We start from the raw sequence: 72,089 nt of genomic DNA on the forward strand, positions 1-72,089 counted from the left end.
GCGTAATATTTCCAACGCATTCGGATAATCGAGTACATGAGACTATGATTATGTATTGTTTTGTACTTGTAATATGTATATTATGTAATTATTATTTTAAGTCTATATTCTATGAAAATTGTCAAAATATGAGTAGAATTCGGACATTCAATATTAAGTAGAATTGCGAATTAGAAAATAATAATTAACAGCAAATTGTATCGACGTGTTTTACGATGATAATTATTATTGTACGTACAAAAATTTTATACATGTATAAAAGCTCAGTGAAATTATATATGCGCATTTTTAAAGTCTATTCAGATTGTTTAGAATCTGGTAACGTTATAGCAACTTATTACGTCGTAAGACAGGAATGTAATTTTTTTGCATGTGTATGCGAGAAAGTGGGAGAGAGAAAGAAATTTTTTATGTTTGCGAGAAAGCATGATAGAGATAAAAAGAGAAGAAGAAATGACAGCGAAAAAGAAGTAAAAAAAAAATAATGAAGACATAAGAAGACGCAAGAGGATGGCAGAAGAAACACTCGAGTCACATCAGAGACTCAATGTATAGCGATATACATATACAATGTACAATATATTATGTACAACGAAAGCCACCTGCAACAGCTAAGTTGCAGATGTGTGCGAACAATCAATCTCCTGTTATTTTCCACTTGATTAGTTTATCTTCCTTGTGCATAAGTGCCTATATATATTTTTAGATTTATATATGAGAGTTAAGCGCAACTTTGTAAATTATATATTAAGAAAGATGAAATAAAAGAAAGTTTCTCTCCAAGACGTGCTGTTATAATATTATTCACATATTGAGAATATTTTAAAATTAGATTAAGAACATTACAAAAGTACATTCATACAAACACATTCATAAAATATTATTAATTAATTCATAAAATTCATTTAAAAAATATATTTGTATTATATAAACAAATGCCTTATTAAAATTGTCATTGACCAATCTCTTTCTAATTCGAATAAATTTTATAACAAGTTATATTTTTTACATGATATGTCGAGTATTTCTAGAAAATTATATAATTTAATAAATTGCATAAAATTTTCCTGAGATTAACTGAAATTTATTATATACTAATTTACTAAATTTATTATATTATATTTATTATATTTATTATTTATTATATATAATATATGAAATATTTATTATATTTATTATAGAGGAATGACCGCAGTTTTAATACTAGTTTGTAATTAACTTGGTTTATCAATAATTCACGCACACATTACATGTAAAAAGCTGAAATATCGACTGGAGCACAAACTGGAATCCTTTCTTCATCTCTAAAGAGATGCTGCTGGAGATATGTAGTCGGCAGGAGCTAACTTATCTGCTCTCACTCAGTTAGTAATTTCAAAATATAAAATAAATTTTCAAAATAATTAATAATTTTATATATATAGATTAATACTTGTACACAATAAAATAAAGGGACAAATTATCCATATATTTTTAATTTATAAAATACAACGATTGTGTTGTATTTACCAGTAGTTTTTCCATTCTGTCTTCTGATACTCTTGTCAGATAGCGCGGGTAGCTTCTATAAGCACGCGGTATAAAATAAATATAAAAATGAAAAAAAAAGCAAAGAAACGATGTTACACGGTTTATATTAGATATGAAAGTCTAAGGAAAAAAAGATGAACTTTAGAAGCTATAAATATTCATAGTTCTAAAGAGCAAGACGGAAAAAACATCGAGTATGAAGTAAACTTTAAGCGTGTCCTTAAGCAACTTAAAGCATATTGACAATGTCCACTACGATATCTCTTAATCCTTTGTCAAAAGGAAAAAAATTCTGTTTGACGGGAACTATCCGTGCACTATGGTTCAAACAGCATATAAGTGAATAAGCAAAGATAAGATAATTCTGCCATGTGTCTTTCAACTTTGCGCACTGCGGTTTTTTTCTTTTCCCTTTGCACAAGGATATGAGAGAGAGCTTGAATATTTCATATAGCAAAAAGTATTAAAATGTATATCGCGTATATAATTTACATTGTCTAAAAAATTGATGATAATATGATTTATTATGCAGATATCTCTGTTGTATCTTTCCAACATATATATTCTTCTAATTTCTTTTTTAGTCAGAACAGTATATTTAAACAATTTTAATTTGTTTTTAAACATATATTTTTAAAAAGATTATTAAATAAAAATTTTATGAAATATTAAAGGCCATCATTAATCCAATAGAAGTAATTTTTAGATTCGTTTTCAAATAATAGCAAAGTTCTTGAAACAATATAGTGTTCACGAAATTGGAAATTAAAAGATTATTATATTCTATCTATTTTTATATTGTAATAATTCTTTTATTACAACTCTATGCATAGTCAAATTTCACTAAAAAGTTGATTTAAATAAAAATCTAGTTCTTTCTCTGCATTTATTTCGATTTTCTAAATAAGAATGAGAATTCTCCGTTTTAAGAAAACTGATGTAAAATTTAACAGAAATAACAAAGTATCTTTTTATCGCACTGTAAAAATCAAACTGTATATATTTAATCATTATTTTACAATATTAATTATGTAATATAAAAATATTCATATATATTAAATATATATTCATATATTCATATATAAATAAAATTATTCAATTTGTATGAGAATCAAGATATTTACAATCTTAATTAATTAATGTCAATCGTGGAATTAATTATTTGCGACAGAAATTTCCATTAAATCGAAGGCAAAGAACGAAAACTTATTTTTCACGCGATGTTGACAAGTCTATCATAAGAATACAGGATAACGAGGGTAAAAAACTTTGACAGCTTGTTCTTTTTACAATATTAGTGTCTTTTGTTTAATTAGTGTCCTTTAATTAGTGTCAAACTCGCATTCGAGCTCAAGGAGCACATTTTAAGCACTTGTTATAATTCATACACTAGATTGTTATTTTCCAATGATAATTGTTAATTTATAAATAGAATATGTTTAATTTTTTTGAATTATAACTATATATTAAATCTATTATTTATCGCATTAATAAACTTTGATCTCTTGCAGTTCTACAACTGAAATAGGACTTAATATTCAAATAGGTAACATTTTTTACATAAAATGACCTCCCGAACGAGCTGTCAAATTTTTTTTACACTCGTAGATTATCCCGTGTAATATCGAGGCGAGTTTTCGAGCGAACTTCCGTTTTAATCTCGAAACGAGCGCGATTATCGGGCGAATTATCTGCGTGACAGTTTGTTTGCGCATAAAGCGCGCGCGCACACAGAGAATGCGTCAGCTGACAGCGCGCTCGTACATATACATTTTACGAGCCGCGCTCGCAGACGGTTTTATGGGACGGGAGGAGAAGAAGGTGAGGTAAAAATCGACAAACAATCTATTCCGTCCGTGCACGTCGGGCGCGGCCCGTCGTATTACACGAATGATAAGGACCTGTAGAAGAGAACACAGTCTCTCATTCTCTCTCTCTTCCACTTCCTCTGGCCGGCTTCTCTCTGACGGCGGCGAGTCTCTGTGAAAATTTCGGCGTAACTCAAAAGCTAAGTCAAACATGGGCGTGTTTCACCGAGGTGTCTCGGTAAATCCGGTAAAGCCGCGAAGGCAAATTCCTGCGCGAGCGACACACGTCACGCTTTGCTTTACGCACGTGTATATGTATATATACACCGTAGAAACGGATGTGTCAACGGGTTACTTGGCTGCCACGCATCTTTCAAAATTCGGAGTAAAGTTGCCCGAAAGAGGGAATCGAGAGTCTCAGGGGAGGAAGCTCTTCTTGTGAACAATATTTTATTTATTTAGCTATATAAATGCAGAGAGAAATATTCTTAATTAGCTTATCAGAAATGACAGTTATGATTTTTTGACAGCACAGTTTTATAGATGCCTCTTTTTAACAAGAAATAATTTTTGGAGGCAACGATACTCTTACAACTTTCTTTTGCATCGAGTTTTCTGTGACATAATTTTTTGTCAAAAAAAGATTTAAATTTTGACGAGACTGTTTTGTCACAATTTTTAATAATATAACCAGTTTAAGGGAGATTTCTGTCAAATAATTAATTAGACGATCGACATTATTTTCAATCAAAATTGAAAGTTTTGATACAAATCGAGTAACTTAATAAATATTCATATTATATAATATTATAAAATATAATGATTAAATATATACAGCTTGATTTTTATAGCGATAAAAAGGAGGTTCTTCATTATTTCTATTTCTTAAAACCGGGAATTCTCATTCTTACTTAAAAAATCGAGATAAATAGAGAGAAAGAACTAGATTTCTATTTAAATCAAATTCTTAGTGAAATTTTATGTATAGTTTTGTAATAAAAGAATTATTACAATATAAAAATAGATATCTTAATTTACTATTGAGATACTATATTGTTTCAAGAACTTTGCTATTATTTAAAAATTACTTTAATTGAATTAATGATGGATATTTCGTACATAATTTACTTAATAATCTTTTTAAAAAAAATATGTTTTAAATGAGAGAATTCTCATTTTTGCTCAGAAAATTGAGATAAAAAATAGAACTAAATTTCTATTAATATAAAAATATTCATATATTTATATATAAATTAAATTATTCAATTTGTATCAAAATCAAGATATTTACAATCTTAATTAATTAATGTCAATCGTGGAATTAATTATTTGCGACAGAAATCTCCATTAAATCGAAGGCAAACAACGAAAACCTATTTTTCACGCGACGTTGACAAGTCTATCATAGATATGAGATAAAAAATAGAACTAAATTTCAATTAAATTATATATTGACACGCACAGAATTGATATAGATAATTCTTTTGCATCTTAGCCGCTATATATATTTCAGTCGGAATGCACGATTACTTTACGGATCGGAAGTGATACGTACCTATATAAGACTGCCATTGTGGAAGAGATCGAATTTGCGCGTCCGGCGCATTATGTGATGGTCGCAATAACCTTACGTCGCCCGTACATTTGCGGGCGTATAGCATTATAACGTGTGCGCGTTGCATACTTACGTGGCCAGCAGAAGGTGCGGCTTCAGTCCATGATTCTTCTCCGGGTTCGTCCTATGCCCATTATGCGAGCGAACTCTTCGTTCCGGTGCCTCTTCGGACCTTAAGATAAAGTCTCGCTCACAGCGGCGTCCGTTTATCATTAGCGGAATTTCACACTATACTAATTGTTCGAGCCTGATAAATTTATCAGTTTTATTACAGGGACAACATTTTTATTTATTTTTGAAACAATTTTCACTTAAAAAAAAAGTAAATAAACTATGGATTAATTTTTAGGAAATTTGCTGTTAAAATTTGTTAAAAAGCACAGTTACAGTTGCTTGTTTTATTTATATTGCAAGTAAATCTAATGAAAGAAAAAAATGAAAAAGAAAGAATTTATTTATTATTACTCTGTCATAATATTTGTGCATTATTTCGTTTATTAAAATTTACTATGTTCAATAAAATTTATTTCTAACTATTTAACATGCAAATTAATATAAATTAATATTTCCTCTATAAATATAGAGTGTGAGATTGTTCGAGAAGATCGAATAATTTTCTAAAAATACAAATCGGCGATGATGTGTAAGAGATTCGAATAAAAACTGTGAAAATATCCAGTTAATCCTTCCTAGTTACAATGTTAATGGCTTTTCCTCGCAAAAACAAGTGCGCAGATGATAAAAGCTGTGTAATAAAAGCTAGCAAATCCAAGGTTCTATAAAGCCAGTAATGTATATTGCCGTTCGTAAATATAGAAATCATCATACATAGTTGCTGATATTAGATAAACGTTGTCAAATAAATTGTTGTATAATAAATTGGAAATACATAATAAAGAGAAGGAGAAACATTCCTGAGAGAGAATTTCAACTATTGTAACAAAAAATTCTCTTCCTCTTTCTCTTACAACAATTAATAAAATAACAATTGCTATTAAATAAATTTATTTTATAATTAATATTATAAATATATAAAGGAGATAAATTAATATTAAATTATTTTCAAATATATTATTAATTTAATATTACAATTAATATGTATATATTATTAATTTAATATTACAATTAATATGTATATATTATTAATTTAATATTACAATTAATATGTATATATTATTAATTTAATATTACAGTTAATATGTATATTATTAATTAATAATAATTAATATCATAAATAAATAAAGGAGATAGATTAAACTTAAATTGTTTTCTCAAATGTATTACTATAGAAGGAAAAGTGTTGAAAAAAAATGAATAGAGAGATTCTCAAGAGAACGCATTCTTTCGAACGTTTTTGCTTGATTTTTTGCGCTCCTTTTTATAATCGGCTTGTCAAGAAAGCCTCTGAATTAGTCCAAACTCACGTTCGCCTATCTTTATTGAAATACGATGGTAAAGCCGTTACAGCCCTTGTCTCTCTCTCGGCTAACACTCTTTAATGCCACTTCTGAAACGCAAAATTCGTAGTATATATATACGCTTACGGTTGTGAAACGACCATTAAGAGATACGAAACATTGTCGTGTGTGCACACACACCTTTCCATTAGGCACATCCGCGTATCTACGAGCCGCGACTTCACGCCGACGAAGAACGCGAGTGAAGCTTTGATGTGACCGCCATTACTGGGGGGCACACTTATCATCGTATATATAGTTGACAACTTAGAATCCACGACAAATTCCTGCCGATGCTTTATACTTTGTTATAGACGCTCCTCCGCGCGCGAGAGTACACACATTTATTCACGCATTTATTTCCGATTCATTAAAAGAATATTCACTCTTGCGTGAGATTTTCCTATGTACATATTTTCATATGTATATATATCTTTCCCTTTTTTATAAATATATATTCTGCTTATGATTTATTATATGATGATTTTTATGAGACTAAACTATTGTATTCGCGTATTTTCTCGTTTTCAAATAAATATGTAGAATAAATTGTATTTATATTATAATTAATATAAATCGAAATAATAGAATTTATATTTAATTAATTAATATATTTATTAATTAATTTCGAAGATGTTAGTATAATTTCCATATTAATTAATTAACATAGGAATAAATTATGTTGTATGTATGAATATAATATCTTGGATTAGAAATATAATCGATTTAGGAGGCTAAATTATTTCATCGTATATTTTCTTTTTTCTAGATGAATATGTAGAATAAATTATATTGATTAATATCAATCGAAGCTATTAATAGAATTCCTAATTAATTAATATATTTATTTATTAATTTCGCTAATAGACTTTCACGTGCATTTATTCTTTTCCAAGTTATACAGACCAACATTGATCAATTATTCTTATTTCAAGATATTAATATATAATTTACTTTTATATCAATTAATTAACATAGAAACAAATTATGTTAATATGTCGAATTAAAAATAATCGATTTATGTCGCACATTTTCTTTTTCCTACAAGATAAATATATAGAATAAATTATATTAATTAATATCAATTGAAGCTATTAATAGACTTTATATTCCTAATTAATCAATATATTTATTTATTAATTTCGCTAATAGAATTTCACGTGTATGTCGTTCTTTATATTTATGTGTCGCTCGAAAGAGAATAATGAAATCATGAAAATTCTGAATTCACTCAAAATCACAAACGATGCTGAAGATGACTTGTTAAATTACAGGAAGGAAACTTTTCTCTTAAATTGTCGTTTACACCAAGCACGGTGGCTACTGTTACATTGTGTCCAAAAACCATTCGGGACTCGGGAGAATGATTCAGCTAAAAGAGGTTTCACGCTATCTTTTCCGTTCAAGATAAATATATAGAATAAATTATATTAATTAATATCAATCGAAGCTATTAATAGACTTTATATTCTTAATTAATCAATATATTTATTTATTAATTTCGCTAATAGAATTTCACGTGTATGTCGTTCTTTATATTTATGTGTCGCTCGAAAGAGAATAATGAAATCATGAAAATTCTGAATTCACTCAAAATCACAAACGATGCTGAAGATGACTTGTTAAATTACAGGAAGGAAACTTTTCTCTTAAATTGTCGTTTACACCAAGCACGGTGGCTACTGTTACATTGTGTCCAAAAACCATTCGGGACTCGGGAGAATGATTCAGCTAAAAGAGGTTTCACGCTATCTTTTCCGTTCAAGATAAATATATAGAATAAATTATATTAATTAATATCAATCGAAGCTATTAATAGACTTTATATTCCTAATTAATCAATATATTTATTTATTAATTTCGCTAATAGAATTTCACGTGTATGTCGTTCTTTATATTTATGTGTCGCTCGAAAGAGAATAATGAAATCATGAAAATTCTGAATTCACTCAAAATCACAAACGATGCTGAAGATGACTTGTTAAATTACAGGAAGGAAACTTTTCTCTTAAATTGTCGTTTACACCAAGCACGGTGGCTACTGTTACATTGTGTCCAAAAACCATTCGGGACTCGGGAGAATGATTCAGCTAAAAGAGCTTTCACGCTATCTTTTCCGTTCAAATTCGCAAATAATCCTAGATGAGGGAAGGGTATTTTCTATTCTCTGCGAATTCCCCGTTCATAGTTTTTCTTTCAGATTAATGTTAACCCAAGATTAGTGCTAAAACTCTACCTGACAATTCGACACGAGGTCTCTCCTGATTGGTCTCTCGCGTCGTTTATACAGTATACGGGGGTTAGGTACCCCGGGGTCCCCGAATGTATCGGTCGCCAGGGGCCTCTCGAAGACGAGGTGACGCGCTGTCGTTTTCCTCTCCGCCTCTATCGCGGATGTGACAATATTTGTCGCGAGACCGACGAGGCGAGAGGAGACGCGCGTCTTATTTGCCCTCGTAAGGTTTCCTGCGCGAGGGAGACGTCTGTTTGCCGAGGCTTTGTTTCCGTCAGTTTCCGTTTCCACCAGAGGCGGCGGCCTCTCTGTGATCTCTCGCGCGATCTCCACCGAATACGCACGATCTTTCTTTCTCCTTTTTTTTTGTTTTTTCCCTAATATTAAGGTAAGATGCGACACCTCCGGACACATTCTCGTCCGGACTTACTATTAGATAGCGGGTCAGATCTCTCCGTCTCTGCATGTATTTATTTTGACCACTGTCTTATATTGACCGGTATTTGTTTTGACCTGTTTCTATAAGTTAGGGTTACTAACACAAAGTTCGGTAAAAAGACCGTTAGATGAACATTGGTGCTTTAAAATTTTTTGCAAGAAGAGAAGCGTAGGACGTTTCTCGAACTGAATGAACAGTTTGGGACTACATACATTGAAAAAATGGGACAAAAACGTGTCACAATAATTCAAGAAATAAATTATTTAGGATTGGAGTAATTGTCAGTGAATTGAATCAACATTTATAAATACTTTTCGGTCATAAAAGTCGAATGATCGTTACTTTTCGATATCAATTCAGTTATATCATCAATATTTGTATATTTTATATTATTATTTTATAATTTCTGAATAATATGTATTATCGATTTATTCAAGATAATAATATTGATTGCATTTATATAGCAACTGAAATAACTTGAAGACATAATGATTCATTAGGCGAAAATGTGACGATATTCAAGGTTTCTACTTTCGAAATTTTTTGCGTGTTATTATTGACAGAAATAGCTAAGAGGAGAGAAGAGAAGACTAATTAACGCTATTAAAATTATCTTCTAATAATAGTTTATCCTCTATTAAAAATGTAAATGTCGCTCCAGTTTCTAGAAACTTTAAAATTATGTTGAATTGACTATCTCTTGATTAACTAGAGAGATTTTCGAGATGCAATATTGCCACACAATACAAAACTTAATCATTTCACAACTTGAACGAATCAAATTATAGAGCATGGAACGTTTTTTTATCGCAATCAAAAAATCGGAAACTTATAAGTTATACTTCAACATTGTATCACGATCGAATTAAATTGGACATATGCTTGACATATAAACGTACGCATAGAAACGTACGAGAAAATCAATATAATTAGCAACATTGAATCTCTCTGTCTATCAAACATCTCGATACCAATTTTCGCAGCATCATTATTTCGTACTGAAACAGCCGCATTGACTTTCGACGTGTCAGAGTATAATTTCCATATAGCAATCAGTATGCATTTTCTATGCGGCATATATCAAGAATACCTTTCCCAATCAGAATCTCCATTAAAAAAAAGGGAATACAGTTCTACCCTCAATTAATACTATTATCTCCAAACTCTCCTATTGTCATCTCGATTGTATGTATCCTCTCCATCTTTGGGCGATGCATTTTCGCAAATGGAATCGCATGCCAAGGTTTGTCGGCGTCGCCTTTGTTACCAATCGCTCCCTCGTCGTCGTCTTCTTCTTCTTCTTCCTTTTCGTCGTCCTCTTCCTCTTGCCATCGCCGTCGCCGTCCTGGTCGTCGTCGTCGTCGTCGTCGTCCACCTTCGTCCACCTCGTCGTCGAAAATTCCCGTGGAATTTTTCCACCACTCGATCATCCCGACGAGGGAGGCGATCGTTCCGTTCGGATGGGATTGTCCAATGAAGCGATACCGCAGAATCTCGATGGGCGGCGCCCGGAATCTCGGCGATGGCTCTCAAGCTCTCCCGACTTCTCTTCGTGGTGGGGCCCGACGGGGCCCAAGCGAGCCTGGGGGAGGCCTGGTGGGGGGATTGACATCGGCGACTACTGTGCATTTCCCACGTGCCCTGGGAACCCCCGCGGCATCGTGTCAGCCCCCGCTCTTCGGCTCTTTTGCACGCTCCTTCCACCTCCACCTTCCTCTCCCACACTATCTGCTTCTCATCGTCAGCGGCGAGAGTCTGTCTCTCCTTCTGTGTCTACATGTCTGTCTCGCTTTCTTTTTTCTTTCTCTCTCTCCATCTCCTTCTTTATACGTCTTCTTATCTACCTTTCTCCTGGTCTTTCCTACAGAAGTAGAAGGCAGAAATCAAGAAATGCGTTCTCCAAGATCGATTTGTGGTTTTGCTCTTGCGCGTAAGTAGACGAGATAGCTCGTCTCGTGATGGACCGGTTCTTCCCCGAACGATCGGCGACACATTCCGACCTACGCACAGGTAGATAGATATAGGCGGGTAGATGGTAAAAGAGTCAGTGGCTCTAGCTTTTGGATACGAGGGCTACCTTCGTAGCCTTTATGGCCAGGGTTGGCTACCGCCCCCGCGGGGGGCATCCTTTTTGGGAAAAAGGGCGAAGGCGGAAGGAAGCGGCGGTTTATTCCAATACTCGAGGGGAAAAGGGTAGGGGAAAAAGAGACACTACGAGATTATAGACGTCCAAAAGGGGTCTTTCTTTCACGGCGTGGGTGAAGAGGGATGCTCTCGTCTCACGGTTATGAGGGCGGGCCCAGACGCGGTGGTAGGGATGCCGAGGACCCCGTGAAGCGTGAAAGAGAGAGGGAGCGAGAGATTCAACGCTGGAGGAGACAGACAGTCTTGAGGTGAGCGGGGAGGAATGAACGGGTACCGAAGCGGGAGCTCAGGAAGCCGCATCGACGAAGGATTTGTGAATAACCGCGCTGCTATTCGGCTATCCAGGCGAGACAAGGACGCACGCAGAGAGAGTCAAGTCGGGACAAGACGCGCTACCACTTGTGTGTTCCCTTCTTCGTCGGACCTTTCCACTTCATCATCGTTCTCTCGCCGTTTTCTCTCCAGTCCGAGTCATCACCCGCCGCGTCCACCCTCGTCTCCCTCAGTTTTCCTTCTTCTCTCTGTGCTCCCGTTCCTCCTCCGCACATCCTTCTCTCCACCACCACCATCGCCACCACCTTCGCCACATCTTCCTCCCTCGCCGCCTCTTTTCTACCTCTACCACCGCAACGAGGTCGAGGAAGGAACATCCTGGACGTTCCCCGTGGAATCGAGGGAGGCTACCTTCACACGGAAACGACAACTGGTGGGTATCGGTGAGTCGGTTCGGTAGGGAGGTGTCTCCCGATCCCTCCAACCAGAAGAAGCGAGAGACGACGACGACGACGACGAGGAGAGACCTTTGGCGGTTACACACTGCGTCCTACCGTCTTCTGGTGTGCCTACCTATTCGGGCTACCAACGAACCGACCGGCCAAGCTTCAGTCGACGCCGCGCATCCAAACGGTCCAGACCTGTCAGCCCGGAAGACACACGCGCAGCATCTCCCAGACACTTTCTCACGAGCCACCGAGACCTTGTTTAAGTAACGCGTTTATTGTCGGCGGCGTTTATTGTGACGCTGAATATACTCGCAGTTCGCTCGATAACCCGTTTCGCGAGTTTTCGTTCTTCGTTCGCTTCCGTCAAAGCCTGCAGATTTAACTTCAACGGAAGAGTTACTATCGCTCCAGGACAATCTTTTTATCCGCACTTCACCCATCTCGGTAAGTCAAAGTCAATTAATTTATTATTTGCAATTTTAATTGATATAGCGATATAATTTAAATCATCTGTTAATTATACAATTTGAGGTAGAAATTAATTTTTTTATATTCGAATTAACAAGAGGAAAGAAAGAGGATATATCGTTATAAATCTTCAACATTTGTCATTTGAATTCTGCAAAGTGGAAAATATCCATATTATTGAATATATCTCGAGCCCTTTCGCGCACATTTTGTCCTTCATACTTGCATGCATTAAGAATCAAGCGGGCGGGAACACAGCGGTCCATATTCGTTCGCGTATCTCTTCTTCGTCTTCGCGATGACTGGACTCAAAACCAGTAGCAGATTGTATAGGGCGGTGCGCGGTGGCCGCTGCGTTCCGATTGGTCGTCGAGAATGTCTCTCATAGGTTGTTCACAACTTTTCACCCTCGAATCCTCTTCGATCTTTTTTTCCCTCTGAACTTCCCGGCAATTTATAAATAAGGTCTCAAGTGTGTAATTTTCCGCGGCGATATACATGAAGCAATCTTACATATTTAATTACGCGAATAAAATCAATTCCCTTCTGATTCAGGCCATAATCTAAGCATAGTCGATTTATGTAATGTTTTCATTTATCTAATTGAATCTAAATCGAATTCGTTAAAAATTCGTTTCTAACTCGATATCCTTCGTATAATTTTGGCATCTATAATTAACTATGATTGGAGGAAAAAAATTCAATATATTTAAATCTCTTCCGCGAAGTAGTACAAACTCTTCAAGTCCAACTTCGCGTGTTCGAGGCTCCTCGGAGTCGAAAAATCGGGTCCATCACCTGGCTACCATTTTTCTCTGGACGGGACCGCGAATCTTCTCGCGCGATAGGGAATAATCTCTCTCTCTCGGAGGGGAAACGCCCTTCCGCGGATCCCCGATACGTCTCAACGTTATAAGAGGGAGGGAGAGGAAGGGTGTGGTCCATCTTCTCGCACGGTGGATTCTCTCCGGTAGCGAGTGGCCGAAAACCGGTAGTCGGCGGTAGGGCGGTGCACAGTAGCTACTCTTCTTTGGTTGGCTACCGGCCTTCCTCGCTGCGGCGAGGAGAACGAACGAACGACTTCGAGAGGGCTACCGCTCCTTCCTTTATTCCTCCATACACGCGAGAACGAGTGCACGCACGCTATATCGAGAGAGAAAGACGGGGCTCCCTCTCGGGTTGGTCGTCTCTCCGTTCCACCTCGATTGGCTGCTGGGCTCCTTGTGTTCCACGCACCCCGCCCTTCGTGTAGGGCTACCGCGACTGCGGAAGGAACAAAGGGCGCCCGCGACTGCGTCCCCCCTCCCTCGATTTCTCGCCGATCGATGGCAGGCAGGGTTCGCCGATATATTTATTGATATATATTTTTCAAACGCGAGAGCCGCGTACTTTGGCCAGTCTAGAAGGTTGCGTCGATGAATTCATCATGATTCATTAATTTCGAGAAACCTAGGATCTCTAGGGGGATGCGAAAGTATTTAGAATGCATTTTCTCGGACGGATGCTTCCGTTTTACTTTATTAACCCTTCTCTTGATGCATAATTTTCCATCAATGTATAACTACCCGGATATCAGCTGCGTTTTTTTTATACATTGCATAATTTATTTATAACAGCTGATGGATGTCGAACGTTGTAAGAAATTTTCGAATACAACATTTTATTTCGGACGAAGAAAAGTTCCGACATATTTTCAGTTGCCTTTGGTACCTGAATATCTACCTGTTCATTGACAAAAGGGTTAATTCTCTAAATTGATTATAATTCATTGATTTCGATAAATCTTGAGTATTTAGGATGTTATGGTATCTAAAAATATTTATTTTAGATGCACACATTTTTATTTGATTAAACGAGCTTTTAGACAGTTGTTAAAAATTCAACTCTATCGATTCATTCGTTCGAATTATACTTCAAATTACAGTTCAAATAACAATAAAATTGAAAGTTTGATCGCGCGATATTCCATTCACGTTTGCGAAAGGAGAAGTCCCGCTTGATTATTCAACAAAATTCACTTTCGTACTGTATAGGCTTCACTGTACCTACATGTGAAAACGCGAAACTCTTCTCCGTCTATTCGCAAATCTTCCGCCAGATCTATGGCATCTATGGCGATCTACATGAATAACGCATTATCATACATTATCGTACATTATCATACCATTAAATGAACTCTCGCGAGGTAGTAGAAACATGATAACAAGGCACGGAGGTTCGCCCTCTCTCTCTCTCTCTCTCTCTTTGATCTCGTGCAGAAACGTCATTTTATTCGCTCTAGAATGATTGCCACCAATCTTGTATCTCGCGCAATTTTATTTTACTTTTTTCTTCGGATTACGAGCCTCCATTCTCCACCTCAAAGTATCACGAGGACGAGGAATTATCGGCAAATTATGGCCTCTTGTTATTCGTGTAACTTTGTTACTCTGCGAGATCACGGTCGATTTGACAGACTTTATCGGAGAATCGCGATCCATTTATCACATGGCCTGCTTGGAGGGATTATTCGCGTGTCGCATCACCGTGTATGTATATGTGTACGTGCGTATGTAATGTAAAACCTGAGCGTTTACACGGCTAATGTCGCTTTCCTCGGCACCCGACTCATTAACGCACAACTCATTAACTTCGCCTCGCGCGAGCAAAGTGAGAACCTGTTCCTGCCACATGTGTCTCTTCCGTCTCGGGTAATACCAGGCGTATCGCGACCTCATAACTCTTCAAGATTGCCACGTAGTAGCCGCGGTGTGTCGTTCATTTTCACGGGCGTATATATCAATATCTTGTGACAGCGGAACGGCTGATGTCAATTTGCGATTGCGAAGAAAAAATTGCCAGATTTGGAGGAAAGGAGAGGAGACGTCGCACATTAATTGGAAATCTACATTTTTCCGAGTAAAAATATTTTTCTCCTACTTTCAATTTTCATATTCATTCCATTTGATAATTTTTATGTTTATTAATTTATATTTAATTTTTATTTTTATATATAATTTAATTTTATAATATATTTTATAATATATTTAATTTTATATATAATTTAATTTTCACATTTATTTTATCTTAATATTTATTATTATACTTTAAACAGTCAGATCGCTCATATTTTTTAAACAATTTGAAATACATAGGGACTTCAATTTATATATAGGCTATAATTGAGAAACATATATGGAGCACACTATCAGATTCCCTGGCCAATTTGGAGACGATTTTTCCTCAGCGAAAGTGTCAAGGCAGGTTCATTTTTTGCATGTTCCTAATCTTTGTAACTAGGCCTTAAATAAAAATTCTATTAAATTAAACTCTATCTGAAATTAATTAAAGAATGTAATTTTGTCAATATTTTAACTTCACAAAGTTTAGTTTGCGAGAAGGCCTTCTTTTTGAATTATTTATAACTTGAAAATTATTGGTGCCTCGACATTTTCACTAAAGAAAAATCGTCTCCAAATTGGCCAGAGAATTTGATAGTATCCATATATGTTTTTTTTCAGTTATACCCTGTATAAATAAAATCTGAAATTCTCTTCGAAATGCATAAATATGAGAAAATTGTGCGAGAAAATTTCCAGATAGAATATTATTCCTATTACATTCTATTTTAACAAAAATGTCGAACACGTATACGCGATTGATTGAAAATGCTCAGAAAAAATTCTTCGGGCCACAAAAGTCGCTGGATTTCGTTGCTTATACGAATTCTAGACACGAGTTTCCACCTTTCCGAGATGACACGGTGCGAATCGCCAGCTTCGTTTAGAATATCGTGTGTGACGTCGGCATTTACGTCAAGGATTCCAGCGATTCGGACGTCAGAGGCGCGGAAACCAACGTGTGTCTCTTTTTTCAAGTAGAACTCGCGTAATGCGCAGTTTCCGATTAGGCTCCGCCGGCCGCCCCGTTAGGGGTCCACGAGCTAAAGCACACACAACCTGGGTTACGCCCAGCCACGCTTATATTACTCATTCGGACACGCCACTTTATTCGAGCGTGCGCCGTGCGCTTAATAATACGCGAGCCCGGTAGCTACTCTGGGGGCCGAGGAGGCTCCCGTGCAACGGGTTACGTGCGCCGCGATTGGTTCCTGCGGGCTATCTCTTTCTTTTTATTTTTTTATTTTTTGCTTCAACACACGTCGAGCCCAAGCGGTGCTATTAAGAGCAGCTTTTCCCTTCCGGTCCCTCGAGTTCCGAGAGCGATACTTTGGAGCACGAGAGATTCATCTCTTTGCTATAATTTAATTGCAACGAGAGATAGAGAGGGAAATTGATTATTTTTTTCGTGTTTTTTTCTACGAGCGAGAACAAAGTCTAATTTTCGACGCATAAATTCGTCAGACTTGAAATAATTTTCGAAATTTAAGAGACATCTCAAGGGTAACCTCAAGGGTAATCTCAAGGGTAATGTTGGAAATTATGAATGGATCAAAGTAGATGCAAGAAAGCTGAAGAAACTACAAATTTCATTCGGTTTTACGATCTGTTATAAAAATAATCACGTAATAATCTGTAAAAAATATCTGTTCAATGTAAAGAGAGGACATGCAAATAAAAAAATAATATAATTAGAAACAGTTCTAATTTAAGAATTTAGAAATAGGCCGTTTTATCGCCTAATAAAAAAATTAATCGGCTATTCGTTTCCGTCGCGAGATATCCAAGATAGAGATGTTCTCTCGATTTACGAAGCTGGATGATGAGCATAAAGATTATGGGTCGTATTTTTGCGAATTTAACTCCAATAGTTTTGCTGCTCTTCCTCTCTTGTTTATCTCGTTTACCTCTCTCTCTCGTGTAAGTAATATTTATATAAAACTAGACAATTGAAGTTGAAATACATAATATTCTACAGAGGGTGCGCATCAGAAGTGATAATTTAAACCACGTATTAATGAAAATGGTAAAATTAACTTTTTACTCATAGCTTCTTTATGAATAATTTTGACCTAATTTTTTATTCATAGCTTCTTCTCTATTTACCGTGCTTTTTGCAGAAATAATAAAACTGGGAAATTGCATGTAATACTAATTATCAATATAATATAAACACTTAATATGTATAATGCCAAAATTAATGAGTATTAATTTCACAGAAATTTTATAAAATTAATTGTGATTATATTGAATGCAATATAGATATAATAATAATCATAAATATATGCATATATTGTATATAGCGAATTAATTATATTTCATTTGGAAGTGAGAATCATACGAGTTTTCAATTTTACTTATTAAAGCATCAATTTAATCGACTCTCCGTCTGTCATTTCTCGCAAATATAGAATTTTGAATACACATTGATCGTCTTCCACGTCGAAATTTACTACATAGGTGTATCTCGCAACAAGCTTTCATCTCGCGGAGTTATTCGTAGCCAGCTCGCTTCAGATCTGACATACTCATCATACCTCAATACCCCATTGTGCCTTCTCAGATTAATTTTAAGCGTGATCCCAATAAAATGCACACGCGAACAAGACACGAACCGAGACGCGCACCTTCCTACCACCCACGCGTTTCTCAAGGAATGCAAAATACTTAACACACAAGCCGCTTCTCTCTTAACCCGTAGCTCGTTGTAGAACGGCGTAAGTCTCGTGTCCAAGATATACATATACGCGAAAATAAATACTTTGCGCGCTAGTCAGAGATCGGAGAGGAATCATCGATTCTGTGCTCTTTTCAGGCAGCGAGAGGATCCTCTCGGCGAGTGGTACCAGCAGTGATCTCACTCCCAGGAATCAGCCGCGCTCAAGAGCTAGCTTTACGCGGGAGGAGAAGAAACGACAGGGTCGAGAGAGACAGATAAAAAGAGCGAGAGAGAGTACATGACAGAGTAAGAAAGAAGAGAGAGAAAGAAAGAGAGACATAGTACCGAGTGAAAGAGGACAGAGGGAGACAGACAGGCAGACAGACAGAGTGGTGGGAGCGATTCCGGGCGTCGGCGAGAGAAGATCAAGGAGGGAAAGGAGAGGACAGAGAGAGAGAGAGAGAGACTCGACCAAGAGAAGGAGCGGTGGGAATTTATAAGGATGTTCGCGATAATGCCGATGGAGACAGAGGGGCACGGCAGGGAGTTCGGCCGGCGGCAGAAGATGCGCGCCAAGTGCACGGCGTACCAGGAGTACGTCTGCAAGTACTGCCAGCGGCGCTTCACCAAGTCCTACAACCTCATGATCCACGAGCGCAGCCACAAGATCGACGTGACCTTCACCTGCGAGGTCTGCGGAAAGTCCTTCAAGCGGCAGGACAATCTCAAGCAGCACAGGTACACCATTTTTCATTTCTTTGGTTTTTCGTTTCTCGGTTTTCCTCGTTTCACATCGACGTCATTTACATTTTTTTTTTTACTTCGACGGATCGATAGTCGCGCGATCGATCGTCGCGATCTCCGGGGGATGGAGAGCCCTTTAGCGGGTCCTTCGACAAGGGAGGACTTCGATATATGTGACTGTCACTCGCGAGAAAGGTTGCAATAGGGGCATCGGGAGACGTTTTCGTGTTTTGTGATACTTGTTCGTACTTGTCGTGTGATATTCCGTCGAAACTCGAAAAATCGAACCGTATAGACTGAAATCAATCGTCGTCGTTAGATTACGTCATCGACTATCGTGGAAATCGTTCAGTCGCGATTATCCCGTTTTTTCTTTTCTTTTTTTTTTTTTTTTCCTTTGGATAAATATTACTTCTCTCTCTGTCTCTTTCTCTGTGCCGAGCTGTAATAATCGACAGGCATATATTTTCGATAACAAGTAAGTGAGTTGAGGTAATTTTCAGCATTCTCGTACATTATATGTATAAAGATTCTTAGTCGCGCGCGTAAGCTTTAAGCTAAGACTCATGAGACGCAAAAGCGCCTGGAGGAAACCGGTCGGGTCACCGGTTCGACCTTTCGCAAAGTCGAAGAAAAGAGAAAAACGTTCGGCTGAAGTCGGTACTTTATTCTGTGAGTCACTTCACGGAGCGAGACCTGGCGCGATTCCTCCTCGATCCATCGTCGACGTGCCTTGACGTGACGAAATATCGTGAAACGCGCAAAACGGGTAATTTTACGTGCGGTGAAATAACGATATATCGAATACCGAAGGGAGAATTAATATGTCGCGGAAACGTCTCACGATGATCCTCCAATGTAATATCGTTAATTAACGACGACTCGCAAAGCGTTCCATGCGTAAAATAGTTTCATCTTTTTAAGATAAGAAAGTACCAGTATTATAAAAAAATATGTATATATTTTATTACATATATTATGTAATATATATATATAACAAAAATTATTCTATTATTTTCTTCGTTGAAATTTTTATTTTAACAAAAACGCGAAATATCCTTTATATACAGGTCCTATTTTAAATAATGCGTTGCTATTTTACGAAAACTGAGGTTTCCATTGAAAAATATTTCATATAAAAGTTGTAGGATTTCGAGGGAGACATCTTGTTATAAGCATAATCTTATTCCAAGTGGAGACAGTTTTGAGATTTCGAGAGTATTATTTTTTTAAACGAAACCATCATAATTATATTAAATCGCGACTCCTCGTAATATTTGACGTAAAAAAATCGTTAGAATAGATTAGTCGAAAAATGAATGGTTTACGAGATATTTTATGCTTCGTTCTGACACATTTTGACAAAAAATATGAAATATCTCGTAATGTACTCATTTTTCGATAATCTTACCTTAATAATTTTCTGCATAGAATAATGAGATAAATTAATTGGTGTAAATAACATATAGTTATTTAAAAAATAGTATGAAGTTGCACATTGCAAATTTTTTTAATCAGAAGAGTATGTTTTTTTTACATTGATTGATTGATTTCATTATTTTATATACAGAAAATTAGTAAGATTATCGAAAAATGAGTATATTACGATATTTCATATTTCTTTCAAAACGTGTCAGAATGAAGATAGAATATACCATAAACCATTCAGTTTTCGACTATTCAACTTTACGACAAGATGTCCTCTTCGAAATCCTACAACTTTTATATGAAATATTTTTCAATAGAAACCTCGGTTTTCGAAAAATAGTAATGCATAATTTAAAATGGAGAACATTTGTATATATATATATATATATATATATATATATATATATATATATAATATACAAAGAAACTATGTACAAATACAGACTATTCACTCAAACTCAATCATTATTTTTAATAAATGATACTTTTTAAATAATATTTTATTATATCGAAGGATATTTCGCGTTTCTGTAAAAATAAACATTTCAACGAATAAAAGAATAGAATATTCCTTTGTTAAAATAAAAATTTCAACGAACAAAAGAAAGAAATACATCGTTTTAAAGACATGGCAGGTTGCGGAGAAAGGCTGCGATATTATATGAGTCATTTTTACGAGTGTAAAATTAATTTAACCGCGTCAGAGAGAAGGTGATGACGATATCATGTCATGTAGCGGAGGAGGATTTCACCGATTCGTAAGCGACACAATGCAAAATTCTAATCGAACGTAGAAGAAAGAGAAACTTTCATCTCATTATCACTTACTTGTCAAAAGTTTCGGCGAAAATACACGATCGGGAAAGTTAGGATTTAGCGGCTTAAACTATCGGTTGAAAGGGTCACGGTGGCGACCTCGAGAAGGTCAAAAGCGTCGGTTCGACCAGAGGAGGCCGCTACCGCCGTTGACCTTTCGCATCGATAGCCTTGTAATGGTTGCAACGTGTCACCTTCACCCGGCAGAGGCGAGAAGAGGAACCGCGCAGCGGCGGAGAGAGAAGAGATACGTATATATATCCCGCGAGAGAGGATCCGCGCGAACTTTGCACTCCCTCTCTACAGGCGCCTACGGGCCATAGAGTCCGTCGATAGAGTCGATACGCGGTATATAGAATCGGCCTGACCCATAAATCAGTCGGAAATAACGCTGCCCCCGCATGGAACGCGCGAGCGAGCGAGCGATAAAATAAATCTTCAATATCTGGTGGATACTAATGGATACCTTGTATGTAACGGCGGTGGTCTTGTTTTCTGTTCTGTTGTAGATGTGGGTGGCGGTGAGCGGGAGCTCTCTGAACCTCCTGCACCTTGATACACAAAATCATACACAAAATCGGCATCACACACCGTTTTAGGAACAGATAAACAATTATATACAATAAGACAAGAACAATAACTAAAATTGCAACTACAATTTGAACATTAAACTGCAACCTACACGCACTCTCTTCTCATTCTTGATCACCCGCACTTCCCCCCCCCCCCCGATTTTGATTCGCGACAACTATGTACCGCCACCACCACCAGAAAAAACCCCGGCATGCGTATTTCTTCTTCTTCTACTTCTTCTGCCTACTTTGCCTTCTCGCTACTTCGTCTGCGACTTTTACTACCCTCGCTACGACTTCTTCCACATCGTTCGGCTATTTCTTTAACTAACGCATGTGAGTCCCACGCTCTAACGAGGCGGCGGGAATGATTGATAGATAGGAGGGGAATTTAAAAAAAAAATGAGAAGGGAAAAAAGAAGAAAGCAAGAGGGGTCAACCCCGGGAAGTGTACTTTCCTCATCTTCCGATTTCGACCATCTCTGTTCCAGGAGCATACACTCTGTTCCCTACAACGGCTCCAACGGCTACTCAAATGGCTATTCAAATGGCTACTCTAGGTATTAGAAGCCATCCGGCCAACCTTCTATCCTAAAAAAATTCCCGTAGACATCTCTCGAAATCTCTCTTTCTCTATCGAAATGCTCTAACTTCATCGACCGACCAGTTCTCCCCCCAGTTCTTCCTCCTCTGATGAAAAAGCGACGATCCTCCGCCTCTCCGTCGGCAACGACGTGTCACGTTCGTCGGAGACGAGAATCCCCGTCTCTGCGAATCGCAGGGGAATCGCGAAGCTTCATCGATCTTCTTTCCCTATTTTTTTTTTTTTTTGTATTGTCACCACCTCGCCTACCAACCTCGCATTTTTAGTTTTGTTCGTCCTCGCTTCTTTTGATTATTTTTTTCCGCTTCTCTCATCCTCCTGTATCCCGAGCCTACACCCAGACGTCAGCCACATCTTCGAGGAGAAATCATCGTCGACCCGATTGACCAACACGAAGCACCGTCGCATCAGAACCGTGAACGATGACAGCGATATCTACAGGGATACGAACGATCGTAGCTTCACCTCCGAATTTGCTGTATAAATTTTGCCGAATCTCAAACGGGTAATTGATATAATCTCTTGTAAAATACGATCGACGATACATGTTCAAAGCGTACGTAAAATTTCATTTGTGCGGGATGACTGGACCGGGGAGTCCTTCCCCGATCGAGCTATTTATAAATCGTTGAAACTTTATTGTTGCATGCGATTAGGTAGATAACATATCGTACAATTCGAGTAAGATAGGAAGAAGAAAGATAGATACGACGCTATATCGAAAGATAATTTATTTATCACATTAGAGGTTACGCCTTAAACTTGCTCTGCTTCAAATATACGCGTCACCTTCATTTTTAATCGAGATTAAGAATGTTGGTGAAGATTTTCTTTCACAAGAGACAACGAGAAGTACCCACACACGCGATATTGATCGATCGTCGAACAAGGAAGATAAAAAGACAACGATTCTTCGATTACACAAGAGAACGAGCTGAGGAGGAAGAAACCGTAAACAGTCGAGCCACTTTCTTCCGCATTTTCATAACGAGGAAGCCGAGGACTCCTCTTGGCCTCCCCGGGCTAACATCCCAAATTGGACTACGTAATAACCTACCTACCTAGCTCTCTGTCTACGGTCAGAGGATGCGCTTGTTCGCTTCCTCGCGTGCTACCGTAGAACCACGCCCAGGCCCGGAGCGACGTCTCTTCCTGACCTCACCTCACCACCTGGCAATCAACCGCGGAGAGCTACTCGGCTTCCCCGTTCGGTAAATCCGTATAATCTCGCGACGGCGAGAGATCCTCCTCATCGTGGAACACGAAGATGCGAAGATCGAATAGCCGACGAGCGAGCGAGATTGTCGCGAAGATTATTGTCGCGACCGGACAGCCTTGGCTTGTCCACGTGGTGCAGACAAGGTGGTATCGCTGACGCAAATACCAGTCAGCTGAGATCGGTTTCCAGTGGGTGAACCCTCGGCCAAGTGTCTCTTCGACTGAGCCGGCCCGAGACTCGCGGCCAACTCGAGTGGAATAAGGATCAACCGTTATTCTCTCCGAGCGTCTCTCGATCGTATCTTTCTTTCTTTCTTTTTCTTTATATATGTCATCCGGTTTTTTCCCTTCTTTTTTTCTTGTCTTTTATCGATAAAGCGTTGCTCGAAAACGCGACGTCGAAGCGACAGACGGACAGAAATATTCGCGTCCGAGTGTCGGCGAAGGTGTAGGTGTAGGCGATATGGTAGGTTTTGAGATCTCCCATTTGCCTCTCGAGCAAGAGACGCTAAAACGCGAGTTGTAAACCGTGTGGGATATATGTATAAGCGCGCGTGTGGCGAGCACAAATATAATATAATCGTCGTGTGTTGAGTAAAACCTTCGAAAACCTTCGGTTCTCTCGGTTTTTAGAGAAAACGGTAGGAAGGTACAAGACGCATTTATATCGTAATGGATATCCATAAAACGTAAAGAGTTCAATGAAAACGTCAATGATTTTATTTATCGTCGTTTTATCGTTATTTATAAAATTTTACGCCCATTCCGACGATGTAAACGCAGATGCAAATTTTATTACGCCCAAGACTATATTACATCGTAATTTTTTCCCGAAAAGTTACATTTTGATTTGTCTTATATATTTTTTTACTAATTTTTTGTATACATATAAAAAAATATATAAATATATATATTTATTATATGTATATTAAATATTTTTTGGTCTATTGTATTCCTTATTGTAATCTTTTTCTCTAATATTCTACATTATTATATTTGATGCTAAACACACACAGCGATCTATATATATATACGCAAAAAGATGGAATCATTCACATTATGATAATAAATTATCACTGTAATCGTCCTTCGACTCGCGTCCATACACTGTAAAAAATGTATTTCTCGTGTATAAAATTTAATATATATTTTGCGGCATGTTTTTTTTCTTCTAAACTGTACATTAAAAGGAGAGAAAGCGACTTTTGGAGGAAAGGGACTTGTATGTTAATGAGGATTAGGAAATTTACGTGAATCTCTTTGGTTGTAACATATACATCCTCTCTTTTTCTCGTATCGCTAAATATTTTTCATTTTTTTTTTGAACGCGAGAGAAAATTACACAATACGTAATGAATTACACAAAATATGTACGAGAGTTTCGGCTATGGCCTCTCGAGAACATCGAGAGCTGCCAATCAGCCGACAAAACTCACGCACAGATTAAAAAAAAAATTAAAAATGATATAAAAAAAAAATCCACGATGGCTTCGAGGTAAAAAGCGCAGGCAGGATTTCATCTTTCTTCATCTACAGCCCCTCGTTTTCGATTCTTCTTTAGGGGCGGAATGGAGATCGCGGTCGTACTTTGTACATAGCTTGCAAAAATTGCGCATCTTTAATATTATTATTATTATTATTATTATTATAATATTATTGATTATTAATTAATATATTATTATTAATTATTTTACGAATGTTATCGAGAAATAGCGCTTAGTCATTCTGTACTGTAGCCGCCGATAAGGCTTCAAGAGTGTAGAGAGCCGCACTTTCGTTTGTACGCGATATTGATAGGAGTGATAATAATGTTATTTTATTTTTATTATAATATAAAATTATTATATTATTATATTATATATATATATACTTTGCCACACACACGTACACGCACACACACATACACACATCGATATCCCCATGCATGTATCGCTAGCTTCACACAAACACAAATCGAAGGTACACGGTCAGCCCGTTAGGAAAAGAGGTTCATGTTTCTGTCTCTCCAAGAGAGACGGGATAATATGATATCGCGCGCGCGAAACGATGATGATTTCATGTATGCTTTCCGCACACATAGCATTTGTATTAGTGGGAAAATTCCACTCTCCACAGCGGACTAGAAATAAATTCGCCAAGTTGTAAAACGCTACATCTCGCCCCTGTGTCTTTATTTTTTATAAATTTCCTCTTGCTCGAAAAATCCTTCCTATGCATTTTTTTGCGATGATTATAAGATGATTCCTCTGCTTTTAATTTTTTGTGAATAATTTTAATATTTTAATAATTTTAATAATTTTAATATGTAGCATTCAGGGTGAGGGTTTATTTGTAATTTACGAAAGATTTTCGTAAATTTTCATCGTCCATCTTGAATCATTGCATCATTCTCTCGAGCGTATACACGGTGTGTATAATAAGAGAGCCTCATAATACAGGATAATTATATTACAAATTATACGATTGTGGCTTACAATTAATCTGCATCTCGTTTGAGAGGCCGGAGCTACGGGATGACTCAATCGTAGAAATTATCGGGGATAATTCATTCCTGAGGATCGCTCAGAAACGGTCGTCACGCAAATCACGGCGTGAGTTAAGTTAAGCGACGGCCGGCATCAGGACGATAGGAAAAAGGAGACGGAGAGAGAAGAGTAGCAATCCTGATCAAGACAGATCTCCCGCAGGCGTGAAATAGCGGGTTGTATGAAACCATCCTTCTTGTCACAATAAGTCAACCGACGATTAACGGTATATCTTGATCCAATTGACGTGTGGAAACATTGTAATGAGTACGCATTAAAGGAGGATTTTAAAGATACATGGGACATTTAAATGGAGAAATTAATCGAACAATGAGACACTCGATGAAAGCGTAATTGTATCTATTTTCTTAATAATTCTCCATATCTGCATGTATATCTTCTTATATATTTTGTATATTAATTTTAATATTAAATTTTATACATATATATCAAATTTAATATTAATTTAATATTAATTTTATATATATAAAATTTAATATTAATTTTATATTAAATTTCACATATATTATTTTTAATATTCATACGTTTGTGAATTTAAATCACTTTTATTACAACCAATTACTAGAAATGTCAAGAAACTAATATCGACTCCTTTTCTCTTAATAAAATTTAATATTTAATTATTATCTCTCCTGAATCTTTTATTCTTTTTACCGAATTAAATATTGTATGCCGCTTTGATTTTGCTAGTTCGAGACAAGATTAATCTATCTAGCAGCAAATTCTTCTATTGTGCACTCCTGCGATTGTGCAACAGACTCGTAGTTCGAAGCCGTATTCCATGAGCGTATAAGATTGCGCGCGGTGCATTCTGTTCACTTTATGTTGTGGCTGGAAGCTGCTCTCACCTCCTGGGGCAAAAGTCGTGAGCTGAATGTCACGGTGATTGAATACGAGACCCGCTGATGTGCTTCCCGAAGACCGAGTTGGTTTTCCGCGCCGGCGTCTTCTCTCCACGTTTCTATAATTTTCGTCTCTCTAATTACTTCTATAATTTTCGTCTCTAATTACTTCAACTTCAAATAAAAAAAATAAAAAAAATGTAACTGTTTGTATAAAGGATAATATCTGTTCACTGCGAATACGTAAAAGAGTGTCAAACGTTTCCAAGCAATCTTCAATCAATGGCGGATAAACGAATAAACCCGATAAAAGGGATAAATAATTTATCCAGATTTTTAATTAAAAACGTATATATAAAAAATATATATAAAAATATTATAATATTATAATATAATATAAAAATCAATAAAACTTATATATATATATATATATATATATAAAATATATATAAAATATATATAATTAATTATATTAAAATATAATTAATAATATATAAAATATATAAATATTATAATATATATAAAAATCAAAATAAAACATCGTAACATGAACGTTAGATAACCTGCAATCAGTCTCGTAAAAAAGAAAATTTAATATTGAATAAAACTTTTACTATTTACGAAGCGGTCCTTTCTCAAGGAGAATTCATTCTCACACCCGCGCCTTCGATCTCTTCGTTTATTACGGACTCGACGGACTCTCGGAACACAAATATGCGACTGATAGAACCGCCACACGCTCCTCTCGTATACTCGAACTCGCGCGTTTCCACACACTTAGTTATGGGCGTGCGCGTTAAGCTAGCGGGCAGGAGCTTCCCATGGAACTCTCACCTCCGCGGGCGGAAAGTGAACTTCGCGGAGGTTCAGTCAGCCGTCGTGCACAGCCGCGATCCTTTTTCGGGTGAAAGGTTGGCGAAAAATGCGACAACAGCTACCGCTACCGGTAACTTCAATGCCAACGCGGTTCGCTTTCACCTGCATCGAGAAGAGATCGAATCTCTTTTTCTATTTTTTCGAAATATATCTACACATATATTTTATATATATTTTATATATATTATATTATATATTATATTATATATATTATATATATATATTATATTATATAAATATATATATATATAATTATAATAAATATTATAATATCAGGATGTCCCATTTTAATCCATCACCTCCAAAAACTTCTCTATTTTTGATTGTAGAACAAAATATTTCAGATAAAAGTTGTTCGATTTGAAGAGGGACAAAATATGACGCTACTGACTTTTATCTAAAGGGCGCTTTTTATTTATATTTTTTTAAAATGAAACCGCCATATTTTTTTATATAAATCGATTCCTCGCAATTTTCAGCATAAAAAATTATAAGGATAAGATGGCCAAAAATGAATAGTTTACGAGATATTTTATATTTAAACTTGATACAATTTTACACAAACTATGAAATATCTCGTAAAATATTCATTTTTCGATGATCTTACCACAATACTTTTATGCTTAAAATAATGAAAGGAATCAATTGGTATAAAAATAAACACACAGTTGTTTGCAAGAAAAAGTATGTAACTGCTAGTTGCAATTTACATATTTTTTCTTAAAAACAACTGTATTTTCGTGATCAATTAAAATTGGACACCCAATATATAATATATAATATAATAAATATTATAATATATATAAGAGAACTAGATTTTTCGATCAAAGGATTCGATAGAGGAATTTTCTAAACTTAACGCGTGTAAAAGATTTGACAGATCTTTAGTTTGCGAATTTCAAAAGAATATTTTATTATCGCTCGAAAGTGATAGCACGAGGGTCAGGATCATGAAGGAAACGTAAAGGAATGCGGTTGAAACGATGGTGTCGCAACCATTATATTTTATTAAGTTGTAATGATAATTATACGGGAAGAGACGCGATTTATCAGTCTCACGTGTATATAGAGAGATGCGACTTTTCAAGGACTCCGATCGCGAGATGTCCAATCATGTTGACCAACATACGGCCTCTTCTAGATCCGAACTCCTTTTCGCGGAGAGGATCGAAGCGAAGCCGTCGATGAAACCAGCTTGGCCAGCATAGTCGATCGATGAAAGCAGAAAGAGACGAGGTCACGGATGAATATACGCAAAGTAATTACATTTACGCTTATAATAACATGTTATTAAGCATGTGGAATCGAACCGAAAGAGGCGAGAGAAGAGATAACCGAAGACGGTTACGTGTGAAAGCGAGTGCGATTGCGAATGGTAGCTAAAGGTGAGTGCCTAAAGGTTAAGAAGGTTACTTATCGCTAAATCATCGTCTTCGAAGATGGAGATAGAGATGAGATGAAAAGCGTAAGACGCGCTCGAAACCAAAAGCAAAGAGAATGAGACGTTGTGATAAATCGTCGTCTCCTTTCTTAATCAAAGTGGATACGTCGAATCGAAACAAGGGACGTTTATTTGTTTGTTTCGTACATTTTAAGAGTCTTGAAAAATTTCAAGTATTTTTTCGCGGAAATTCAATAATCTTTTGTTTAAAAATAATTAAATTTCGCCCGTTATATCAAACTTTTACAGGGCTTCTCATTTTCTCGTATCAAAGCGATTAAATTGCAGTTTCATCGAAGCTGCAAGAAACCTACTCGCGAGATGCGAGATGTGCAAAAAGATGGAAAAAAGGCAGGGATAACGCAGCCGGGTCATACACTGATAGCGGGATAGAGTACCAGAAGACGGATCACCTAAAGGTTACTACCGCATCATCGCCGCGTCAAACTACCAGCTAGATTAGAAGTGCCCCTTGGGCGAGCACGAGGTGTGTTTTGCTCGGACTAGGACTCTCTCTCTCTCTCTCTCCGTCTCCGTCAGACAGACAACTCGCTCTCTCTCGCGCGAGGTTTCGCGACGCGATACAAGCGTCGTCGTCCAGCATCTCTCTAGTCGGTAGGTTGGTAGGTAGGTAGGTCGGTTGGTCGCTCAGTAGGTATATTAAACGATCCAGTCCCCCCTGCCCCTCCTGGTGCTCTCCTCCCTCCTCTCTCTCCCTCTCTTTCTCCCTTCAACAACTCGCTCCTTCTCTCGCGACTGGCGCGGCTTCTAAGATCTGTGGGAGCGCCTTTCACCTAATTGTTGGCACAATATGTGAAGACGAAGCCACCACGGTTCCCATCGACTTCTGGAGATGATACTCCGACTCGTGGCGCCTAGGCACAATATCGCTGCCATCCTAGGGACCTCCAGAGGTCGATCGCGGGATCGTTTCTACCGGAGGGGATATTAGGTAGTGCAAGCAGTAGATGGGATGATATAGCGCGTATAAGAGGTCACCTCAAAGAGCACTCTGTGCGAACCACATTCGCGGTTTAGCGATATCTAGGGTCTTGCAAATCATTGCAGCATTTTCCGTTCGCTGCAAATGTTCGTCACATTTATTGGTACACGTTGTATTTATTTTAATTATTTAAAAATATTATATATGTATATTAGCTTCTCTATATACAATATATAATATATATATAGAGAGCCCTACTAATTTCTCAATTTATATGTGTGTGCGCGCGAGCATTAATTTAGTTTAGTTTTTTTATATGCATATTGACAATAATACTCTTGAGAGAGAAGATAAAATAAATAAGTATAATAAATAAAACAATATGTTCATGTTATGTTAAATTATAAGATTCTGATATGCGTGTTTTTTTTATCAAAAAATTGAATTGTATTTTAGTTTGGATTTAATAGAATTATATATTTTAATTTAATAGAATTAAATTTATGCAGTGTAAAAATATACATTTATTTCAATTTTTGACTAATATTTTTCCCCACTCCTACAATCATCAGAGAAAAATTGGAAATATATTTTGACTAGATTGAAAATGACACATGTTAGATTCAAAATTGAATTAAAATCATCTCTGGAGAAAATAAAATATATATACACAAATTATATAATTGAAATATGCAGGGTGTATCTAAATAAGTGCAAAAAATTTTAGGAGATGATTCTTTGTCGAAAATTAAGGGGGGTTTCTTATATAAATATACTTATATCTCTCCCTGTGAGGAGTTACACTTTTCTAAGGAGGGAGATAAAAATTAAGTTTTTATTTTTTTTCTTAAATTTCAGACAAATTAAAGAAATGAAACTTGGTGGATATTTTTCACTAATAAAACGGATATTTATTAATATTTTTTTAATCTTCCTGTATCGTTATAAGGGGATGAAACTAACAACCCTTATTTAATTTTTAACTCCTCAGGGAAGGATATAAGAGTATATGTTCATATAAGAAACCCTCCTTAATTTTCGACAAAGAATCATCTCCTAAAATCCTTCGCACTTATTTAGATACATCCTGTATTATATATATTAAATTATATTAATTATATAATGCATTATATAATACAATTATAAAATAAAAGCTATCAATTTCGCAATACTAATAAGACGACGAGAGACTCAAATCGGATAGTTTCTTAGCTGTCAAACTTAAATGCATCATTTTGCAAAATAATAATGTTGATCGGCCCCGAATTGGAGCAATCCAAGGATCATCCCACGCGAGGACTTTTACCCTACGTCGGAAAAATTGCAACTATATAAAAAAGACTTCTCACGCGACATTCGTGACGATGCGCTCGTCCTCGAGAAAGAGTTCGCTGGCAGCTCGCATGTCGTCGACGATGACGACGACGACGACGAGTCTTCCGTTGTCCCCCTTCGGCGATTATTCGCCACGATCTATAAATTACGAGACAAGAGCCGCCTCCTCCGCGCGCCGAGTGAGGTCCCGTTGTGACTCACCGACGCTGGTGAACGAGAAAAAGAGGTTGCACCGCTGCTGCTGCTGTTGCGCCGGGCAGCATCAACAATAACGATTATTTACGCCGGCGACGTATCGACATTGACGTTTAACGTTCCTCCCCCACCGCGAGGCGAACGTTCCGATCGCGGTTCAGCTCGAGGGAATTATGACTCCTCCTGGCGCAATTAATTCCAGGTGACGAGGTGAACCTGCCGCTGTTCGCGCAAGAAAACTACCTGATCATCGTAAAAGAGAGACTTGAAAATGAAGGATGAAAAAATGTGCAAAAATAAGAAGAGATTATCAAATGTGTTGGTTTCGTTATTTGACAATTAATTTCTGACGTGTTAAGAATTTATTATTTCACGTACTTAAAATTAAGTATTGAATTATTATGAGTTTTAAATCGAAACGAAATAATCACAGCAAATATGTATATATACATATATGTATATGTGCAGCAACAAGAAAAATTGCAAAAAAAGGCGATCAGTCCTCATCAATCGCGAAAATGTGATTTTGCTATAACATTCGACGATATAAAATAACCCAGAAATAAATTCTGAAGCTATTCGAACTTTGCCCCATCGAATTTCCATCTATTTAGATCACTCGAAAATTCATTAAATGAAAAAAAAAATTTTTTTATAATGATGCTGAATTTATAAAAAATTTCTTGCATCAAAATCTCCGAAATTCTTCGAGGAAGAAATTAACAAATTATCGAAGACAAGTTGTACTTAATAATGGAGAATATATAATGCATTAAAATTTATTGTAAATAATTTTAAATATAAAAACTCAGTTTGTTAAACAAAACGGAGCTTATTTATAAATCCAATGTGTCAATTTTTTATTTGTTTTAATAATTGTAGTTATAATAGCAAATCTCGTTATTTATGTATAAGTTTCTTGTATTTCGCGAATTAAAATGTGAGTTTCTCGATTTACTTGATTTTGAAAAGTTATATCGTTAACGATATTGTGAGAATTTAATCTTGTCAGTCTCTCTCATCCATTCTCCGACCGCCCACACGTGTATTCATACATTTAAAAAGTATGCGCGGCAAAGAGCCACGTGCTACTTTCTGACGACAGCGATTATTCGACTTTCAAGATCATACGAGATGATGCTGGGCCACTTAAGTGTCCTGATAATTCCCTTGGTAATTTCATACATTTATACAGTTATTCCAAATATAGTGATGCTACATCGACTTTGACGTGGAATAAATTCCTAAAGAAAATTATATAATTATATGCGTATATGTATGTATGTGCGTATATCAATCAAAACAAAATTGCGTGTTCAAGAAATCGAAATAAAATGATAGCAGAAAGTTTGCGTTACGCAATATTTATCTTAATTTTAAATAAAGAATTTATATGAATTTTAAATTTATATAAATTTTATTTGTATTATTAATTTATATTATTAATTTATATTTAATGTAATTTATATTGATATTTGATTTTAAATTTATATCAATTAAAATACGTAATCATCTTGTCGCTTATCAAATCGCTCGAGAATAAGATCATCTATTAATGACGAGAGAGTGTTACATTCATCTCCAAGTGTAAGAATTATTTTTAGGACACATATACATATACTCGGTGTCTCGATGGATGAATCCGCAACGGATAGTGCGGACAGATTCGTCCCGCGAGACAATCGCTATCCGCAGCTCCGATCTGGCCTCGTCATCGGGGAATGTGGGAGTGTCGACAAAGGATCATCCGCGTCTCTCGGGCGAGAGAGGAACGATCGACGGTGACAGTTAGTTGGCCGAAGAGGTGTCACGAAGGGGCGTGGATGCTCATTCTGTCGCTCTATCCTCATACCGTCCCCCCTCGTTTGACAGAATGTCAACGTAGCATGACAATCGACTTATCGTGATCGTATCGCCCGTGTAAATTGCTCATAATTACAGTTACATACTATATTACGCGATTATGATTGTAGTAATTATAAAGAAGAAGATGTAAGCTAGGCGTCTAAGTGTGACGTTTAATACCCTTCTGTCAATGCGTGTAATTTTTTTTCATCAATGGATACTAATTGCATGTGTGCTTTTGACACATTGCATCATTTCTTTTATAACAGCTGATAAGTGTCAAAGATTCTTTTTCATTATTTGAAGAGGTTTCCGAATACAAGGACACTTTGTATTTTGTTTCAAACGGAGAAAAGTGCCGACACATTTTTGACAAAGTTGCTTCGGATATTCGTTCATTAACAGAAGGTTAGAAACAGAAAGAGAAATTAAATTAAATTAAATTAAGCTTATATACACATATATATATATATATATATATATATATATATATATATGTATATAAATCGAATTAAATTAACCCTCCTGTCAATGCATAATTTTTCACCTTTTCATCAATATATGGATATTTGGGTACCAACTATGTATTTTTGACACATTGCACTGTGACGAAATTTTTTTACAGCTGCTGAGCATCACAAACATTCTTTCCCTCATATTTTAGGAGATTTCCGAATACAAAGGTCCTTTGTATTTTTGTTTCGAGCGAACATTTTTTACTTAAAGTTGCTTTGGGCACCCGTTTATTGACAGAAGGGTCGAACAAACATTATAATCCCTAGAAAATTAAAGGATCTCTTCGATTTTTTGACACAAATTTTCACAGATATGACTTTATTTAAGACCTTTTTCCGAAATTCCCGAGAGAGGGAATAAAAATAGAAGACGGACGGACACGCGGACACACACATACACAGACGTTGCGGATGTTGAAAAAAAGAAGCGTCTCGCACGTATGACTCAGAGGTATTTGGGTTTCCAGTCGAGAGCCTCCGGGACGTTCGCGTTCCCGTTTCCAGTCGTTCCGCGGCTGTTCACCAGCAACAACACTACGGTTCTGCGGCTGCTCATTGGCCCCCGCGGTGGTGCCGGGCCAACCGCGTCCCATTATCCCATGCTAATTCACCTGGCTACGGCTGTCATTGCCTCGGGGCGAGGACTGACAAGTAACACCTCTTCTTGGCTCGTGTTCTCCAGGAGAGGAGACTCCGTAGGAGTGTCTCCTCTCTCGCTTCCCCCCGTGCCCTCTTCCTCTTCCTCTCGTCACTCGTCATTGGTCGCTTGTGTTGTGTGCGCCGCGTCACTCCGGGGGCTTCTCTCTTTCCCTCTATCATTTTCTCTCTCTTCTTCCCCCCTGGTCCCAATCTCCCTCTTTCTCTCTTTCTTTCCCTCTTATCACTTTCTCTTTCTCTTTTACTCTAATGGGGGGCCCCGCTCGCGCGCGAGCATGAGCGAGCGCTATCCACACCCCGTCGGGGGGCCCCCCCACGTGCCCCCCTCGCCTCTTCGGTCCCGCATACTCCCGTGGAGACCGAAAATCAACTCGTCATGCTCGCTTCATTTTCTGCCCGACGTAAAACAGCCATTTGTTAGGTCGTGTCAAGCCCGCAAGACCGTCCGCGGGGTGTCCCGTTTCTTGTCTCTCTACGAATGGCATATCGATTGGCGATTCATGCGATCGACGCCCGATAATAAATATCCGAGAGCTAGAATGGTGTAACGCCCGAAGAAACAGAGACCGAGAAAGAGAGAGAGAGTCTTTCAGTCCGCGCGGGCCCCTGTGTCTCGGGGCCTTAACTCCTCGTATTAATAAAGCGCGGGTACACGCGAAGGGGGGGGCAAGGGGGCAGAGAGGAAGGAGACGAGCCCACGACGTTTTAAGCAACGAGGGAACATAAATTTCTCGTCCAACGACTGTTCGAGCGCCGCCGCGACGTTTATCTCTACTTTAACGTTGCCGTTATACCCCGGTCACCGCTGACGATCGATCGCAAATTAAACGTTACGTTCGGCTAAATTCAATTCTTTTCCCCTCGACAGCCGATGCGCAGCCGAAATTCGCATATTCACACAAATATCCACGCCACGCGTTGGCATACATATATATACCGTACGCGACTTGTCAATAAATTACGCAGCTCCGGCTTCTTCCTTCGCTCTCTGGCCTTTCTCGGTCGCTACTAAAATAAGAGATGTATCGATCTTCTCAGATATATTCCTCGCATTTCTTTGTACACCTGATTCTTGTTTGAGGTTTCATCGTAAGGATGAAAAAATATTAATTAAAAAATAAATAATAATTTAAATAAATTTCTTTGTACAAGTGTACACCTGATTCTTGTTTCACTCACAAGCTTTCTTTCGATCGATCAACTAGTCTTTATTAATAATTGTGTACAGAGTGTTTCAGAACCAGACCAAACTTAGAAGATGTATTCAAGGATAAAAAAATTAATTAAAGAATAAATAATAATTAAACTATATTTGTACACCTAATTTTTGTTTCATTTGTATAATACAAGATTCTTTTCGATTATTAATCTTTATTTATAATTGTGTACGTGTTTCAGAAATAAATCAAACTTGGTATATTTTCTATTCACCGTAAATTAATAAAAAATAATAATAAAAATTCATACAAATATAAGTTTATAAAAACAGTGTATTTCAACCCTCTCTCCCTTGTTTCTATTAATTACTTCGAGTCTCTTTAATTTCCCCCCTTTTCCCTGATTTTCTTCTCTTTTCAAGGTTTCGAGTCGCGTCTTAAATCGCGTCCTGAACGACCGCGAAGAGAGAGATTCCTATTCCCGCTTCGATCATATAATCCAGTTCTGCGACTCCCTCTCATTAAGGGAGGTCGCGCGCTCTTCCGTTCGAGACCCGACAGCGAATAGTCAGTCTCTCCCTCTCATTCTGTATCTGTTTCGCGAAATTTCACTGTGTGTCCAGAACAGATTGGTGTCGCGCCGCTCAAGTCAGTCGTTCGTTGGCCTCTCATGGACGCTCGTTATGCCGCGAAGCTGTCTCGTAAATAACTGCCTTATATTTTTCCTTCCTCTCCCTCCCCTTCTCTCCCTCCGCGTCCTGCTCATCCCTCTCGTTCCCGTTTACGTACTCATTCACTCGTTCGCCTCGCTGTTTAGCTCGGGGGAGGAGGGGAAGAGGGCAATTTATGAAAGGCTTAAAAACCGTAATAACTGCGCTTACACACACACACACACACACACATACATGCGCGCGCTTTGCGCAGAAAAGGAAAAGTGGCAGGAAATTATTGTCGAAATAGACGGGAACGAATGACGACGCGGGTTCGAACATTATAACGTCGGTTTTTTTAAAGGTGTTTTTGAAGAGACGTCGCTCTTCTTGTCGTGGTCGGGGGTGCGTTAATCGCCGAAGATTTATTCCGAACGACGGGTTCTGAATAGCAATATGTCCCGTTGAATTGTCATGACGAATTTGTCAGAAGGGATTTTGTTTATTTATTTTGTTAAGCATCCAAGGACCACCTGAACTACGCGAAACCTATGGGTCTATTCTGTAAAAATGCCCTTTAACGCTGTATCTCTATAAGCAATGTAGTACTGTAGAGCAAAAAAGAAAGAGCGAAGAGCGAAACCAAGAAAGTCGTATATTCTGTAAGAAAATTTCTTGGTATATTTTCTATTCACCGTAAATTAATTAAAAATATAAAATAATAATAATAATTCATACAAATATAAGTGAAATTCCAGCCGTAGAATTCGCAATGAAATTCGAGAAAAAATTTATTTCTATGTATTTATGTCGTTTTATATATTATATTTATTATTATATTCTTTTATTATATTATAATAATAAAATTATAAAAAGAAATATCTGCATTGTGTATGTCGCGCTCGCTTTAGACGTCTGTAATTGGTGATAGAAATTTATTAATAAAGTTATATTTTTTTCATATAATTTTATTTTATAATTTTAATATTTTTTTTATTAAGAGCATCGTGCTTTATCGAAAAAATAATGCGACGCAAAATCTCGTATTAATCCCGAATTGAACTCGCGACAGACGCGCGAGTCGTCCCGATTCTCGTGTCGTAAAAATTTCAGTCTCTATTTCGCTTTCAATAACGTTGAAAGTCTTTCTTCAACATGGTTAAAAAAAAAATACACAATTCCATCACATACGCCTCTAGACTATAAAGGACGAAGAAAGGGCGGGAGAGGACGTCCGTCTCTTGGCGAGAGATCTACTTTGTTATCCGCGTTGGATGGAGAACGGCTCTTCGGGGATTTTTGGTATGCGTTCACCGTCGTCGTCTTCACACTCGACTTGAATCAGATTTATGTGGCACCCGGGAGCCCCTCGCGCGAGCATTCGAGAATCCAGGATGAGACACATCCATATTTTTTTTTCTTTACGACCGCGCGTTCGACCGCATGCCGGATGTTAGCAAGCGACGCGACGCGACACTTTTGCGACGCGGTTATGACCTCGGACACGAACGCGGGGGAAGGGGGAGGGAAGAGAGGACACGTTTGTACTTCGGATTGCGAAACCGCCGTCGCACTGCGGCATAATGCATGAAGCGAGGTCTAAAAGTATTTCAAAGTATATACGATCGATCTCTCGTTGTGCGCGTATCACGTATTCGTGCGTGTTTTTAACCCTGGAGTGGTCGCGCGGATTTGACATTAGTCGTCCACGTGTACGCATTTTTTTCATTTTTCTTAAGTGTCAATAATTTCCTTTCAAAATTTAAGTTTAATATATATATTTCAGACCATGTATTTAAATAAATAATATGTACTCGTAACATATATCTTTATATATCAATTTGTCTTTAGAATAAATGACAGATGTCACATCTGTATATGAAAAATATTTATATAAAATATAAATTCCTTTTCCAAACATTCTACAGTTAAAAAAAAAAACACGATTGTGCATGTTTCATCGCAAATATTTATTCTGAATATCGAAATTATTTTATCATCCGCTGACGAAAGAGAGTCTTATATTGTTTTGCTTTAACAGTAAAAAAATGCACATATCGATAATTGGAGAATATATTATTTCGCGATTTTTTCTCGACTATGCTTCTTCAGAAGAGTTTATTCAAAATAAAAATCTGGAATTAAAAGATTTATTTAATTTTTTGATATCATATACGTAAAGTAAATTTATGCCATGTGTACAATTAATCAGTTTCAAAGAAAACTAATTATTCTTTGACACGAATGCACTATTATCCGCGTTTAGTTTTTTTAGCCCGTTGAAATTTAAATATATATTTATTTCTGTTATCAATTTTTCGAATTTTTAATTTCCGCCTATCTCACATAAATAAATAATATAAAATAAATAATTTATCGTTAAGAATTTTAATAAGCTTCTAAATGTAAAATATAAATTTAAATTTCAACGGAATAAAAAGAGGTAGAAGACGCGGATGATAGTGGAAAATTGATTTTCCTTAAAACTGATTAATGTGCACAGGATATACAAATTTTTCTTTTCTTTTTCGATAAGTAATTAAATTAAATCTCAAAATTCGAAATTTTATTTTTAATAAAATAATGTATATGCCCCCGAAACACGTAAGAAAGTGTTATTGATTCATTGCGTATTCTTTTTTCATATATGTACATATACATAGAAAATATTTCTCGCGCCTCCCTAAAAATCCGGCCGAAACGCGGAGGAAGGAGGACCGGCATCGTCGAGTAGCCACATTCAACGGGACCCCTTCGTAGCCGTTGACAGAGCCGCGGACGACCGCTATCAACAGGCCGGTTATTTTGTCGCAGGCGGTTGCGCCCGCGAAGATATATATACGAGTCGCTGTCACAATCTTTCGCCGGATTCGGGAACGCTCGCGAGAGAAAGAAGAAGAAGAAGGAGAGAGAGAAGCTGTCGAGGGTCGAGGAATCCCGACCTCCCTGCGAACGTTTAAATCGATCTTCGTCCCCTCCCCCGCTGGTCCCCGCTGGTCCCCGCCGGGCCCCGAGGAGGGGGAAAGGATCACTCGTTACCGGGCCCAGCAGGATTCCGATTACCATTTCTCGGACAAATCGTCGCCTCGGAGCCCGTCGTCGAGCGATGATCATTTTGATGCTGGTAGGCGGATGAGCGAGTAGCGAGCCGATCGTCTCGCGCGAATTATTTGGAAAATATAATCTCGCGGTACGAGATGACGAGATATCAGAGTGGATGCGATTAGGAACATCCGTATATAAATGTGACATTAGATAATAAGAGGTACATCAGCGACGAGATGCTGGACGTGAATAGAAAGCGAGAGCGAAAAATCAGTTGATTTGCTCGTGATTAATTAATTCAGCTCGTGCTGTCAAAAAAGCTACGGAAGATAATTATTTTCTTTCTTGTGTGCTTCTTTTAACTTATGTATAGTAATATGTATAGTAAGAAATAGATCAAAATGGCGTGAGATATTAGATGTGAATAAAAAGTGAAAAAGTCAGCTGATTTACTTGTGATTAAATTAATATAACACAGTTTAATAAAAAATAGTTTCCTTTAAACATATAAAAGAGAGTAATTATTTTCTGTAGTTTTTTTTTTAATTAAACTAGTTTTCTTTAATCGCAAAATTGTATGATAAAGCAATTTGAAAAACAAAATCGCATTTATCTCGTTCTGTCAAAAAAGTGAAAAGCTAGAAAATAAAATAATTATCTTTCTTGTATGTTTCTTTTATCTTATGTAATAGCAATATATATATAGTAAGAAATAGATCAATGAAATATTAGATGTGAATGACAAATAAAAGCGAAAAGTCAGCTGATTTACATATGATTAATTAATTTTTTTAAAAACAAGAAAGAAAGAGAGTATAATCATTTCCTTAGTTTTTTTTAAATTAAAATAGTTCTTTTCTTGCAACTTTAATCGTAAAATTGTGTGATGAAGCAATTTGAAAAATCGTATTCAGCTTTCCTGTCAAAAAAGCTGCGAAAAATCAGCTGATTTACTTTTGATTAAATAGCACACTTTAATTAAAAATAGCTTTTTCCAACACAAAAAAGAGAATAATAATTTTCTATAGCTTTTCTTAAATTAAAATAATTCTTTCTTTGCAACTTTATCGCAAAATTATGATGAAGCAATTTGACAAACAAAATTGTATTCAGCTCCTGTCAAAAAGCTACGAAAAATAGTTTTTTTTTCTCGTGTGTGTTTTTTTAACTATGTAATAATAAAAGATACTTGGGCGTTGGAATATTAGATGCAGACAAAATATTGAAAAAATAAAAAAATGCCATCAGCTTGTTTATACCATTATGATGAATTAATCACCAAAGTCGCATCTGATATCGCGATAACACCAATTACAAGCTAATTAATAGACAGTAAATTGATTACAAGTAAAGTTGCGCTAACAAATACAGAAAAAGAGCTCTTCTCTTCCATCTCTAAATACATATATAATCTTCATATAATCGTCAACATGTCCGCAGGATTTTTTCTAGAGAGGAGGAACATGATTAAAATTTTTTTAATTTATTAATTTTTTAATTTTATTTTTTTTATATTAAACGTGCAAGTAAATCCAAGTGTTTATTTAAAGGGAGAGCAAATGCTTAATTTTCTGCTGATACCAAAGGGGCAATGCATTGCCTCCTCTTGCCCCCCGTCCCGCGGACAACCTAGATCATCAGCGAAACTCCTGTGTATATAATCCCCCTTCGCGAGAGAGAGTAGCGAGTTATCTCCGCTTAATAAGTCTTATGCGAATCGGCACGATCTGTCTCGCGAGTGTACAAGAAGCGACGATGACGAGCGGCCGCCAAATCGGCGCGAGCGAGCGAGCGAATGGAGGCAGCGCGCGGTAGGATTGTCGGCCGTATATCAATCGCTTTATCTACTTGTCGACGCGTGTGGTCGACGGCGGGTTATGTCGCGGTTGGGCGACGAGGCTGAGAAAAACGATAGAAGAGGCGAGAGGGAGAAGGAGACAGAGAGACAAAGCGGGTCCTCCGCGCTTCTCTCGATACGCTATTCTCTCCTTTCCCCTCTGTCACCTTAGCCCTGCCTGCCCATTTTCGTGTCCTTCCACCTTCGTGCGCAGATAAGGACGCGTTAAGAACAGAAGACGTGGAACCCCGAACAGCTTCAACAGCTGAGAAACTTGCGCCTCTTATCTTTCTCGTTTCCTCCTTCCTTCTCGAATACTTGCAGTTTTCTCAAGATTGTCCTTTAACGATCCCGTTACGTTTGACAGATAATTGCGAGATAATTGTGTAATTATGCGTAAAATGTGGAAGTGGAAGGTTTCTTTTTTATAATCGCGTAGAGGGAAGATCGGAAAAGTGTGTGATCAATTATACGGAGTTGTCCTGTAACATCACTTCAGAAATAAAATTGACACTTAAAGCTAATGAAAAAAATTCATTAAACATGTGGCCAATTTGATATTGTTTTCGAGTTGTGAGTCTTGTATTTAATTTTTAAGTGCTACATTTATTCCTGAAAGTGAATGTCATATTATATCGTGAAATATATTTCAAAGTCACATTAATCTTGTTTGTTCTTCGTTTAAGATAAACGTATCAGTTCCTGAACAAAAAATATGCATTTTTATTGATATTTAGTTTCTTTTAATTTATATCTTAAAAAATGTTTTTATTTAATTATTATTAAATATCTTATTATTAAAATAAGGTGAAATATCTACATAGATTTTGATAAGAAAAACATTTATACATGAAATATAATTTTCTAAAAATTTTTTATATAAATACTCCCTTTCAGAATTTTTTTTTAAATACGATAATATTTCATGTATACAAAATGATATTTGAAATAGATTTAAAATAGATTTTCTCGTTAAAATTTATTTAAAGATATTTAAAGATATATTTATTTATATCTTATTAAATTATATTTTATCTTAAAAAATATGTTTTTAAAATAGAGTAAAATATCTAGATTTGGATAAGAAAAATTTCGTACATGAAATATTGATCGCATTTTTTAAAATACGATAAAAATTTTTTCTATATAAATATCCTTTCAGAAAATTTTTTTTCAAAATACGATCAATATTTTATGTACGAAACAATATCAAGATTTTCTCGTCGAAATCTAGTTAAAGATATTTTTATTTCTATCTTATTAAAGATATATATATATATTTTGTTTTATTTTATAAATTCATATTTGTTACGATATTGATTAAAAAAAGCTCAGAATTAATTAAAATGCGTATTTTTGTTTAAGAAATGGGGTTCTTCTTCAGGAACTGACATGTCCATCTCTTACAGTTAACTTTTCACTTCACATCCCGCGATTTTCGCGTTCGCGGCTTTCCTCCTTCTCTTCATCATCATCGTCCTCTTCTTTATCGCGACTCTCACGATCGTAAAACTATTCGCGGGTTCCCTTCGCGGCGACGGACGATGATTCATCGACCATCGCGTCTTCTCAATTAGGTAACGCGGGGCACGAATCCCCCCCCCCATCCCCCCTTTCTCGCAAAGATGCGGCCGATGGCTAACGTAATTTCGAATAAATCAGGCCTTTTTTAACGGGGCCTCTCCACGGGGGGGGCCCTTCCGCGGCCTTGAGGACGGCGCCCAAAGTCGACCGTCCCTCGTAAAGCTATCCTCCGAAGAAGGGTGAAGGAAAGGGGGGAAATCGCGAACGATTATCGCTCCGTTTGATTGTCGCGTAAAGATCTGGTTACACCGGGTGTAAACGCGAATGCGCGATCGCGGGATTTTACTGTGTTTGAATTCGCGTATCCCCCGATAAAGAGATGCCGAGGAGACGAGCTGAAGCTCGGGGGGCTTCGAGAAAGCTGACCGAACGATAATGGAGACGTAGAGACGCGGGAAAGAATATTGTGAGAGAGGCCCCATTTTATACTCGAGTAATAAAGTTCATTTATATGTGCGTCTCGCACTCTTCGGCGAAGATTCACACGGGATATACGCTTCTTCTTCCGCGTGCTGAGGGAGAGAGAGAGAGAGAGGGAGTCGACAGCACCTAGTGTAACTCTAAAACATTTGAGAGATGAGGACATTAAGTACACAAGGAGCGAGCAGCAGCGTCAGCGATCCGTAATTTACCGCTCGAAATGCTCTCTCTCTTTCTCTCTTTCTCTCTCGTCTGCGGCAGTTTGCGTTTAATTTATGTGTTTTTAAAGAAGCGACCCGGCGGCTCCTACAGATTTCAATTTTCGAGGGATTTCACGGTAATCTCGTTGATTCTCTCTCGCGACGGAATTTCAATTTCGTTCTCTCGTCGCGAAAGCGTTTCGTCTTCGACAAATCGTACCAACAAATGTCAATCCACCTGATGTTAATCATTCGCGATCGCTTAATATTTAATATCTGAGAAAATTTATGCAGGTTTTTTGATAAAAAATGCAGCAGAAAATTGCAGAAATATCTCTTTTTCGCAGTTAACTGATATTAATTTAATATACAAAACGGATATTAAAATATATTATGAATATATAATCATATATAGTCATGGATATATAAAAAATATATGTAACGGTAAAAATAAATATACAGTATAAAGAAAAATAAAATATATAAATAAAATGAATGAATATAGAATAGCTATAAAAATGAAATTGTTGAACGTTCTTACGTTTTTTGTTCAAGAATAAATTTTATTGAAGTCGATAATACTGCAGCATTTCAAACGAAATATGAAACACAGTATATTAAATAATCTATTCCAAAGGAATTTTATTTTGAATGAAATTTCGCTTTTAGACGATCTATACTTTGCGACGAAATTTATTTATACATAACTGGATATATCGTGTAATACATTTTGAAGAGGTAAAATACGCGCATATACACACAAAATATATGTCAAGATAGGCATAGATGTGTATTAAAATATTACGTGATACACGAAATAAAATTCTCTCAAATTTTACCACGATCTTCTAAAGAAAGCTTGAAAAAAAATTGCATTTTATAAAATTCTATTTATACATATCTTGATATGTATTCTAATACTCATCTAATATTATATAAAAAAATAAAATACACGCATAAAAAATATATATGTCGAAATACACATTAGAGTATTTCGCGACACACGGGATTATAAATAGAATTCTGTCTCAAATTTTGCCGCGATCATCTCAAGAAGCCTTAAAAAAATGCATTTGCATTTTAACGGCATAACGCAAAGTGGTATTATTTGACAAAAGCTCGATGATGATCGGAGGCGTCGACGAGGTCGACGTATTGTTTTTTGACGTTTCTCGCCCCGCGAGTAATCGTCGAATATGCATACAATATCCACCAGGTGTTCCGTCGGGAAGCGAACCGCTCGCGGTTCGCCTTACCATGCAAATGCGCGATAATTTATTGAAATGTGAGTCAGTCCACATAATCCCGCGGATATACACGCGCGTGTATATTTTCCGCGCCGTGTACTCGCGTATTCGGGACGCTACCTCAACAGCTAATGGAAAATCACAATGGGAAATCAGAAACGCCCGCAGGGTATTGTCCTCGGAGTATTTTTTTCCTCTCTCGTCTTTGGTCTTCATTGTGCGTGATAAATAAGTGACAACATAATTTTCTACGTTAACGATTAATGCGAATTTAACCATTTGATGAATATATAATGTTTCATGGCATATATATTTTATATACGTGCTTTTTTCTATCTCTCTCGAAATAAAAAAAAAAAAGTATTATACGACATATCCAAGTATGCATTAATAGAATTTCATAAAATGCAAATGTAATTTTTTGTAAAGCTTCCTCTGATCGCGAAAAAATTTAAAACAGAATTCTATTTATATTATTTATTTATATTTTTTATATTATTTATAATTTCGTGTGTCACATAATATTCTAATGTGCGTATTTTTATTATATTTTGTATACGCGTGTATTTTACTTTTTTTTTTTTTCAAATATATTATACGATATCAAGATATGTATAAATAGAATTTTGTCGCGAATTATAAATGGTCTGGAAATAAAATTTTAGTCGAAATGAAATTCCTTCGGAATAGATTACTAAATGACGCACCGTATATTTTGCATTTCGTTTTGTTTCAATATTATCGACTTGAATAAAATTTATCCTTCGACAAAACGTAATAACGTTCAATGATTTTATATTTATTGCATTTCTATTCTACGTACATTTATTTTTATAGTTCCATATGTTTTTATAATTTATATTTTATTGCATAAATATATTCATAACTTTGTATATTGAATTAATATCAGTTAATCGTGAAAAAGGTTTGTGTGTGCGATTTTCTGCTGCATTCCTTACCAGAAAAGCATGAATTTTCTTAGATATCAGATAATAAGAACTCATGCAATAATAATAATATTAATATGCAACGTTATGTCAAATAAAATAATTACCAGACATTACGCTAACATTTTCCTTTTTTTTCCTTTTCGTTATATATTAAATTTATTTGTGATATTAATAAAATAAAAATATAAGATAAATATAATTTATAAATTCATTATACACACATATATGTATATTTGTGTGTGTATCAATGAACATATACAGATTATTCAGATCCCTCATGAATATAAAACGTCTCGAAAGATCTGGTATCGCACATCAGACATCGATTATCCCCATCGACTTCTTCCTTGCGGATCGCCCTGTCGAAAAACACTACTGCGCCTATTAAAAGTTCGTTTTCCTGGAGAACGCACGAGGGAGGACGCCACGTTGAAGATGTACCCCTTAATTAAAGAGACCCTCTTTGACAGGAATTTCCTTGAAAGGGCGCGGTTTAACTTAAGCGGTATTTAATAACGTAACAATTATATGGTAGGCACTAGACTTTCGAAACCGCGTGTACGAGGACCAATAGACTTCATCGGTCTAGCCTCTGTTCCCTTCCCTCCCCCTCCTTCCCCCCTCGGTCGTCTGTCTCCTCTCAAAAATCTCCTCCAACCTCTTCGCCTCTCTCCTCTACCTCCTTCCTTCATTTCGTTTTCTTTCACAAGGTCCGAAGAAAATCTCACCGAGAAACTGGGCCGCGAGGCTCAATTTCGAGAATCACAGACTCGTGAACGCGTATATATAATTGGTCGTCAATCGGCCCCCCTCTTTCTCTCTCTCTCTTTCTTGGTTTACTGACCATAAACGCGTGAGTTCCGAATGACGGCATAAAACGGAGGATGATGCATGTGTTCGGTTCACCTAACATATTTTTTCATCTCCCAAAAAATCTCGTATCAATTATAAAATAGTGTATGCTTCGCGATAATCGAAAAAACAGGTCTAGATTCTTCTAATACTCGTTATATGTTTCTAATACCTATTATCTGCGGATCACATCAAGTAGATCTTCATTTCTAATCTCTTATCAAAATAAAAAATATTACATATTTTTTATTTTTAAATATATAATATTTTTTATATTTAATTTAATTTATATTTTTATTCTTTAAATATATATTTTTTATTTTTATTTATATTAAATATATATTATATATATGTATTATATATATTATATATCACATAAAATATATATTATATATATTATTAAATATTAATAAATATTCAACATTAGATCATTATTATGCTATAACTATTAACAAAGTTTTAAATATATTATATAAGACACTTGAAATATTAAAAAAAAACTTTTTATTGCCCTCTTGTCTTTTTTAAGACAAAATAAGCTGTCTTCTCTCACACATTATCTTTTTTTACAATATTTCTTTACTACTTTTATCTCGTCGAAAATTAATAATTTCCATTAACAAAAACGATCGTACGATGTTTTAGAGATAACGATAGATTGGATATCTTCATAGATAGGTATATTAAGTGTATCTTAAAATTTTTTTGTCAATTGATTTTATCGTTATACTCCGATATTATCCATCTTAAGTACCGAATTAATTTCCGAATCGGTTCTCCTCGCTTTCTTTACGCGCATATTTCAATTTACTTTTTGCCAGGCATATATATATCTCGCAATATATATATCGTTAAAGTGTCCTAAAATGTTCGTAAAATCGTCGTCGTTATATCCCGAAAACTTTGTGCCATCCGTCGCACTTGGCTCTTCCACACGTCACGCCCACTCTTCGACTTCCTCTCTCGCTCGGTCGTCGAATAAATTTATGTAAAACACATCGGCCACGGTGGAGCGTAGTTATAAAATTCGCCGGGCTTCTATTAACGCGTGTATAATTGGCCATCGATTGAGCCCGCCCAGTTTAACCCGGTCGTAAACACGCGGGTTCTCGATTTCGAATGTGGGTTACATATATATACATAGTTACATATGCTGTAGAAGAAGATGATACAGGATTGCCTATTTCGACCGCCACAATTTTTCTCTAAATTTCGGCGGACCGTTTACAGAACAACGTAAGACTTAACAACCGGGCCCACAAAATCATCGCGGTGTAGCCAATTAAAACCGAGAATGACCAATTACAGCCCTGCAGTTTACGAAGGACTACCTAAGAGAGCGCCGGACACCTTTACGCCGATATGTGATATTTCTTTCTCCTCTCTTTCACTTATTTTGTTCTCTTTCAATGATATTTACACAGAATATATATATATAAATATATATATATTCATGTGACGAGAGAGAGTTATGATAATTTTGTGCAATATTTTATCCAAGATTTTATATTTGTATTTTTTTTAAATCCACTTTAAAAATACTCGAAAATGCAAGTGAGATTTTCTGTCGCTTAAAAACAATAATATTCTTCGAAAGTTCATTATTTGTTTACTGCGAATTTTATACATTTGAAAATATCACGAAACGAAATAATAAATAGTCCCGCATGCTTTATGGAAAATTAAATTGCGTGAAATTTGTATTATTGACATTTTTATATCGATTAATCTCTCGTCAATGATAACAGGTCAATGTTCAATATTAAATTAAATTAATAATTAAATTTATTGTTATTTAAATGTAAAAAGGCGGGAGGAAATATATGAATATGATATATAAAATTAATTTGAGGGAAAACTTTAAAATTTGTATATATTTAATATTATAAAACATGTATAAAATAATTCACTTAATAAAATCAAAAATTTATTGTTATTTAAACATAATAATAAATAAATTAGAAAAAAAATATGATATAATTAATTTCAGGAGAACCTTTATATTATTATATATTTAATATTCTACAACATATATATAAAATATTTAATTTAATAAAGTTGATAATTAAAAATGTAGTATTATTTAAATATATATAATAGATAAATTAGAGGGGAAAACATATAAATATAATATAAAATTATTTTCAGGGGGGAGACTTTATACTCTTTGATTTATCTAATATTATATAACATATAAACACTAATGATACATAATTGATCAAAGAAATTCTCGTGCATCTCGAAGGCGTCGGCGATTAACGAATCGAAAGGGGGGAAGGGGGGCGCGTGCTTTTTATATATATAATACTCTATCCGACGAATCCTTCTCACGTCTTAAACAACGACGTAGCGAGCCTCCGAGCGAAAAAGAGTGTTCTGTGCAGTGAAAATGAGGGCTGCCGCAGACCGGTGGAATCGTTGGGCGTACCCCTGGTTTTTAGAGACGTTGCTCCCGTCGGGTCGTAAACACAGGGCGCCGGGTTACGAGCGGGGCCCCGGGTCGTTTTTCGAGAACGATACGTTTTCGACCGCGGAAGCTACCCGAAGAAGATCCTCGGCTTTGTGGACTCGGCCCCCTCGGCCCCCCTTGCCCCCCTCGCCCAAATCGATCCGCAGCTCTACGAAATTTGGTAGACGAATGGACCCCCGGTTCCGGGAAGCTGCCGTAAATCACGCGGCCTGCGTAACCAACCGCGTTTCTTTTAATTTAATATACGTCTCTTGCAACTTAATTCGATTCGATGTAAGATAATTCTCTCTTATCGCGGTGCGACTTGCAAGAAAGTCTTACGCTTCATATTTTATCGTCTTGGATGAAGAGATTGGAAAGAACGGTTGCAGGTAATGATCCCTATTTGCAGAGATTATAATATAAATTTATAATATAAAAATTATAATAATATAAAATTATAATATAAAATTTAAAATTATAAATTTAATATACGGAAATATTGCGATATAAAATAATAAAAAATTAGATTATATATTTTTACAAGCTAGGCCGCAACAAAAGCGGCGAAAAAATCTATTAAGCTTCAATCTCGTCGTTTCTTCTTAAAAAAAAAAAAAAAAAAAAAAAATTACGGATCACTTGACGTTCCCAGAGTTTAATGGCTACCAGGCATCTCGAGAGCGAGATTTATTAAACGACTATATAATTCCTATATTCTCTTTCTTCTCGACTTCTCTTTTGGCCCCGAAAGAGAAAGAACGTTACAGAAATTTCTCTCAGAAACGACGACGATGAAAAACGTACGACTCGTCCATAAATCGCGCGCGTAATCTCGGCCGGCTCGGAGAGGAATCCCGCTCGCGCGATATATCGGCGTCGAATTCCGATTCGCTGTCTGTCGAAATTGCCTTCAATTTAGCAATTAACGAGGGGCGGTGAGGGCTAATAGGAGGGTAGCTAGACACATCGTGGTCGCTTGAGTGACAGCTCTGACCTCTCCCACCGGGTCCTATACGCGTCTTCTCGCCTATATACTCACCCTCTCTCGAGTCGAGACGCGATCGAGTTCACCCACACACGATATCCCGCTCTCTACCTCGAGGTATTTTTAGAACGATTGGCATTACGGACGGGTCGCGGGTAATGTTGTTTTCCCATACTCACTCTCCAAACTGCGCAAAGCGCTTACCTTGAGATCTCTCTCTGAATGAGAATCAAATAAGCCGATGATTCTTCTCGGACAACTATCTAATGCCTCTTTTCGAATAATAGTTGAAAACATGTGATTGTATATTAATGTATATAAAAAAAGAAAAAAGAGAGAGAAGAAACGATCCTTAAGGAGTTAGATACCTTTGTCGCAAAAATGGCTGATTTTTTTCTCAGTAATTATGCAGGGATTTTTTTTATTTTATTCGTATACTTTAGTATATACAAAATTATCAAGTTTTATAAAAAAATTATAATTTTTATTACTGCATGATTGACATGATTTTGCACTGCAAAAAGTTAGTTCGAATTAAAAAATGAAAAGAAATGTCGGAGATTTTTTCCCATTTTTCTTTTTTATAACAAAAAAAATGGGAAAAATTTTGAGGCAAAATTGAACTTTCTTCTTCAAATTATCTAATTTCGTGAATTTTTAATAAATTAAAAATCCCCCTTGACAGTTTATAACATTTCTTTACAGGAAAATATTTTTATCTTTCAGATCGAACTAACTTACAATGAAAAATCATGCAAACACTGATATGCATGCGCATCACTGATGCAAAACTTAATAATTTTTTCATATAAACTCAAATATATAACAAATAAAATAAAAAACCCTGCATTAATTATTAAGTTATTTACTTGAAGTTATGTATTGTAAATTTGAAAGATCAACTAATTTTAGTAGATAATGAAATTTTGTTTCACAGAGCATTCCTTCATTGATCATCCCGTTTCAAATCGTTATGTCTTCCTTGTAATCTCAGCGAGGAAAAAATGTGAAGCTACATCGAGGGAATTGTTCGAGTAATCTTGGATACAAAAGCGCGATACAAAGGCGAGGATACGAATTCCAGAGGATGAAGATCTTCGCAAGAAGAAGCGCCGTTCCGTCACGACATAAAATGATGGTTGACGTGTCGGCTTGATACTCCCGCGGGAGCAAGTGTTTTCGAGGGGGATGTTGGAGATGGAAGGAAAAAGGACCAGGAGCGAGGTTGCCTTTTTCACGCTGAATGGTCCTTATTTCGAGGCACGAGGGCAGATTCGGGGACTCAATTTCAACGACAGGTAGAGATGGGTAGCGGGATATCTATGGCATTCAACAATGGTCTTCTCTGGACCACGTTCCACAGGAGTTCTCCACGGTCTCTCATCTATTCCTTAGAGTTTAGGTACACTCGAGACTCGAAAGCGATAAATGACCGTTCAAGATATATACAGGATATTTATACCAATTATCACGTACTTATTGTGTGAAAGACATAAATAAAAAACTCTAGTCGAGTGCCTACTGCCAAATCACTCACAAAGATTATAAAAGAATATTATAAAAATATTATTATATAATATTGACATTGCTAATCACCGTCATTATTTATATATATTATTAATATATTATATTAATAATATATATAAATAATTAATAGAATACATTAATAGTTAATATATGTATATTAAAAATGCTTTTATAAACGGAAACGCAAAGGGTTGCGTTTCAAGTAGATACACAGAGAGAATTTTCTCTTAGAATTTATGGTAAATATTTACTGCATACTTATGCAGTTTAGCAAAATTAATCAAACATGTTTTATATTTTATTGTAATAGATATTATTTTTATTGTGATAAATATTAATCAGAGAAATTCTCATAAAATTCTTTCCATACCATATTGTCCCACGATTACCATAATTTTCAGGATATTCTAAAAATTCTAAGAGAAAATTCTCTCAGTGTAGAAAAATAAGTAGAAAGAATATTTTAAAACTCTCTAAAGGGCAATCTGTTTCTACGTTAACGCGTATTCGTCTAATACCATCAGATACATGTGACAAGTATTTTGTGCCAAGTCGACGCAGCGCTTCGTACGCTGACAGAATCTGGACAATTTTGGAATTCTCTTCCCACAGCTAACTTCTCTTCTCACACGCAAACAGAAATAAATCTCGCAAGGAAAGAAAAGAAAGAGGGAAAAACGTCAGCGGTGGTCTCCGAAAGACTTCTTCGGAGACACCTCTGCTATGGCTACCGGTGGCGCAAATCCACGGGGGGCCTTGTCCTTCTATCTCGGGCGCCGCTTTTGATCGCGCGGGTTTTGGGAAGAATTCCACGCTACACAAAAGGCCGTTAACAGAATCCGGGGACTATCCCAGTTGGAATAACCACGGTCGGGGCTACCACACGGTATAAACCGTGACGGATTAGTAAAAACTCTCACGGAGAAGTCGGCGAAACGTTTGTGTCCCCCGGTGTTCAACTAATGTCAATCTAATTGTTAGGAAACCGTAACAATAATCGATACTCTTCGTCTTGCTGTGCATTTGTGGAAATGTAACGCGTATCTAATAGAAAAGGCTAACGAGAACCAAACAAGTTTTGAATAATTTTAGGTAATATTTATTAGTTTAAAAGTTGAACATTTTCAGGGTCCCGCTTCGGCAAGAATAAAAGAACGCGTGTAATCGCAATATTAAATTAGATTGAGGAATTTTGCCGCGATATACATATACTTATACTCTCCAGGAATAACTTGATGAGCGAAAGAGATGAGCTGTGCGCGATTCGATCGTAATTCGTTCGTTGAGAGATAATCGCGCGTAAAAGAGAGTCCTGGACCTTCGGTCCACCAGCTCTGAAGAGTTAATTAGGATCGCGTGGGCACGAATGGGCACAAACTTGCGCCGATACTTGGGACGACATTAGGCACCCCGCGGCGTCGAATCCTCTATCTGTATTACGACTCCCATGTCGCCGCCAACCTCACCCCCATCCCTGGGACGACGTCGACCTCACGCGGGCGCATTCGAAGGCGGAAAAGGTAAGGTTACGAGCGCGACAAAGCCGCGAGTGTCTCGATTCGACGGCGATTCAAAGAGAGAGACTCCTCTCTACGATGAAATAAACTCCGGGGCCCTTCGTACACGCGCGCGAGCGCACGCATACACACGGGTCGTTGGCAGAAAAAGGAAGATAAGCCCGCCTCCTCGAGGACCCTCGTGAACCCTCGTGGACATGCCGGCATAATAGGCGGCGTCTTTACGATTAGCATTGTGAGTTTCTCGATGAATGTGATTGTTGTCTAAGCGGGGCCCTCCTCCCCCTCCTTCCCTGGCGCGTCCCTCTACGTGTATCGCCGGCCGCTGTGACGACGGGGCCCCGCGCTATATAGGGTCCCGTATGGCCTCGTGCTGGGCCCACAATGCGCCCAGCTATGCCAAGCACGCGTCCCTTGTGTTGCGTGAGCGTGCGCGTCCTCTCTGCGTGCCTATATTTATAATGCATTATTTACAACTGCGAAACCCCCAAAGATTCCTCCCTCTCTCTCTTGCTCTCTCCATCTATCTCTATCTTCCCTCCTTTTCGGGACTGTGAGGCCCCCTCCTCATCCTTGTCGCTCCTTCTCCTTATCTCCCGTCTCTTTCTCTCATTTGGCGTCACGGTTTCTTTTATACGAGCGTCGCAGTTGACCGACACAGCATTGTGCCTCTCTTGGTCTCTCACTCCCTGTTCCTTTTGTCCCTTTTATCAAGACCCTTCTTCGCACCTCCGTGTTCTCGCATTAACCTCGCACTTCTCTTTTGTTCCTGGTAATCGATACACACGGATAAACGAGCGAGATGATTAAGTTTGCAAAAGATTCGTTTAACGCCGCGTGTACCTACATTACGTCACGTTATGAACAATGTTGTCATTTAAATATATGTATTCTGTTTAATTATTCAATTTAATTAATTTGAGGATAATATACATATATATAAAATAATGTTAGGAACTCTTAATTAGTCTTTTCTCGCATCATCATTTAAAATTATGTATTCTGTCTAATTATTCAATTTAATTAATTCAAGGACAATATACCTACATTTAAAATAATGTTAGGGACTCTTAATTAGTCTTATCTTACATTTAACAAAAAATTTTATTCATTCAAAAGCGATCTCAGAAAAGAATGTGTTACGAAATATATTAATTCTCTCCCTCTCTTTTGTATTACGAAAAGAATATGTATGTCGATATATTTGCGCACATAACAAAGGTGGCTCGTAATATAATAAATACATATACATGCTGCGTAATAATCATTTATAGCTACTTTCAAAAGAGCAGCGTCTGTCTTATTTTTTGTGGTCTTTGAACCCTTTTCTTTTCAAAGGGCAGTTCTATCATTCCGCTTTGTGACGCTCAAACGTTCCTCTCTTCTCTCTCTCTCTCTCTCTCTCTCTCTCCATTCCCCATTTATTGTACACGTGCCCGATTTAGTATGGTGCTTCGCCATCTTGTATCGAGAGAGAGAGAGAGAGAGAGAGAGAGAAAAATTATTTTTTAAAATTACTTAATCTTTTCAGGTCCCCCAAAAATATAATAATGTTGTTCAAAATAGTAATTATTTTTTCTCTTTTTTTTTTTAAGTGTCTTTATATGATTTCAGCTTCCAATAAATTGCTCCATCAAGTTATAATTTTGAGAATTTTTATAGGAAGAGAGAGAGAGAGAGAGAGAGCTCAAAATAATTTTTTGAAATTACTTTATCTTAACTTAATCTTTACAGAGCTTCTTTGTAAATATAATAATACAGTTCAATAAAAAATAATTACTTTTTAACAATAAGAAAAACAGTAATCATTTTCCAGAATCTTTTTTATATAATTTCATATTCTAAGAAATTGCTCCATTAAATTTTGAGAGAAAGAGAGGAGAACGCACAAAACAATTTTCTGATCTTTTTAGGGCTCCTCCGGAAATATAATAATAAAAACAGCTTGATAAAAAATAATTATTTTTAATAACAAGAGAAACAATAATCATTTTCAAGAATTAAAATAAATATGATTTCGGCTTCTCTAATAAATTACAATTTCATCATGTTAAAATTTTGAGAGAGAGAGAGAGCACACAAAATAATTTTTTTGAAATTACTTAATCTTTCAGAGCTATTCTGGAGATATAATAATACAGTTCGATAAAAAAACTAATAATTTTTTAACAACAAAAAAATATTAATAAATTTCCTAGAGTTTCTGTTTATGATGATTTCGGTTTCCATCAAGTTACAATTTTGAGAATTTTGAGAGAGAAAGAAAAAGAGAGTGATATTCGCTTTTAAATTCTCTCGCACGATTGACGCAGATCGCATCCCCGATTCGATTAAGACAATTTGTGTTGGGACACGCTGTATTAAGGAACACGACGCCGCGAAGGGAACGATCAATCTTCGGGGAAATCTTATCTCGCGACCGATCCGATCACCGACACCTCTTGCTCCTTTCCCTGACAAGTTATCGTAGAACCGCGGAAAACTTTGGAAAATATTGTATTACCTGAAGAGAAGCGAAGCCGCCGCCGTCCGTAGTTAGTTGCGGCAATAGATTAAGACAGATAGCTATAATAGGCTTTTAAAACGCTTACACACTTATCTCGGACTTCTGCAGTTCGCCTCTTCCAATAATCGCGGAAATCTTTCCGGGTTTCTACCCACGTCAAAAGCCACGGCTGAACGGTCATGAATGAAAGGTAACACGATTCATAAATTTCTCTTCCCAGACGAGTCGTTCAGGAATAATAATTCCAGTCTCCCGCAGAGATTTCACTCGTCATTCTCGAACATAATTCATGTTTTTAATATTTTTAAAATTTTTTCCTCCTTTGCGAGGAAAAGTGTTTTTCCGCAAGTTCGCGGCTTCCTTAAACACGCCGGCGCTTTTTAAACGCGATTTAATAGCGATTCCCAGAAACGGTTCCGAGTTCTATCTCGGCCGCTCTTGAAACTCGCACGTGACTTAGCGAGAAAGGAGATAAATAAGATTCTGGACGTTTTACGGTTAATTGTCGCTACGCAGAGAAAGAGAGAGATGAGCGCGGTTTAACGTAACCGACAGACAGACACGAGAAAGCCTCGTTTTCTCAGGAACGAGGAAAAAGAGAGATAGAGCCGGGATAAGGGGAGGCAAGAAGGAGAAAGATGGAGCGAAAATGAGCAAACTCGGAGTGGGTGGCCGTCGCCTCAGATCCTAATCTTCTGCTTTACGAGATCTTGGTCTTCCTTATTCCTTCTCCCAAACAGCCTCACTATATGTAGTATGTACAATTTCCCTCGCGACATCATTGCATTCTCCCTCTATCTCTCTTCATTCCGCCATCATCAATAAAGAATCGCATGTTCTGCTTTTTTCCACCCGAAATTTAATTACCTTTCAGTAGAAATCCGCATTTCCGAGTTATTCGAAATTTTTTGTGACCCTTTGACACTTTATACGCGCGATCGACGGGAAAGTGACACATTGCGCGTCTTGGCGAACGCATTAATAATCCGTCACTCTTCGCCTTCCTCGCTCTCGTCCTTTTTCTCGTTATTCTTCGGCGGAGAGTAACGAGCCGGGAAAGGACGGCCCTGTTAACCGTGTATCCGTGTGTCGAAAGAAAGTAAAAAGCGCGGGGTGGAGGAGGTAGGACCCAGTACATCCTCGGAGAGGATATTTGTGCCGAAAGCGGTATGAGCGGCAGATTGACGGGGGACCACCCGGGTCCAGAATGGCGCTCTCGCGTGGATCTCGAACGGCGCGACACAATCCTCCTCCGCGTCGCTCTCTCTTTCTTCCATCCCGTCTTTCTCTTTTCGTCCCCCTTCGACCCCTCGCACCTCTACAGGGTGTTCCGAGCAAAATACATCGCCCGTGGATTTTTTGCAATTAATTAATTTCGAAGGAAAACAAATTTCGTGCCGTAATACGCGGATTTTCAGCGATTATCGAATTTAAACTCTATCTTATACCGCAATATTTATAAAAATTAGATTTTAGAGTGCAATTTTGGTCACATTTAGCAAGAGAGAAATATACATATATACTTACAGATTTTATTTTCGAAGGTTTATTTAAAAAGAGTATTTAAAAAATTTTTAAAGTCTTATAAAAAGGTTTTTCGAATAGTTTAGGTTTATTTAAATAACCAAGGATTATTTAAAAATAATCTACAATATATAATATATATTTTTGTCTCTACTCTTTCTCAACATATTAAAATGTTACAATTATTATATTAAGAATCAAACTTCTCTAATGACAGCTAAATTTATTCTCAAGGAATCCTGTCAATTTTTTAAATAACTTTTAAATTGAAATTCTTTGAAAACTCATTGTCAGTCAAAATATATATATAATTTTATTATCATTTATCAATCCATTTATTATTTTTTAAATTATCTATTTTTACTCCAAAAGTTCTTTTATTCAGCAAACTTTCCTAATAGATTCTCAATCAATTATAATTCAAATGTATATGGTCTCTCGACATTTTCGCTGAAAGAACAAAGTTACACCCGAATTAATCCGAGAATCCGTACACTGAGAGAATTTTCTCTTAGAATTCACCCTGAAAATTATGGTAATCGTGAGACAATATGATATGGAAAGAATTTTATGAGAATTTCTCTGATTAATATTTATCACAATAAAAATAATAATATCTATCTATAAAAATAATAATAAAATATAAAACATGTTTGATTAATTTTACTAAATTGCATGGTAAAATTAATCAAACATATTTTATATTTTATATTGTAATAGATATTATTTTTATTGTGATAAATATTAATCAAAGAAATTCTCATAAAATTCCTTCCATACCATATTGTCCCACGATTACCATAATTTTCCTGGTAAATTCTAAGAGAAAATTCTCTCTGTGTACACGAAGAAAGAGTGTAAAAAATTCTGGACACCCTGTACATGCGCGTTTTCGCTTCCCAGCATCGTCGTCGTCATTGTCGATGCAGAAACGTGCGCTCTTTGTTAACGCGCCAAGTCAACAGGCTGTCGTCCCTCTGCTGTTCGCGCGCGCCATCGGTAGATCTGGTTTTCGCATAAACGCCTCTTTTGTACAGGTCCGTAGGATCCCGGATTGCCGGGATGGCATAAAACCGGCGTCACGCTACCTCATCGTTATTCGCGACCGTGTCGCTAAAATACCAACAAAATCGCGTTACGAATATTAATCCTCGCGCGCGCTCATCTGTCACCGCCGCCACGTGGTGTGTGTATACGTTTGTGTGTGCGTCCTCTTTCAAAAATATCCTATATACATTATATTATCGTCAGCGTCATCTCGTCGCATTGAGTGAGCTGTCCGATTGCGTATCCTGTCGCGGAACGCGATCCCGAACCGCGAACGGAGACAGGAGACAAGAGAAGGAGAGGAAGAGGGAGGCCGGAACCAGTTCGTCAAATTTTCAGCCCAATCAACTGGATAACGATAAAACGTCAAGGACGTCACCGGTGGTCCACCGTTCTCGGCTTCCCCTCCCTCCTTCCACCCCTTTTGGTCCATTGATCCACCTCGTTCAGGACAATCTCCTCTCTCTTCCTCTTCTCCTCTCGTAATCTCGGGATCATCGGGGAGAAAGAAGAAAAAAAAAAAAAAAAGGAAGAAAGACGGCGGAGAGAGCGATCCCTCGGATATTTCTTACGCCTCGTTGCAGCGAGATATCCGCAGCCTCCGAAAGAACGACCGAAAATTATCCCGGGTATCCAGAAAACATACTCTCTCTCGTCGTCGTCGTCTTCGTCGTCGTCCTCTCGTCGTCGTCGTCGTCGCACGTGTGGTCCCACCGGCGTAGATCTAGTCTCTTGTCACGGATACACACATTCACCCCCCTTCATCCCTCCCTACCTTTCTCTCTCTATCTCTCTCCTTCCTCTCCGTCCGCGCCCATGTTATCTCGTATTCCTCCGATGTTTCCTACCCCGTGTTTCGTCCTGATGCTCGGGTTTAGCTTCGAGAAATCGCGCGTGGGCAGGTAATCGAGTAGGGCCCTCGCGAGAATTTAAGATCATCGTATCCAGGCTCCGTATGCGCGTTTAGGCTCCGCGGCACGAGATTAAGCCTCGATCTCTCTTTCTCTCTCTCTCTCTGTTCGCGAGAGAGAGGGTAGACACGCATCTGGTTTCCCTACCGCTGAGGTCGACAATATGCCGCGGATTTACGTTACGTGTTTTCCGGCCGCCGCCGCCGCGAAACAATCTATGCCGCGCGATCAGCTGATCATGCGCGCTCGCTGATGTCACTATTTATTTCGGCGAAATACGATGACGTCGCGCGCCGCTGTCGAGTGTCTCGAATTCCTTTATATTTTTAGTAAGGGGTCATCTCTAAATTATGTAAAGTTTTTAGGGGGAAAGGGGGAGGGTTAAAATAGTTCTTATTACGTAAGATGTTTCTCGAAAAATAATAAAAATGTAACTTGATATTTTGAAAAAAAGACAAATTTTATATCATTCACGTTTAATCAATTTTTTAATCTTCAAAACAGGATTAAAATATTAAAAACCCTTATTAATAAAATTATAAAATACTAGGTAATGCATACACACATACACAATCGAAGAATTGTATGCGTATATTTATCCATGTATTTTAAATATCAAATATTAGATCTAAGATCGAATATATCGCGTTTACGTTATTTACGATTAAATCAACTATTTTTTAGGCCAGTGGACCTACCTTTATGGCCACACAATCATCTGCTTACATCTAGTCAAAGATGTAACGTTGACCTCTATCAGAGATCTCAATGAAGGAGAGAAATTCCTTCCGTTTCCGGCTAATTATCATCGCCGGTGCATAAGCATAATTTTACGCTCGGATACGAGTTTTTAGGGGGAAGGGGGGGGGGGGTAAAATAGTTCTTACGTAAGATGTTTCTCGAAAAATAATAAAAATGTAACTTGATATTTTGAAAAAGACAAATTTTATATCATTCACGTTTAATCAATTTTTTAATCTTCAAAACAGGATTAAAATATTAAAAACCCTTATTAATAAAATTATAAAATACTAGGTAATGCATACACACATACACAATCGAAGAATTGTATGCGTATATTTATCCATGTATTTTAAATATCAAATATTAGATCTAAGATCGAATATATCGCGTTTATGTTATTTACACGATTAAATCAACTATTTTTTAGGCCAGTGGACCTACCTTTATGGCCACAATCATCTGCTTACATCTAGTCAAAGATGTAACGTTGACCTCTATCAGAGATCTCAATGAAGGAGAGAAATTCCTTCCGTTTCCGGCTAATTATCATCGCCGGTGCATAAGCGTAATTTTACGCTCGGATACGAGTTTTTAGGGGGAAGGGGGGGGGGGTTAAAATAGTTCTTACGTAAGATGTTTCTCGAAAAATAATAAAAATGTAACTTGATATTTTGAAAAAAGACTTACTTTGATAAGTGTATTCAAATTTCATATCATTCAAGTTTAATCAATTTTTTAATCTTTAAAACAGGATTAAAATATTAAAAAACTTTATTAATAAAATTATAAAATACTAGGTAATGCGCATACACATACACAATCGAAGAATTGTATGTGTATATTTATCCATTTTAAATATCAAAAATATTAGATCTAAGATCGAATATATCGCGTTTTTTACGTTATTTATCCGTATTTTACAACAACGTTATTTACACAATTAAATCAATTATTTTTTAGGCCAGTGGACCTACCTTTATGGCCACAATCATCTGCTTACATCTAGTCAAAGATGTAACGTTGACCTCTATCAGAGATCTCAATGAAGGAGAGAAATTCCTTCCGTTTCCGGCTAATTATCATCGCCGGTGCATGAGCGTAATTTTACGCTCGGATACGATCGTAAGAAATCACGATCGTTTGTCATACATCGTTGGATTTAATTTTGCTTTAATTAACATAACGCGGAGTCATCGATCAAAATGATTTCATTGATATTTTTTTAATAATAATAATTATATATATATATATATATATATATATTATTTTAAAATATAATAAAATTTATAATGAAATTTAATTATAATAAAATTTACAATAAAATAAAATTCATTAAAAACATTCATATCATATACATTATTTAATTGATCGATAACTTGGATTTACATCAATCAAAGTAAAATATATTCATATGTCACACTACATATTATAGATGGATAGACTACCAAAAATTAGAATAATCATAATTTGTTAAAAGAATAAGTTATTTTTATATGTAACACAGTTGTTACTATGTACAATTAATAAAATCACAAGCGCGTTCTTTAAATAAAATAAATAAGTATTCTAGTCTATCCATTTTAAGGCAACGAATCTCTATCTACAATCTACAATCTACAACTACGATCTATAAATTCGTTACCTCAAAATTAAATAAAAATTTATCTCACTCACCGACACCGATGCACTGCAGCAGACTAGTTGATGTTCAAGCTACGATGTCTGTAACATACAAATATAAAATCTCATTAATAACAGGGTTCAACTTCATTACTATTTCAGAAAATTATTATTGGACGCGTCGAATTTTATATTTGGTGCATAACAATAATAAACTATATTTAAATATAAAATAATTTTATAAATTAAAAAAAAGAAACAATTTTTAAGTAGAGACTTTTTATAGGATTTATATAAATATTTATATAATATCTTTCAAAAGTTTATACAATATCTTTAAGTTTCTCTTGTTTAAATTATTCAAATAAATAAACTGAATTAATGAACTGAATTTATAATAATTAATATACAAATAACCATGTTTACCTTAGGGTTGCTCTGCCGGTGCCCGATGTCTCTCCCAGACCTCCGCCTCCTCTCAGGTTGTCAGGGTCGTCAAAGTCCCTCTAACACGCGCGATACTTTTTAACGGCACTCCCGCACTCGTACGCGCGATATTTTTAACGGCACTCCCGAATTTTACATTTTCTGCAACATATAAATATAAAATCTAAATTATAGCAGCGTTCAAATTAGTAATTATTATTTCAAAAATGATTATTGAACGCGTCGAACTTTATATTTGGTGCAAAACAATAATCAGGGATGTGCATTATTTGAAATAAATGCATTTAAAATACATGTTTTCAAAAACTATTTTATATTTACATTTAAATGGTTTTTATTACCCATTTTTTATTTCAAATGCATTTTTGCAAACTCAAAATTAATCGAAATATCAATAATATGTATATATAACATCGACAATCAAAATGTTATTAAAATAAATGTCTGTAAACAATAATAAACATTTTTTATAATTCCACATGTAAATATATTTTTTGTTTTTTGTGTTAAAAATATATAAAGTTTATATAAAGTTTATAAAAGTTTAGAGAGTTTATAAAAGAAAGTTTATAAAGAAAGCTTATATATAAAGAAAAGGTATAAAGTTTATAAAAAGTTAATAAAAAAAGAAATAAGAATTTAATATAATAATTGTAAGAAGTAAATAATAGAAAATAAGAAATAAATATATATGTGTGGTTGTAGATTTGTGAGTGAGTCTATGTGATTAAATTAATGTATATGTCACTTTGTATATTTAATTGGAATTTCTTTCGGACCTCTTTGAAAATGCTTGTGTAATTATTACTTACACTTGATTTTTCTTTAATTATTTAAATGTTATGTAACTAATTTTAAATAAAACCAAGAACACGAAGAAGAAAGCTGGCGCTTTGAATTTTCTCCGAGATGTTTTCTTAATTAATATTTCGGCATTAAAATTTCGATATAATATGAAGTAATATTATTATGTTAGATAGCACAGCTGGTGTGAAAAATATTTTAAATTTCATTAACTCTTCAATATAAAGAAATTTACATGCGCGTTACTTTTTTACTCCCGCTCAACTTTATTTATCCTCTCCGTCATATCTGGTGATCCCGAAAGGGAGGAGAAGAACAGACGGGGAAGAAAAGGGAGTCCAGTCTTCTCTCTCTTTCTTTCGAAGCACCGGGGCCCCTCTTCCTTTTCGGGAGGATTACAGGTTTGCGAGAGATCAACATCTGATTTTTTGGTTCTGATCGGATGGACGGACGGACGAGAGACTGGACCTGGACGGTTCCCACACGCCGCTTAATTGATCGATTCGAAAATCTTGGTGATCACCTCGAGGATCTGCTGGAGCATTTACCGTAGATCGTGTCCAGATTTCTCTCTTCCCCGTCAGTCTTTACCCTCAAATTCTCAGGAGTATAATAAATTCCTTCTCCGTCTAACTGTTCCTTCCTCGCTCGCGCTCCTTCGATCTTCACACGCCGTCTTCCTTCCCCCTCCCTCCTTTCTCTCTCTTTCTCGCGTCACTTTTCTCCTCTTCCACACCCGGTATCGATCCACAATCTATAATCGTGGGCGGAAGGGAGAAGGAAAGGCGGGCGAAAAGAACGAGGAGAGCGTTCGAGGAGTAGTCGGCCGAATATTTCTTAAGATTATGACGTCAGGCTGCCAGTTAGTCGAGACTTACCGGTGTAATCCCTCGTAATGCTTCTCCTCCAGTCCATCGTGGTTTATTCCTCTTCGCGCGATGGCCCAAACTCTCTTCCTTTTTTTCCCCCGAGCCGGCGCTAAATACCCGTGAATACAGCTATCCTCGCATTCGCATCGCCAAACGAGTCTGCGAAAATAGAAAAAAGATATGGAACATTACAGAGTGATCTCCATCTTTCGTGGATTAATTTCGCAATTTCGCCTGCGCTGCTAATTTTCGCAGATCATAAATTAATGGTAATGTATAATATCAATAATTCAACATAAATGTAAACATTATACATAATCGTAAAAAGGAATGGAAGAAATTTTTGACACAATACAACAGTCTACTGGATCTTCAAATGGCCTCTAGTATCTCTGAATAAATCTCACGATTGTAAAATGTGTGCAAATTTTGGGGAAAATCTTTTTCTTCGTTTATTTATTTAGTATTGCTATTTTTGGGGAGGAGAAAAAAAACCTTGAAAGAAGAATAGAAGCAATATTTGACACAATACAATACAATAGTCTACTGGATCTTCAAATGGCTCTTCTAGTATCTCTGAATAAACTGAAAGTATCATAATGAGTAATATTTTATTTGATCTATTTTTTATTGTATTGTGTCAAAGATTTCTTCCATTTTTCTTTCAAGGCTTTTTCCAAAAATAGCAATCCTATAAATAAATAGAAAAGCAAAATTCTTTAAAAATTCGATAAATTCAGCTAGTAAACGGCAGATAGCGATTTTATTTTTAACAGATTTTCGAAATAAAGAATTCTTACTCTTGAATGAAAATTTAGATACAATTGATATATTTTATAAAAATAGTAAGCTAATAAAATCTACAATATCAATTACACGTAATTTAACATAAATGTACCATTACATAATCGTAAAAATCATATGAAAAAAAAAGATTGTCATTGATTCTTTTTACAATATATGCGATATTTATTCAGATATATTAAAAATTTGAAAATTTAATAAACTTGTGTTGTGCCTGACCTCCCACAAGAAGAATCTCTTTTCGTTCAAGTGTATAATAAAGAGTACTTTACAGAGTTCACACGAGTTGTCTTTCGTAAAACGAGAGACGGGATTTCCTTTTTTTCCCCGTCAGTTCTCCTTTCTTTTAGGATCATCAGATATGACGGAGAGGATAAATAAGGTATTGACCGGAAGTAAAAGAGTAACACATGTAAATTTTTTCATCGAGGAGAATCAACGAAATTCCACAAGTATTTTTCATACCAGCATGAGAATATTATCTCGATTAATGCCAAAAATATTAATTAAGAAAACGTCTCGGAGAAAGTTTAAAGCTTCCAGCTTCCCTTTTCGTTCAGTTTTCGTTTCTATTTAAAATTAGTTACACAATACACTTAATTTTTTTTCAAAAATCAAGTGTAAGCAATAAGTGTCAAGCTGCACAAGCTTTCTCAAGAAAAAGCCCAAAAGAAATTCCAATTAAATATATAAAAATTAAGAGGCCTATTCTCACATAAGGGAAGAGAAATGTCTTGATCGCGGAAGGCTCTCGTTAATAACATTTCCTCGATGTATAAACGTATATAAGCGCTGAGAATCGCGCGTTGGCGCGATTGACACGTCTCTCTCTTTCTCTCTCGCGAGTGGATAAATCGAATTCAGGAAGAGACGGTTCGCCGTATCGCAGTTTCACGCTGCGCGTACAAAGGAGTCGCGAGAGAGTCGCTTGACGATCCATCGAGAGGAGTCGTAAACGGAAAGTTTAGCGTCCGCGGAAGACTTTACCCCCCTCCGCCCCCGGTTAAAATCCCCCGGGACTCGATAAATTACGAATCTTTTGTCACCGCTAACGACCGCGCGACAGTTAACTGCGCGTTGGAAAGATATTAGCGATAAATTTCGCCTGTTGATTTAGTGCCGCCGTTTCCTGGCTCGTCACCGCGCATCTGGTTACGCGAGCATCTCTTGTAACGTAACGTCGTAACGCGAACAGAGGGACAACGGCCCTCCCCATCGTTCGCGCGTATGGTTTTCGATTTATGACACGAATAAGCGCAGTCTCTCCCTCCTACGAACTTATTCAGTTACGCTACGCAAGTGTTGTAACTGTAACTTTCGCTGTAGGGAGCATTAGTAAAGTACTTACAGTACGTATTAATAATTACAGAAAAATTTGGTGTAATTTTGTAATGTTTTTGCAGACTCATTTCGTTAAGTGTGGTAACTGTGACTCTCGCTGTAAAATTAATCAAGTTTATAGTTTATAGTGTTTATAGATCAAGGTTATAGTTTATAGTGGTTATAGTCTTGAGAATGACAGAAAAATTTGTTGTAATGCTTTTGTAATATGCACAATTTGTTTGTGCATAAATAACTTAACAAATTTTTGTTGTTGTACAAGCAATCTTGGTTTGTTCAATTTCAATTATATTTCAGCGCACGAGATACATAAAATCTTCCGTAAAAAACTTTTAGCACGAACAATAAGAAAAAAAAATCACCATTATTTTTTGTGATTATCTTTATAATATAAAAATACTCTGCTATTCTATATTTTTTTAGACAAAAATCGAAGTCAATCACTATCGATAATTCTTCAAATTAATTCCAGAAAGATATACAGGGTGAATCGCATAATGTGTGATCATCTTAAATTAGTCTGTTTATTATTAGTGGACCGCTCGAAATTTTTTTGTGTCACATAATATAGTTCAAAGAGAGAAAAGTTCCCTTTAAGATGATTGTAAAAAATTTGCATTCATTTTTCGAGGATCTCTCTCTCCCTTACCTCGATATTTTTATGCACCAAATAATGAGGAATCAATTGGTGTAAAGAAAACACATCGTAGTTAAAAAAAAAAAGTATATAGCTGTTAGTTGCAAATTACATACTCTTTTTTTTTAAATAAAACATCAATTAATTCCTCTCATTATTTTGTGTATAAAAATATTAAGATTATCAAAACATGAATATTTTACGAGATTTTTTTATTGGTTGTAAAATTATGTCAAATTAAAGTATAAAATACCTCGTAAACTATTCAATTTTAAAATATTTTATGATGTTTGCCGAACTCGTCATCATCCTCAACAACATTCGCTAAAAGATGGACGTAAAAAAATAGATCTATCTAGAAAAAAATTTCGATCGGCCCACTACAGAATAATTTAAGATCACACAAGTTACGCGGTTCATCCTGTATATTACTAGATGTGTCGAATACAACTGTTTTACAATAGCAATCTCTTTCCGTGTTAAATACAAACAAAGTGCTCTCTCGTCGCTTTCTCGGCTCGCGAACAAACGAGTCTGATTACTCGACTACAAACGCAAAATGTCATCGAAATACATCCCTGATGACATGCCAAGAATTCGATATATCGATGCATGTATAATAACTAGTACAGTCCGGTTCAAAAGACGAAATCAGGAACCTCTCTCGTTTCGCGGACACACGAGAGCGAAAGAGCAGAGAAGAAGAGAGGCGAAAAGAAGTACGAGCAAAATGGACCCCCTCCCACCCCCTTCCAGCCTGGGGAAAAGAAACGAAGAGAAAGAAGCGCGAGAAGAGAAAAAGAAGCGAGAGAGAGAAGAGGTGAAGAGAAGACTCTTCGTGGAGAAGGATTTTCGCGTGGGTGTCGCTCGGTGGGCGTCGCGTCTGCCTTCGTCGAGAGTGCGGCTGACCCCTGACCTCTTCCTCAAGCGCTTCCACTCCTTTCCCCTCCCTCATCCTCCCTCGCCCCCCAACCTTCTCGTCCACTGCCCGGACACTCTCTCCTTATGAGCGGGCCTCTCTTCTCGCATGCAGATGCTAACTCGCGTGTACGCACGCACGCATATGCGTGAAGGATCGAGAAGGATGAGGAGAGAATCGCGCGTGCAATTATCCTACGCGTGCGTGGGCGACCTCCTCTCCATCCCACCTTCTTCCTCCTCTGCACCTTCCTCCCCCGCCGCCCCCGTCCGCCACCTTCTTATGCACAGTCTCTCTTCTCTTGTCTCGCACGATTTTCATCCATCTTCCTTCCTCGGAGACGACGTCGTTCCAGCCGGCGAGCTCGAGTCGTCCTGCGTTGCGTAATCAGAATTTTCCTCGCTCAAATGACTCCCCCCACATCCTTCTCGTCTTCGAGAGAGATCCCGCGGATGAGGACCGTAACGCGGAATCGCCCTCTCCGCCATCGGCATCGAAATGGTAGCGTGCAAAAAAAAAAGTAGCGAGCGCGTGCGACGCGTCGTATAATTTAATCCTCGGGATTTTACAACAGCTAATGCTTCGCTTCGAGCGTTCGAGAGTAACGGGACCGGAAGGGTGCTTTATACAAGACGAGAAGTCTCGAATTCACTGGCGGATCCTAGACGAGGGTTTTGGGGTTAAAACCTCCCTCCTTTCCAAAAAAAAATTCAGTTATGCTGATTTCATGATTTAACGCCGTCTATTAAAGATGTTTTGAAATGATTAAACAGAACTCGAGGACAATCATTTAAATAATAAAGAAAAAAAATTTTTTAAATATGAAAAAAATATATTAAAAAATAAAAGAAAATTAAAAAATCTTTTATAATACAAAAATTTTTTTTTTAAATAAAAATAGGATCAGAAGTTTCATGTTGTTAATCCTGGAAAACATGATACCAAAAGAAAAATATCAAACCAAATAATTTTGCCTAAACCCTTCTTATTATCGACATCAGGATCCTAGTGCTTGAATTAATTATACAAAGTATACAGCGATGAATTTAAAACCTATACATACATCGATATTTTGCAATCTATAATGTTACCAAAACTTTTAAAAATCAGGAAAGAAATTCTTGCAAAATATATGTTAATTTTAATTTTAATTTTAAATCATGTGTTGCGAATTTTTTTTATCAAAGCAAAAAGTCTTGGATAATAGATCGTTCACGAGAGACCCAGGTACATCAAAGATGGGTCGATACATCTCTTTTGAATTTGATTTAAATCTCATTATTCCCTCCCCTTCCTCGCGTACCCCGATTAATTATTGCTCAATTTCATTCGATACGCGGGGGGACTGTAAAAAAGTACCGCGGTTCTATTACCGATGCTGATCGCCCGAGGCGATCCCGACCGTCAGGTCGACGTCGTAAAGTCCTCTCCCCGCGTAATTAACCACGTATCGATCCTCACGTGCGTGGGATATGCGCGCGAGTAAAATCGTAATGACAGCTGCGCTCTCGCGGAGATAGAGAAAGAGAGAGACGGTTGTTCTCGTCCCGTGCATGCAGACTTGATGACCCACTTTTTGGCAGCTCAGGATCACAAACGTGCAATTTCACCAATGTAAAAAACAATCGTGCACGCGCGCGCGCAGGCATGATTAATGGCGAAGCTATATCTGCGTGCGTCGAGCAAACGGACGGTAATTGATTCCGCGAACGAACCGTTCATGCAGTTTTTACGTCATTTCATGGGAAATGTTACTTTTTTTATAGTCGCTGGCGGGATATAAAAGAGAAAGAGAGAGACAGAGCTTTTCTATCAAGTTCGAAAATAAGGTCGCGATTATAAGGTGTCATTAAACGTCATGTATACATTGTATATTCTTCGATGTTCATTTATTTGTAAATCTAATATGGTATCTTGCTCGTTTACTATCAATATAAAAAATTATATTTTTTTTTAGATTTCTCAATTAGAAATATTTTTCAAAAGTATTTCTTCTAATTTTTTATTCTTCAAATTTGTAAGTGTATAAAAGAAGTTTTCTTTTTTAGTTCTTTCTTTTAATAAATTCACAAATATAAAGGAATATCGTTTGCTCAAAAGGGACCATTCTTAAATTACGTAAGGCTTTTGGGGCGAGAGAGGGGGTCAGAAAAAGACTTATTTTGGTACAATAAGTGTATTCAAATTTCATACCACTCACGTTTAAACAATTTTTTATCTCTAAAACATTAAAATATTTAAAAAAAACCTTATTAGTAAAATTATAAAATATTACGCAAAATACACAGGAGGAGGATCACAGAAAATCTTACCGTCTCTTACGTGAGGAGGGTTGAAAATCGTAAAAAAGCCTTACATAATTTAAGGATGGCCTCAAAGGATGTGAACATGAGACTAATATATTAAATTAATAAACAATTAAAAATCAAAAAATTCTATATATTGCGTATTCTAATATATATATATACAATGTATTTCATTTGCCAAGTAATTTTTATGCTCTTATAAAAATCTAATCTAAAATTAATTCATCGATAATAAATTGTGCAAAGGAGGGAAGATATCAAGTATTGTCGCCAAAATCGATTTACCATTTGTGTACGTCATCATAAAAGGACAATGACTCCTAGATTCACACGCGTCCCCTCTCGCGAGGTCTTCATTAACCGGAAATGGCCGGGGTCGATTTCCGAGGCCGATACGAAACAAAGCACGCGCATTCCTTTTACCTGTAGAGGACCTGTACACGCCACGGAATCCCCCGAAAGGAGGTGTCAAGACGAATTGGATACAAGAATAAAGCCGCGCGCGAGACTCGTCGGGTCAATTAACCGAGAGTCCTGAGATATATTAGCCACCCTGCCGGGTCCAGGATGCATCCCGACACTTTATTTACGAGGGGTTGCCCTCGCGTCTAGCGCATCTTAGGGTAAAAGACACGCTCTCAAGAGAGAGAGAGAGAGGTTCCCTGCTAAATCTCGGATCTTCACGCGCTTCCGAAAGGCAACACAACTTTCTCCCTGAACAGGGATGACGATTAAGGGCGGCCGGTAGAAAAAGATCAGTTTCGAGATATCGAATCGCAAACTCTCTCGCAATGATTGACCAAGTCATTCAGAATCGTCGCGAGACTTCTGCGATTAATAAACTAAGTTACAAAGAGACATTATTTTGGGTGTCTGATTTTTTTATCAGGTAATAATCCGCTCAATCTTTAAAAATTTTTCAAAATAATATAATCATAATATTAATGACCAAGATTATTTCTTATTTATTTAAAAAAAAGGTAAATTTTATTTTTGTTTTAGACGAAAACTGTGTAATTCGAGTTGAGTCTTACTTTTACTTTGTTTTCTAAATAGAAAAAAGCTTAAACTTTACTTGATAATTTTGCGTCAATTAAATATCGAGTCATTAAAGTATCGATACTAATTACGAGCGTCATTAGAGCGAGATATCACCGCGTTAAATAAATGCCACCGTGATACGCGCGGTCGTGTAAACTTGGAATACGGTATTACTTTGTCGTCGATCGAGACAACCCTGACGAAGATACCGATAGAGATAAGATACCCCCGCGATGCGGCCACGGATGCTTTATACTGGTCCTCCTCGTCTCTCCTTCGTTGGATGGCCAGCTCGTGCCAGAAGAGGTGCCTCTTAAGAAGGGTGAGAAGTGTCACCAGGTTTTGTGTCGCGCAGAGGAGGGGGGGGGGGCAGATAGGGGGACCTAACGCGCCGATGAAAGAAGGAAGACGAAAACGATCGTGAGAGGATAAGAGACCAAGCAGCGGAGACAGGGGAGAAAAAGAGGGAGGGGGTGGAAGAGGGAGATCTCTCAATGGAGATAGGCCTACGATGGTCCCGACGAAGCTTTTGGCTGTCGTGCGAAGGTTTCGTGAGAGTAATTTGTCGTGCGACCACCTCCGGGAATGTTTAAATGAATTACTCGGGGTGGGCCCCGAAGAAAGAGAGAGAGAGAGAGAGGGGGGCCACGAGCCTTCGGAAACTTTTATCGGCGCGACATCTTGTATGGGAATGCGGGCCCAACAGGAATAAGAGGCGAGAACCGAAACCACACGGCGGCGGATAGGAGAGGAAAAGAGGAAAGATCTTTTTCTCTCTTTCTCTCTGTCGGGAGGAGGCGAGACGACCCGCGTGCGCGAGTCGACTTACCTCCCAGTTGGTTTATTGCTCAATCCGCGTTCACGGCTAATGGATTCGTCTTCGCCGAGGCCGATGCATGCGTACCTACGACACGAATCGACCAGCACCTGCATCTCGTTTCTCTCTCCTCCACCGCGTCTCTCTCATCTCGTTCTGTGTTCGCTTCTCTAGTTCTCTTTATATTTTTTTTTCATCCGCCGCTCATAAGTTCGTTGTTAATTAAATCGTGCGTCTAATTAATAATTAAGAAAAAAATATATAGGGTGTTTCTAAATAAGTGGGAAAAATTTTTGGAAATGATTCCTTGTCGAAAATTAAGGGGGGTTTTTCATATAAACATATACTCCTATATCCCTCCCTGAGGAGTTTCACTCCTCCAAAGGGGAAGATAAAAATTAGGTTATTTTGTTTTCTTGAAAACTATTGATTTTACGAAAAAAATAAAACAAACAATTTCTAAAGGAATCAAGCTTTTTAACGCATATTTTTAGATGATCACATTCCGGTCCGTTAAATAGTAATAAAAAATTAAACAGGGGTTACCAGTTTCATCCCCTTATAACGATACGGAAAGATTTAAAAAATATTAATAAATATCCTTTTTACTAGTGGAAAATATCCATCAAATTTCATTTTCTAACTTGTTCAAAATTTGAAAACAACCTAAAACCTAATTTTAACCTCCCTCTTTATATAACTCTTCAGGGAGGGATATATATGTTTATATAAAAAAACCCTCCTTAATTTTCGACAAAAAATCATTTCCTAAAGTTTTTCGCACTTATTTAGAAACA

The 72,089-nt window shown here is 36.8% G+C and overlaps 1 protein-coding gene across 3 annotated transcripts; it reads left to right on the forward strand.

The window, feature by feature from the left end:
• The first annotated feature begins 11,670 nt into the window (after window positions 1-11,670).
• Drm (odd-skipped family member drumstick) lies at window positions 11,671-25,482 on the forward strand. Of its 3 annotated transcripts, none has more exons than XM_083039984.1 (3): window positions 11,671-12,393; window positions 18,112-18,693; window positions 21,453-25,482. In XM_083039984.1, the coding sequence occupies exons 2-3, from the start codon at window positions 18,458-18,460 to the stop codon at window positions 21,466-21,468; spliced, it is 252 nt and encodes an 83-aa protein (XP_082896110.1). In that variant the 5' UTR covers window positions 11,671-12,393; window positions 18,112-18,457; the 3' UTR covers window positions 21,469-25,482. The 3 variants fall into 3 exon arrangements, with proteins under 3 accessions (XP_082896110.1, XP_082896108.1, XP_082896109.1); XM_083039982.1 differs by having other exon boundaries at window positions 11,674-12,393; window positions 22,007-25,482; XM_083039983.1 differs by lacking the exon at window positions 11,671-12,393 and adding an exon at window positions 15,030-15,315 and having other exon boundaries at window positions 22,007-25,482.
• Window positions 25,483-72,089: the final 46,607 nt, after the last annotated feature.

The sequence above is a fragment of the Prenolepis imparis genome, unplaced genomic scaffold (assembly GCF_030444845.1).
Source record: "Prenolepis imparis isolate NDT839.2.m4 unplaced genomic scaffold, iyPreImpa1.0 SCAF_6, whole genome shotgun sequence".
Lineage (NCBI taxonomy): Eukaryota > Metazoa > Arthropoda > Insecta > Hymenoptera > Formicidae > Prenolepis > Prenolepis imparis.

What these genes read in the sequence shown, in the direction of transcription:
- Drm (XM_083039982.1), top strand. Translation starts at nt 18,458, where the DNA reads ATGTTCGCGATAATGCCGATGGAGACAGAGGGGCACGGCAGGGAGTTC. An exon ending in GACAATCTCAAGCAGCACAG is followed by an intron (nt 18,694 to 22,006) that starts GTACACCATTTT and finishes TCTCTGTTCCAG; the next exon opens with GAGCATACACTCTGTTCCCT.